At 45.0% G+C, this 69865-nt stretch overlaps 4 protein-coding genes across 4 annotated transcripts; 2 read left to right on the forward strand and 2 right to left on the reverse strand.

The window, feature by feature from the left end:
* Window positions 1-5573: 5573 nt before the first annotated feature.
* LTA4H (leukotriene A4 hydrolase) lies at window positions 5574-21230 on the forward strand (the record flags this gene model as incomplete). Its single annotated transcript, XM_084266331.1, has 19 exons — window positions 5574-5726; window positions 6779-6909; window positions 8980-9100; window positions 9606-9674; window positions 10240-10344; window positions 12532-12584; window positions 13255-13327; window positions 13622-13762; window positions 13977-14000; window positions 15013-15083; window positions 15199-15310; window positions 16228-16372; window positions 16455-16558; window positions 16850-16920; window positions 17477-17531; window positions 18378-18473; window positions 18991-19073; window positions 20258-20362; window positions 20690-21230. The coding sequence occupies 19 exons, from the start codon at window positions 5574-5576 to the stop codon at window positions 20808-20810; spliced, it is 1833 nt and encodes a 610-aa protein (XP_084122457.1). The 3' UTR covers window positions 20811-21230.
* Window positions 21231-23385: 2155 nt separating this feature from the next.
* Window positions 23386-39073, forward strand: HAL (histidine ammonia-lyase). The gene is made up of 20 exons (XM_084268748.1): window positions 23386-23684; window positions 24138-24198; window positions 24366-24393; window positions 24671-24745; window positions 24840-24912; window positions 24997-25063; window positions 25248-25285; window positions 25365-25490; window positions 25964-26103; window positions 27580-27627; window positions 28654-28801; window positions 28886-28981; window positions 29099-29157; window positions 30392-30472; window positions 31629-31694; window positions 31794-31959; window positions 35068-35202; window positions 36984-37092; window positions 37197-37266; window positions 38260-39073. The coding sequence occupies exons 1-20, from the start codon at window positions 23438-23440 to the stop codon at window positions 38404-38406; spliced, it is 1980 nt and encodes a 659-aa protein (XP_084124874.1). The 5' UTR covers window positions 23386-23437; the 3' UTR covers window positions 38407-39073.
* A 3044-nt stretch (window positions 39074-42117) lies between these two features.
* Window positions 42118-52589, reverse strand: AMDHD1 (amidohydrolase domain containing 1). The gene is made up of 9 exons (XM_084263219.1): window positions 52439-52589; window positions 51234-51340; window positions 50245-50309; window positions 49359-49636; window positions 45727-45952; window positions 44700-44824; window positions 43431-43524; window positions 42868-43028; window positions 42118-42376 (listed from the first exon to the last, which is right to left on the reverse strand). Exons 1-9 carry the CDS (start codon window positions 52573-52575, stop codon window positions 42262-42264), a joined length of 1308 nt encoding a protein of 435 aa, XP_084119345.1. The 5' UTR covers window positions 52576-52589; the 3' UTR covers window positions 42118-42261.
* Window positions 52590-56825: 4236 nt separating this feature from the next.
* SNRPF (small nuclear ribonucleoprotein polypeptide F) lies at window positions 56826-58367 on the reverse strand. The gene is made up of 4 exons (XM_084274147.1): window positions 58213-58367; window positions 57922-58047; window positions 57627-57691; window positions 56826-57057 (listed from the first exon to the last, which is right to left on the reverse strand). Exons 1-4 carry the CDS (start codon window positions 58213-58215, stop codon window positions 56991-56993), a joined length of 261 nt encoding a protein of 86 aa, XP_084130273.1. The 5' UTR covers window positions 58216-58367; the 3' UTR covers window positions 56826-56990.
* Window positions 58368-69865: the final 11498 nt, after the last annotated feature.

A 69865-nucleotide genomic window follows, 5' to 3' on the forward strand; every position in this document is an offset into this window, starting at 1 on the left:
GTTGGCTTCTGCAGGGAAGGCAGGACTGAGAAACTGTCTTTCTCAGATGCTCTAAAGCTGCTCAAAAATAAACGCAGGACAAACTATTAATAAGATTTGGCTTTGAAATATTTTCCACCTTATCTGTCCCAGGAAACTGGATCCATTACTGTTCATGTACAAAGCTGAATGGTTCCGTGTAAATCATTATACAGAGCATTACATACTCAGTATGTTAAGAGCCTCTGGAGAAAAAGTGGACACCTAATTTACCCTTACTCTAAGCTAACAGGGAAAGGTGCCAGGCTAGCCTGGAGAAGGCATAAAACCACAGTATACATTGGGATGGAGGGCAGTAGCTGGTGGTCCAGCTATTGTTCAATTGGTGGGTAAGTTGTTGTCCCATCTAGCTTCAATTAGCATTGCTCAACTGACCCAAGCAACGTGCAGCTCCTGAAGATCCAGAGCTGAGTATAGGCCTTGGGAATTTTCAATGAAAAGACTCTCTGTCCAGCTCCTTGGTGGCACACCATGCCCGCAGACCTGCATCCTGCTCTGCGATGACTGGTGTGCCACGGAGCTGCAGGAGTGGGCTGATCCTCGGGGCTGCCACCGGCAACGGCACAACCCTGGAGCACCAGTACAAGGTAAACAGGACAGGGACAGTGGCAGCAACTGGGGACAGACTCAGCCCCACTGTCACCATCACACAGCTCTTTTCCCCAGAGCTGATCCAGGGCTGGCAGTATCACAGGGCCAGTTGGGGAGAGCAGCAGCCAAGCTCCTCAGTGCAGGGCTTGTTGGGGCCCTTGGCACCGACATTTAGTGGATACAAACAATGACAGGCTATAACTCCTTGAATGAAGATTAAATTATTCCAGGATGCTTTTTTTATTATTATTTATATGATCAGCTGTGTTACCATGTGCAGGGATCAGAAGCCTGCAGCAGCTGCCGGTGCACATTGTACCAGCACCTTCTGAGGGGCTACCACGTTCCCCTCTCCCCTTGCCAGCCAAAAGGTTTAGCACCAGGAGGCTCTGTAGAAGAATCAAGGTGGAGTAGAGGGGCTCGTATCCTCCTAAACTGTGGGTTCATCGCACTCATGTTGGATGCACTGTTCTGCAGGAAAGCTTGTGAAAAATTTGCCATTGTCTATTCCTGCTGTTAGCCCTTGCTGAGCACTTACAGTGACATTTTTACTCTACCTGATCTCCCCATTTATTGATTAGTTTCCTTCCCAGTGAGAACACAATTAACATATTTTCAGTAGCTGCTTCTGTTCAAGTTTCCCCATAGGGACTGCCTAGAACAATTGCTGAGAACATATTTTTACTAGGCTTAAAACATGAATTTATTGCTGTATTTATTAAGTTCAGAAAGGGGGCCGCCTTCTTTTCCTTGCCCTTAGAGCAACCAGCAACATAAAACTTCCAAGATTCCCAGTGCTCATAAGGTTGTCTTTCGTCACTACTAATGACATAAAGCAGTTTCCAGCCTTTGCAACCTTTTTGCTTTCCAAAAATCTTCTTGACAAGAGGTTAACTTAAAGGTTTGGCAGGGTTGAGCATACATAAAACATACTTTGTTAAATACACATATGGAAACAACACAGAGGACAGACACATGGAGTTACACTGTACCCAGGGCTTGAACATGCTTAAACAAGACGCTTTAACAAGAGGCTGTTAACATGCTGCTGTGTTTTAACCCAGCAGGCAGCTAAACACCACACAGCCCCTCGCTCACTCTCCTCTTCCATGGTGTGATGGGGGGAAGAATCAGAAAAAAAAAGGTAAAACTCATCTGTTGAGCTAAAGACAGTTTAATAGGACAGAAAGGGAAGATGATGGCTATGTTGTAGTAGTAGTAGTAGTTGTTGTTGTAATAATAGGATATACAAAAGAATGTTGCACAGCACTATTGCTCACGACCCACAGACCGCCGATGCCCGGTCAATCCCTGAGCTGCAGATGCCATTCCCTCAGCCAGCTCCTGCCAGGTTTTTTGTTCAGCATGATGTCATATATGATGTCTGCCCTGGTCAGGCCCCACCTGGAGTATTGTGTCCAGTTCTGGGCTCCATGGTATAAGAAAGATAGGGATCTCCTGGAGAGAGTCCAGAGAAGGGCTACGAAGATGATTAAGGGCCTGGAGCATCTCCCCTATGAGGAAAGGCTGAGTGAGCTGGGACTGTTCAGCCTTAAGAAAAGAAGACTGAGAGGGGATTGGATCAATATTTATAAATACCTGAAGTGTGGGACACAGGGGGAAATGTCCAGCCTCTTCTCAGTGGTCTGTAGGGACAGGACAAGGGGCAATGGCTGCAAGTTGGAGCACAGGAAGTTCCACACCAACATGTGGAAGAACTTTTCCCAGTGAGGGTGACAGAGCACTGGGACAGGCTGCCCAGGGGGGTGGTGGGGTCTCCTTCTCTGGAGATATTCAAGACCCGTCTGGGCGCCTCCCTGTGTGACCTGTTCTAGGGAACCTGCTTTGGCAGGGGGGTTGGACCCGATGATCTCCTGAGGTCCCTTCCAACCCCTACGATTCTGTGATTATGTGATATAGTGTGGAATAATGCTTTGGTCAGTTTGGGTCAGGTGTTCTGGCTGTGTCCCCTCCCGGCTCCTTCTACACCCCCTGCCTCCTCATTGGTGGGGCAGTATGATAAGTCCTTTCATTACCGTAAGCATCGCTTAGCAACAACCAAAACATCAGTGTGTTATCAACATTATTCTCATCCTAAATCCAAAGCACAGCGCTGCACCAGCTGCTACAAAGACAATTAATTCTATCTTAGCCAAAACTGGGACGTGTGTTGAGGCTGAAGCTCCAGCCTAGGCCTTCCCCAGGCACTTGCTTTGCTACCACACTGTGCGACCAGCACAGCTGCAAGCAGTAGTTTACTTTCCAGCCTGTTCTTGTGCTGGTTTGGCCACAACTTTCTCTCCCAGCTGTAAGGCTGATCCCGGCTCTCCCTGAGGTTTTGGTAAGGTGAGGACAACAAAACATACACATGACAACAAGCCAAGTGGGATGACTGGAAATGCCAAAAGAGATGCAGCTGAAAGCTGTATCTTGGTAATTCAATAGGCATTTGAAGAAGAAATCAGGGCAACATTTCTACTAGTGATATGGCAGTGTTTGCTCCTCTAGATATCATTAGCCCTTAATCAAACACTCCTTCTGCAATCACTGCATGGAGCTTCTTGCCAGGGCTCCTTTGCCCTGTGCCTCCTGTGGATTTTGCCCATGGGGAAGCCAGCCTGGACCACACTGGATTTCTTATGGTGGCCCAAGGCAGCTGTGGCTGGGCTCACTGACATTGCTGCTGGTGTTACAGTGCTGCTGGCTCCACATTGCCAGGCGGAGCCATGAGGTAGGAAGGATTTGGAGAGGGAAAAGAGGTTGAGCTGACCTGGGGGAGAACCCCACAGGGGGTGAAAGGCTGACCTGATAAAAACCTGCTCAATGCCCTGAGTTCCTTGTTCCTCTTTGATTCACCTTTGCCCAAGCACAAATGAGAATGACTTTCCAGGACTCTAGAAGTTACATATCTGTAACAAAACTTTGCCTCTTGGGTAGTTTGTTTGTGCACTGTGAAAGCTTAATCTGAAAACAAGAACCGCGACTAAGCAGGTATGGAGTTGCTTGCAAGACTCCTTTTTTATGTCTGCAAAGCACAGACAGCATATTTCTGTCTTGAATTAATTGCTTTTCTAATCTCTTATTGTTTTACAACAGCTGAGATTGCCTGACTGAATGCTAACACATATGAAATACTAAATGGGTCTTACATCTTACTTTATGGTCCATCTTCTGTTTTGAAATTAAACTGCCTACTAAGCAAAATGTTTCCTTGTGTTTCTGAGTACATATATGTGTGGATTTTGAGAAAGGGAAGTGGACATAAGAGGAAATACAGAAATTGCAAAAGGAAAAATGTTGGGGTTATTTTTTCTTCTTTCTATCATGCACTTATCCAACCTGGCCTTGAACACCTCCAGGGAGGGGAGGTGTTCAGGGTGCCACAGCTTCGCTGGGCAACCTGTTCCAGTGCCTCACCACCTTCATAGTGAAGAATTTCTTCCTAACATTCAACCTAAATATACCCCCTTCCAATTTAAAATCATTCCTCTTCATCCTATCACTACACACCCTTCTAAAAAGTCCCTCCCCAGCTTGCTTTCTTGTAGGCTCCCTTCAGGTACTGGTAGGCTGGTCTAAGGTCTCAGAGCCTTCTCTTCTCCAGGCTGAACAACTCTATCAGCCTGTCTTCATAAGAGAGGTGCTCCAGCCCTCCAGTCATCTTTGTGGCTCTCCTCTGGACCCGTTCCAGCAGTCCCATGTCCTTCTTACCTTGGGGACTCCAGAACTGGGCACAGTTCCAGGTGGAGTCTCACGAGAGCAGACTAGAGGGGCAGAATCACCTCCTTCGACCCGCTGGTCACGGTCACGCTCCTTTTGATGCAGCCCAGGATATGGTTGGCCTTCTGGACTGCGAGTGTGCAGTGTCAGCTCACGTTGAACTTCTCATCCACCAATACCCCCAAGTCCTTCTCTGCAGGACTGCTCTCTATCACATAATCTCCCAGCCTGTATTGATGCCAAAGATTGTCCTGACCCGGGTGCAGGACCTTGCAGTTGGCCTTGTTGAACCTCATGAGGTTCTCACGGGCCCACTTCTCCAGCCTGTCCAGGTCCCTCTGGATAACATCCTGTGTGTTTTACATGCAGGAAGAACCACTCCGTGTGGTGCCATCTGCAAGCTTGCTGCGGGCACGCTCAACCTCACCCTTAACGTCAGACGCCTGAGGGACACCGCTTGTCACAGATCTCCATCTGGACATGAAGCCATTGACAACTACTCTCCGGATTTACTAAAACAGGTGACTGTTTGTAGAAGGCTCGCTTAACCTCCCTGTTCAGCTGCTTGAGCCGTCTCTGTACGGAAATACTTTGCTCAGTGAAGCAGGCGAGGCTGGAAGGCCCCGCAGCCACCCGCCGGCCCCCGGCTGCCTCAGGCTTGCCGCAAGCAGGCAGGCAGCACCCCCACCCTGTTTTTTCCTCGAGCTTGCTGTTTGAAAGCCGCGGCACTCCCGTAACGGCTGCCCGGCTCTCACAAAGAACTGCTTTTTGCCTTCGGGGCAGAGGCCGCAGCGGGGAGGTTGAAGTGGAAAGGAAAGAAAATTAAAAAGATCTTGTACCTCCCCGTCGGGGAATCGAACCCCGGTCTCCCGCGTGACAGGCGGGGATACTTACCACTATACTAACGAGGAACTGTACAGTTTGCCCTTGCGCCGTATCCGTCATATCGCTTGCAGACGCTCACAGCCCGCCGCCGCCCTGCCCCTCGTGGCCAATCGCGCTTCCCGGCGAGCCCCTCCCCCCCGCCTCCTCCTGCAATGCACCACGGGGATCGTAGTCCCCCAGCCCGCTGCCTTCGCCCTTGGCGCGGAGGGCGGGAACCACACCTCCCAGGGGGCCGTGCGCGCGGGGCGCCCCTCCTCCCCGCGGTAGGCGGGGCGGGGCGGGGCGGCGGCGTTCCCCGCGGCCGCGCGGAGCAGGGCAGAGCGGACTCTGTGCGAGCGATGGCGGCGGAGGATCCCTGTTCCTTCGCCTCGCCCTCCTGCTGCCTGACGCGGCACCTCCACCTGCGCTGCCGCGCGGACTTCGGCGCGCAGGCGCTGCGGGGCACGGCGGCTTTTACCGTGCGCGCTGAGCGCGATGCGCTGCGTTGCCTGGTAACGGCGGGGGGGGGGGGGAGGGGGCCGGGGCGGGAGGGCTGGAGGGCTGGAGGCGCGACCCTCGCGCTGCCCGTGGCTTGTGAGGGGCCGATCCTGGGGCCTCTGGCGGAGGGAGAGCGGCGCCGTGCCGGCGGCTGGGGCTCCCGCCTCGGCGTCGCCTCCCCTCGGCTGCCTCCCTCGTCCTCCCCTTCGGCCGTCGACCCGTTCCTCCCTTCTTGGGCTCCTCCGGCCCTGCCGCCCGCTCGGCTGCAGCCTCAGCGCTGGTCGGGCCCGCCTGCGGCCCGGGCGTGCTCCGTCATCCGCGGGCTGCCGGCGCCGTGGTGCCCCTGGGCGGCTCGGGGCTCCGGGTTGTCTCGCCGTGCGAGGCGAGTGGGTGGGAGTACGTGTTTCCCCGTTAAAATGGCGAGGAGCCTGTTGCCGAAAAGGTGGTAACAAGCTGTTGGAAGAAGGCTGACGGGCTCTCCGCCTGTGTGTGCGCTGTGCCAGCGGCTTCCTCCGTTAAACCTCTTCGGCTTTGCTTTACATGCGAAGCGAGCTCTGGGATTTGTGGGCCCTTCCTTCACGCTGCCTCCGTAAAATCCTTACCTTATTTTGGGTAAAAATACCAATAAAATCTATCCGGTTAGTACTGAAAAGTTGGGCTGTGCTGTATATGGGAGTTCTGTGTTGTTTCTCTCATCTCCTGTTGCACGCGAGCCTTGGCCCTTACAGCAGCTGCTTTTGAGGATGGAAGAAGCGTTGTCAGGAGTCTCTTCTATCGCTCTCCTCGTTTTGCAGCAGCGCTGTGAAATGGTTTGCCTCTATAGTTTGCTTATTAAACTCCCTTTTTCTTCCACTTTCCGTAGTTTGAAGTTGGTTTTCTTCTTCCACTGCCAGTTTTTGTGAGTTTAGTGCTGCTTTCTTAAAGTTCTGCTTCCCAATACTCAACAGTAAGCTTTTCAGGCTTAGGAAAGAAATGCTTTTTCCTTTGGAAACACTTGTGCTTAATATTTGATAAGTGCTATGTTATTCCTTTGTCTAACAAGTGTGCAATATGTGCTTCGTTACAGGTCTTGGATACAAAAGACCTGCAGGTGTTTAAAGTGACTGTAAATGGACAGGATGCAAGATTCGCTTTTGGAGAGAAGCATAGTTTCAAAGGGACCCCCCTGGAAATCACGCTTCCTTGTGAACTAAGAAGGTACGTGCTTTTGCCTGTGTCTTGAGGAGGTTTCCAAAAGGCACTGTATAAGCTGCTTGCCTGCCACATACAGGGTTCTTTAGGTAAAGCTTGGAAAAGGACTTAAAAGTTAGGGTCTTACGTTTATTTGGTGCAATCACGTAGATTAATGTTACAGCTTTCATTAACCAGGCAAAACTTTGGGATTATTTGTGCCTGTCGCCAGGTTTTATGCCATGTACAAAATTACTTGCTGAAGTAAGTAGCAAACTGGTATGTAGCATGCTACTTTTTTTCCCAGTGTTTCTCATCAGCAGTATTCTCTCTGCTCTGAGTGCCTGAATTTTGTCCCGAGCACAATTGCTACAGCATGGTGCATGCAGACTTGCAGACCCTGTGTCTGCCTTTCTTTTATACTAGGGCTGATCCTATGTTTCTGTAGAACTGCAGGTTGCCACTGTGATTAGACAGACACATGTTTTGAAATAATAAAAAGTTCTACTGGACTGACTACGCTAAGCCCAAGTCTTTAAATACCAGTACTTGAGTTCTGGCAGTGTGATGAAGAATGAACTAACCCTAACCTACCTCTTAAGTTGCATAAATGGAAAAGTTGTTGTGAAATTACAATATGGGTTTTGGCAGTTTGCTTTCTATGTTGTAACTCCTTGGTATTTCAGATGTCAAACCTGAAAGCTGTGGTCTTTCAAAGGAAACAAGGAAATTCCTTTGTTTGAACAAAATTGTGTGCTGAGTTGCATCTTATCTGTTTTGTTTTCAAAACAGGTTACTACCTCTACAAACTCATGTTTGGCTTCTAATTAATTTTTGTTGTTATTTTTCTCTGAATTACTGCAGTTTAGAAACACACATAATGTGGAAGAATGTCATAAAACAGATATCCCTTCTGGGGAAATGCTTATGATCTGATACGGAATTTATCAAATTGAGTGCTTGAACAAACCTGCCACAGCAGAAACCTCGGCCTGATTCTTTGTTTGACTTTCAGCTGCTTTTGTTCTTGGCTAGATTTCCTTGTAAGACAAAGAGCTACAAAGAGGGAGTTAAAAGTCATGATCGTAAGAATTTGTAATCCTGTGTGAGATACAGTTCCCTGTGTAAATATCAATAAAACAGTGATAGGAAAGGGGCAGACTTACAACTGAGTGTTCAATAAGCAGTGTGCCTTACAGTAATACAAATTATTTTCTCTTTTCTTGTCAAATATGTACTTTGGAATACTAGTCATAAACCAGATATGTATACCTGGTCAGCTTATCTGGTGTCCAACTTCTCTGATTAGCTGCAGTTTGTTTGGTTTATGGTTGGATTGTTAATTCCAGAGAGTTGCACATACAACCTGCTGAAGCAAGTACTTCTGTGTGCTGTTGGTGTCAGTGGTAGTTATGATACGTTTTTAAAAAAATAGAGTATGAATGTGTCAGGTTTGTCTGTGTTGTGTTGTTAGCAAGGTGCTACCTGTCCTCCACAGAACTGTTAGTTTTTACTTACACCAGTTCTGTACAACCCTGAATAACCTTTGAGCGCTTTTTATTTCTCTTGTTAACACCACTGTTAATAGAGTGCTCCAGCAATTGCTATTTTTGAGGCATGAGTGGTTCTGCTTAAGGGTCATACTTACAGAACAGAAGATGAGCTGCAAAATCTAAGGTTTTTATTTGCAGAATACACAAATCCTGTGTTGTTGAGGTGTATGAGTTCTTATATGGGTTTTAGATGCTTTTTTGTTTGCTTTTTACAGTGTTTTTTTTATACTTAAGTGTACAATGATAAATAGTTGTGACAAAGCTGCATGTAGCTGGTCCAAATGGTTTAAAGAAGGGAGGGGAAAAGTTTCTGGTTAGGAAAAACAATAGAAGCATGTCTTGGGGCATTAGAATTTAAATAAACCAGTTAATTTTTACTGTCATAACTGAAAAAGAAAAGTTGTTTTAAATATGCCATTTGTTTTTATTTTTAATGCATTTGTGACAGTGCTGCAGACCTATTTCCCAGAAATCTTTGTAGGGGAATTTCATTATTAGTCAGGAGTTGTGTCAAAACAGTCTGACTGTATTCTTTATTAAACAGGGGACAAGAAGCAATTGTTGAAATCTCTTTTGAAAGCTCTCCAAAGTCTTCAGCTCTCCAATGGTTTACTCCAGAGCAAACTTCAGGAAAGAAGCACCCATTTCTCTTCAGCCAGTGTCAAGTTGAGTGGATAACTTTTTCTTTTTTTAAAAAAAAAAAGCAACCCAAACTTGTTCTTCACATACCACTGTAATTCCCTGTGGTTTCAAAAGAGTTGGAGAAGAAGGCTAGTAGGGAAAGTACTAACATTAGAATAATTTCTAATTGTTTGTGTCAGAGGTCCTAAGTGAAAACACTTAGTAAGTTAGGACATTGCTGAAATTTTACTATATGTTTGCAATTTAATTCCAGAACTGCTTTACTCTCTTCTTGCTGAATAACTCACAGTCCTTTGCAGCCAATACATGTGGTTATTGATCCTTCTTACCTACCATTAGTTCTTGAGGAAAACCCTTAACTATGAAAAGTACTATAAACTGTGATGGGAAGTATTGGTTTGTAGATAATGAATTCTCTGGAGGAGCTGTATAGATTTCCAATGTAGTATATTGGTTTGATTTATTTCTTATCCTCTGTATTGGAAAGATTGCTATGGCTTAGCTATTTTTTTTTGTTCCCCTTTCCAGGCCACCCACTGCAGAGCCATCTTTCCATGCCAAGACACACCTGCTGTGAAACTAACCTACTATGCAGAGGTAGATGAACCTCAGTCATGGGCATCTCACTAAAGACAGTTACTACAGTGGGTGAAAGTTGGGAGTTCTTTGTAGCTGCCAGCCTGTGGGCTAAACTAGAAACAGAGATTATTGACTTTTTTTTCCATTCACATGTATCTGTTTCCAAAAAAGAAATATGTTCTTTAATCAGGAAAAACTGACAGCAAGACAACAAAGAGTGCTGTAAAGTAAAAATACTTGAAATTACTCTCATATATGCCTTAAGTAATCTATTGTGGCACATAGTAGGTCTCTGCAGTCCTGGCATAAGCAGTCCAGTTGTTTTGATGAAGCAAAAAGCAAGATGTGCAGTGTGACATTACAGTTTAGTAGTCTGAAGAAAGTGAAACTTCTAATTTCTTTCAGAGAAAGTCCATCTGGTTAATTAGGTATTTCCAGCCTTCAAGACCAAATCTTCTGCTTCACAGAGAGGAGTCAACAACAGAACCGACTGGGCTGGGCTACTGTTTCGCTATCGCTGCTTCTAGTATGTTGTATAATCCTGTGTGCCAACTGGGTTCCTTACAGTCTGGTAACCTTTCAGGTGTCTGTTCCTAAAGAGCTGGTGGCCCTTATGAGCGCTAATCGCGATGGAGAGATGCCTGACCCGGAGGACTGCAGTCGGAAGATATACCGATTCAGTCAGAACGTAAGTACTCCGGGCCAGTAAACAGATGCCTAAGGTCTTAGTCCTAATTTATGCAGTTCACACTCCCTTCAGATATGGTTTTGATGTCATTGATAAGCCATGTGACTTATGATGGGTCTTTGCCAGTATAGAAAGGAGGTATTATGAATCTCCAACCCTGAGAAGACAGCCAGGAGGTGCTGGTGATGTTTATTGGTCATTTTGGCGTTACCAGAAAAGCCAAATTACAGTTTTGAAAATGCTTAGTATAGTCAAAGCCAGTACTGTCAAAGCCCTTTCAGTCTGCATTGATTCTTGAGAAGTAATGCATGTGCTGAATAACATGGAGAATAGATCCTATGAATTTTAAGCTTACCAAGGTCTTGGAACGAATTTTTAACTTGAAATTAGGCAGATTTTCACCATTAAAAAAAAAATCACTGTTGTTACTACTTTGGCTTTCACAGAAAGTATCTCCAGTTAACTAAAAGATGACTGTTCTCAGGATGAAGTTTTATGAAGTGGTGCAGCTAGTTTAATGATTCCACTGCTCCTAAAGTGGCAGTCTCAGTTTACTCATCGGGCATTTTTGGTCTCAGCAGCTTTTTGGGTTACGAGTCTGGTGTTTATGCGATCTCTTGGTTAGCATAGTCCATTTTGCTGAACAAGCAGGTAAGATTAACATAGGTTTAAAAAAGAAATTGTTTTAGTAAGTTGATCTGGGCTGTTGAAGGACTAAACGACTGCAAGGAGGGATGGAATTGTGTGAGTGGAGGAGAGGAGGGAAACCTGCTCCGAACTGCAGCAGCTGTTGGGTTGATTTGGCAGCTAGTTGAAACCTGAGAGAGGCAAGAGAGGGGGGAGAGAGGAAAAAAGTGTTCCCTTACCTGTGAGCTCTTCAAAATGCAGTGTTCTGCCTTCTCCGTGGAGCCCAAAACATTGCCCACTGCAAACAGTGCCTAAGGTTTTGATGTTGTATGTTATGCAGAGCTGCATATTACCTAGAAATACACTGTTGATAAGCTGGTGGACCTCTACAAGGAATAACACTTAGTCTAATGGAAATTACATTACACTTTCTAATATAGAAAACCATTAGATTAGTTAAGTAGAAGAGGCACATGTTTCATTAAACAAAAAAGCCAAATACATTGAACACAATGCACTAAAAATTACATATGCATCATTTAAGGTAGGAAAACACGAGACTGATTTGTTGGAAAAGGCACGTTTCCTTAGACAGAAAAGGCAAATGGACATGTAACTGTGCTGAGCTTACCTAGAACTGTCTTTTTTTGCTCCTGCATGGCCAGGCTGGTAAGAAGCGTAGTGGAGAGCAGCCTCTGAAACAGTGAATTTATAACCCAACAGCTGCTGAGATTTGACATCATTTCAGAGTTTCAGATGACCAAATGTGGCATCAAAATGCAGAGATGTACAGGCAGTCTTTTTATAATACAGGTCAATGGACGTAAAACTTTTTAAAGAATATATATAATATGAAAAACTAAAACACACATGATGAAATGGGTATTGTAACAAATGATACTGCAATGACTTGTGGATAATGGTGGAATAAAATTTTGTGAAATGTTGTCTCCAAGTAATTATGATTTAAAATCTTACTTCCTTAACATTAACATGGAACTCTTACAAGGACAGCTGGCTGTGTTATCCCCTTTCATTTCCAGAGCAGTGGGAGAAAGCATTTCTCTATATAGATATTGTAACTTTGGAATTTCTTTCATTAAAATAACAAAAAGTTTGTGATTTATTTAAATTCCAAACATGAAAGTAATTTTTTTCCTCTTTTCTAACTACAAAAATTCTTGTCTACTTGGATTCATTAAAGCTCTTCCTGCATCTCCGTGTGTGATATAACTGCCCTTTATTTAAGCAGCATCTCTTTAATGGAATGAATTGGAATATGCTCTTAGATGTCCACATATTTTTTTTTTCAAGCAGAGATAATATTTGCAAATGCCACAAAATTATATGAAATGTTCTGTGAAAGAATTATTTCTTGCAGATAAAGGAATAAATATAATTTGAGGAGCAAAAACAATGCCTTTATTGTAACAAAAGGCAGAGAAGTGTGAAGGGAATGAGCGCACTTCTTTATTTGCATACCTTTCTTTTTCTTTGGATGGGTGGGTTGATAGCTCACGTTACAAATAAGCTTTCTGGCTTTCTCCTGTTCTCCACTAGGTTCCCATACCTTGCTACTTGGTTGCTTTGGTGGTTGGAGCTTTAGAAAGCCGGTGAGTGAACTTGCACCAAGTATAAATATTCATAATCATCATTAATCTTCAGAGTTACCTCTTGTTTCTTGGTCTTGTTTCTAGTTTTAAAAGGTCTTAGAGGTTCAATGAACCTGTTTATTGCTAGCAAGCTGCATGTCTCTTCCATCCCTCTTGCATAATTTTTTCTATAGAATATACTTTTGCTCTAAGTTAAAGAAATACCTTGAAAAGTTTGGAATTTATTGGAACCAATGAGGGCTTTTTTTTTTTTTTTTAGCTCAGGGCTTAATATATTTTCCATTGGGTAACAGATAAACTTCTTCATATACAAAAGGCAGAAAATAATAGCTTTGGCTTCATAGCTTATCTGACTTTCATTGCTTATCTGACACATTGCCTGTGTGTCAGTTTTAGGCCATAATAAAGCTTTTTAGTCAGGGCTTTATGATATTTTAAAATCTGTAAATGTGTTTCCTACTGATCTGTCCTAAGCAGTGGATGTGTGTGACTTTTGTTTTCTAAAGCTTTACTCTTATCAGTAGAGAGGAAAAGGAGACAGATTCTCTATTGATTTTCTTCAGCAGCATGGTTTACTCACAAGCACAGCTAAACACACGCTGTCTGTATCAGTCTTACACAGAATTATTGCTGGTTCATACTGTCTTAGTGGCCTTTTTACTTTCCACAGAAAGATTGGCCCAAGGACCCTGGTGTGGGCTGAAAAGGAGCTAGTGGATAAATCGGCCTATGAATTTGCTGAGGTGAGCAGTTCACAAAAATGTTCCATAAACTACCTATTTCACATAGTGTTGGAAAAGACATGGTCCTGTATTCATCTGTAGATCTCCTTTCTCTACCTCCCAGCCCAGAAAGTGGTGCTGTTCTTATGGCAACACAAACTGCTACACGAAATAAGTATTGATAGTCTTGTACTTGTTTTGCATATGGGATATGTCAAGGTGAAAGAGAATGAAGTGTAGGATCCATGGCTTATTTTTTGTTGGGTATTTGTCATCTTAAGTCATGTTAGAAACTAATGTGAATTGTTGTTTCAGACTGAAGCTATGTTGAAAACAGCAGAAGACCTAGCAGGACCCTACGTATGGGGACAGTACGATTTGTTAGTCTTACCACCTTCTTTTCCTTATGGTGGTATGGAGAATCCTTGCCTTACTTTTGTGACTCCAACGCTATTGGTAAGTGTAACGCTGATAAAAGGGCCTGCTTATCCATCAAATGGTGGATATTAAATTCAGTTTGTGGATTAATCTTCCCCCAGAAAGATCTGTAAATATTCCTGCCCACTTTGGAGTTAGGGATCATACATAACAGTGCATTAAGTGGTATATTTTGAGGTTTGCTTGAACTGACAACTGCCTTTTTTTTTCCCTTTTTTCTTTCCTTTTTTAGGCAGGTGATCGATCTCTGTCAAATGTAAGTGCAAAATAAGTTCATATCTTCAAGTAGAACACAACTTGAGGTTGTATTTTAATTTCATTTTTAATAGATACCTGAAACCTTGGTCTCTTTTTCATTGGGGTAATTAAAAGTTAAGGCAGTAACTCAAGAAGTCTTACAAAGTGAGCTTTAGTTCTAAGTAAACTGTAGAAACTGGAGAATAACTATTCTGTATAATGAACAGGTGTAAATAACATGAGTGCCTGTATGCATAGGGGGCTGCCTGAAGTTAGCTGCTCAGTAGCTCTTTTCCTGACCTGTGTGCAGATATGTATAAAACCCCACAACTGAATGATCTCATCAAAGTCGTTTGTAGGGACCTTCTTCCTCTATGTGCGTGCCTGTGCACTCGAGCTCACACAGTGTGCATACAGTGTGCTTTTAAAGTGGAAATAATGACTATGATTTGAGTAAAGTCTGTGGGTTTTTTCTGGGAAGTTGAGTACTGTGGGTGCTGTTTTATCTCGCGTGTCCTTCTAACAGATTGATATACTGCTAAAGACATCTGTCTTATCTCAAGAGTACTGAAATATTTCACATGGATGCTTTTTAATGTATCACGCATCATTATCCTTCTAGGGGTGATTGTCTTCTTCCTGTTTGATGTTTTAGAACATCCCAGCACTGCAGAAATTGCTGAGGTGGGAGAGTAGTACTAGTCCATCACTTGGCATGAATCTAGTATTAGTAGGTGTGATTTCACATATTGCCTGTTGAGTACCTGCACCGTGCTACCAGAGGAGTGGCTCTGTGACTTGCAGGCTGGACATGCAAAATTATTGCTGGAGGATGTTTGGTTAGGGTAGTGTTAGTCCCCTAAATAAAATAGGTATGGATAGGTTTACAGAACTGTGAGTGGCAACTGGTTTTGGGAGCGTAGTGCAGTAAACAAGACCCTGTTAGGATTTTTTTCCATTCTGTTGGGATTTGATGCTCATTTTCCAGAAGAGTCTAAACGGAAGATCTGTCCTTGTTTTCTGTGTTTCAGGTCATCGCTCATGAAATCTCTCACAGCTGGACAGGAAACTTGGTAACAAACAGAACGTGGGAGCACTTTTGGTAGGTGTGATGTGCAATGACATGCCAACCATATTTTAAAATTAATCTGTAAACAGAGACCAAGAAAATTAATTTTGCCATCCTACCAGTGCTGACTTTATCCATGCATTTCCAGGCTGAATGAGGGGCATACTGTGTACCTGGAGCGGAGGATCGGTGGTCGGTTGTTTGGTGAGCAGTTCAGGCACTTTAAAGCCCTAGGAGGTTGGAGGGAACTGCAGAATACGGTAAATACTTTTCAAGCTACAATAACTTTATGATTAAGCATATACCTAAAGCAAAATAAAGCTGGTTTCACGTGTTTCCCACAAATAAGACTGGTCTATTCAGCTTCCCTAATGCTTTCTTATTAGAGGATGAACAACTTTAATTCCATCTCTTCCCAAGATAATAGATTAATATGCTCAGATTAGACAAAACTTTTTGAACTGCTTTAATTGTTCTGTAAGGATGAATGTCTTTATGGACTCTCTTGGTTGCTCTGGGGATGGCTAAATTGCAAAGTAAACGTGTCAGCATGCTGGCTGACAAAATGGTCTGCAAGCATGACCGTCAGAATTTCCAATGCCTCGTGCAAGTAACTGATTTCTTTTTCCTGTGACCTGCATTATAATTGGGCATGTTCCTAATCTCTTAACTGTCTAGGAAGGTTGTTTGGTTTTGTGTCTAAGTAGCATAGTTAAACTTTAGTTTTCAGATTTCCAGCCTGTGATATGTCCAGGCCTCTCATTCAGTTTGGCATTGCAGTTTACCTGGTTTACTCTGAGTATTTCCTCGTGTTTTATTCTTTATGCCAACCATTTAAATCAAATAGTTTAAATAGTAGTTTGTTTATCAAACATTAAGTATAGAGAGTATATTAGGTGCTTGTGGTTATGATAGATGATGGCAGTAATTGTCTGCTTTGAGACAGCTGGAGCACAGTGTGATCTATCCTAATGCCTTTGATACAGGATCAGACGCTGGTAAAAGAAAAGGGGGGAAATTATCTGTGCCAATTCAGAACTTCAGGAGGAGGAATGAGAAAGAATGCTTTGAAATGAGTCCATCCTCTTCTTGGATAGATTATGCCTTTACGTTAGTAGTGATTTGCAAGTGTGCTGGTTTTTTTCTAGATGAATATTGTCTTGTGTCTTTGTCACAGATAAATACTCTTGGAGATAAAAATCCTGTAACTAACCTCGTCCCTAATCTGAAAGAAGTAGATCCTGATGATGCCTATTCATCTGTTCCATATGAGAAAGGCTTTGCTTTGCTTTTTTACCTTGAGCAACTTCTTGGAGGACCAGGTAAGTGTTACTATGACTTTTATATATAGTTGTTTACCGCTTTAACTTCAAACACTGAAACAATTTGGTTTTTAACTCTTAGATGTCTTCATGGGTTTCTTGAAGGCTTACATTCAGGAGTTTGCTTATAAGAGCATAGCAACAGAGGACTGGAAGAAGTTCTTATACTCTTACTTCAAAGATAAGGTGGGGTACTATTGAAAACTAATTGCTGGTAACATTTTAAGTATGTGAAACTATTGTATAGCTCAAGAATTACCTTCTTTAAGGACCACATCTTTGTCTTTCTCTTCTTATTTTGGTTTTTTCTTTTTTAATTTATTCCCCCCCCATCCCCAGAAGGGAATGTTTTGTTTTGAAGTAATCTGTATAGGATTCTCCAGGGTGATTGGAGGGACTGAAACTAGTTTCTGTAGGGTATGCTTTTCTCTAAAAATGACATTTAAATTTGAATTAAGGATTTATGTTGCTTTATAGGTAGATGTTCTTGATAAAGTTGATTGGAACTCATGGTTTTATGCTCCAGGAATGCCACCAGCAAAGCCTACGTAAGCAGTATTCTTTAATAGTTCATATTTTCCTTCTTTAGATTGCATGTGAATTTCCAAATGGTCATAAAGCAGTTTGTTAACAGGGTGAAACTCTTCATGCAAACATTTTATTAAGAAGTGTCCTAGGACTATGTGGAAATTGATATATCTGTATATAGGAGGAAAAAAATGTCACTCTCAATATCTTCCAAGTTTTTATTCTCATGGAAATTCATTTTGTATTGAAAGTTTAGGGGTTTTTTTTGATGGCTTGCTCTCCTCAGCCATAAGCTGTAATGAAGATACAAGCATGGAAATGCTCAGAAGAATTGAGTGTTTTAGGAGTGTATGGGATCAAGGGATAGCATCACCTGTGCACAAGGTGCCGCTAACTAAAACTGAGATATATTTCATTATTAGAGATCTTATGTAAATTGTGTAGCAATGTTGAGTTGGAGCCTGCAATGAAGAAATGTGGAGCCATTTGAAAATAACTTCTAAGCATTCTCATAAAATATTACAGGAGGGTTTTGGTGTTTCCAAAGTGTAATCCTTTGTTTTTAATATTTGACAGGTATGATATGACACTAGCTAATGCTTGTGTTGCCTTGAGCCAAAGATGGATCAAAGTGAGTAGTTAAAGACCACTGAGGCATCTGTATCTTGAAAAGCTAGTTCTCTTTACACAAAGCGAGCAGTTCTCCTCTGAAATCTATTGTTTGCTGAGAAAGAACCTATTTATGGTGATAGTATGGCTGCAGGGGATTTTGCATCTCATAGACTAACCCTTAATTATAGAGTCTGTGGATTTGCTATGGTTTCTGTACATGAAGTGCTGTATGTATTTTAGCAAGGCACACAGTCGTTGTTTTGTTGTATATATGTAGTGACCAAACTGAGAATATTCTTTTTCAAACCCTGATGTTATGGCCTGGTTTAATGCCAAAGCATCTTCTCATTACTGATTATTTCATATTAGCAATAATTACTTACATTATACTGGTGCTAGTATGCATTTCTCATCAAATCTGGATTACATAAATTCTAATAAGGAACTGATGCCATACAATTGTCTCATAAATTTAACTGTAAAATTCATACAACTAATAGATAATTAGAATAGAAGCTAACTTTTTATTTTGTTAGCTCTGTGGCTTCTCACTGTACTTGTAATCTTTATCACTCTTCTCAGTGTTAAGTTTTACAGAAAAAGTATTTAATTTTTCACTTAGCAGAAAGACAGTAGACATTATAAGATCAGTGGAGGGAAAACAAGTGAAAATTCAAGTGAAGAATACCAAACATCAGACGGTAGCTTAAGTCTCTTCCTTTCCCTTCTTGTAACTTCCTACACAAATACAAATCAGTTTCTTTTTTATGTGGTATGGCTCATAGTAAATGCAGATGTCCAAACAAAAACTTACACCACTTCTTTGAAATACCCATGAAAAACTTAAGTAACCATTCCCTTTTAGGCAAAAGAGAGTGATTTGGGCTCATTCAGCTCAGCAGACCTGAAGGAAATGTCATCTCATCAGTTGATTGAGTTCCTGGCACTGTTGCTTCTGGAGGTAAATGCACGTCTGGGGTAACTTGGCTCTGGTATCACGAAAGCAGACGCAGAATCCCAAGAGTACTTTGGAATTGTTTCCTGGTTTTCCTCTTAGTTTTGCTAAAACGGCCCTCTCTCAACATACATGGTTACTAAAACCTTCAGCCTCCCTGATTTATGTGTCTGATTCTTCAGCTAATGAGTAACAGAGAGTATTTTGGATTGAGAGGTAAAAACAAAACTGTAAGGTGCTTGAGTCAGTCTGTATTTGAAGTTATACTAAATAAGCTATAAACAAAATACTTAAAGATTTGAATGTTTCTGTAGTACTGGCTGTGGAAATGTGCTGACATTGGTTCATTTCCCCTTCCCTAATACTCTGAGAAGGTGAAAGAAACAAATACAAATATTTGTAATGTTAAGCTTTTAATTCCTTTGTAGCATCAATCTTGAATCAATCTTTGTTTATTTCCAAAGTTTGTGGCTTGAAGCTGCCTCTGGGGCTCTACCTGACTACACAATGTCTCCTTTCTCAGGCTCCTCTTCCGCTGTCACATGTCCAGCGAATGCAGCAGGTCTACGACTTCAATGCCATATACAATTCTGAAATAAGATTCAGGTTTGTTACACTATGGTCATTTTGTAAAACAAACTGTCCCACTTCCTAAGTGGTTTGAGACATGTTGGTGTGTATAACTGGCACGGGGATTTGGGTGAGGATTTTGTAAGTGCATGTGCAAGCATGCTTACCAGAATGGTATTCTCTTACTTGGGAATTGGGTAAATATAGCCTAGTAGAAGAACTGGAAGTGAACAGTAGATTAGATGTGCTTTATTTTCATCTCTCATGCTAGCAAAGGAGCCTGATGACCTGATAACTTCTACTTTGGGGGTGGTATTGGGTAATACAATCCCAAGTCTCTCTGAGTCAAACATGCCCAAGAAATCTTTCAAAAAAATTTAGTCGGGGACAGATCTTCTGGACTTGCCTAATCAGTGGTTCAGCTGATGTGCTAGTGGGGGTTTTTTTAGTGCAGCTTGGAAATGTTTTTGTCACACTTGAATCAAATCTATTGCAAAGCTTTTGGCTCATCAAAAAAAAAAAAGGTAAATAACAAAGAAAGTGCCTAAGCAAGTAGGAAATGCTTCTAGCTAAATGGCTTGATTCTTATGGCATCCTGATTTCTTATATTTTGTATTTACACATTGTCACTTGTAAAAATAGGTGGTGTTGAGGATATAAATAATCTTTTCAAGTGTCTTTAAGTATTGTGTGTTTTTGCTGCTGTTACATTCTTGGATACATTTGCAATAGTGATGGCTATTCTGCCTTAACTAACATACAGTTTAGTTTCTACTTCTTCTAAAAAGATCAATTTCTTCTTATTTCTAAAACAAAGCAAGCATTTGCCAGTTCCCAGTGCCATTTTATTTGGGGGAGCTGTTGTTTATTTGGTTTTTTTAATCACTTGGTCAAATGTGACAAGTGGTATCTAATTCAGCTGTCATTCTGCGTGATGCAACAGGACACTACTGTAGTGCAGAAGAAATACATAGTGGCAGAAAATAACCAGACCACTTTGAAAAAACTTTGAAATAAATTTTAAAATATCAGTATTTTACAGAAAAATCCACTTCTGCTAATCAGACACTAAATATTTTATGTTGAACTTAACTAGAATCTCATTTCTGTGATGCCATATCCCTGCCCAGAATGTTTATGGGAACAGAATAGTAAGCTAATTAACCACTGCAGAGAAAATGTGCAATTTTAGTTAGATTTGCTGTTTGTTTTCTTTCTAGGTGGCTGCGTCTCTGCATCAAGTCCAGGTGGGAAGAAGCTATTCCTCTGGCTCTGAAAATGGCAACAGATCAGGGCAGGATGAAGTTCACTCGACCCTTGTTCAGGTAAAAGTAACCTCCAGATTGTAAGAGCTGGTGCTGCTGGCATTTTTGCTCTAATGGAATGTGTAACTCTTGAGCTTGTACATGTCTTTATGTCACGTTTTGAAGTGATGTCAAACAGAATTTTCTGTATGCTGTGAGCAAGCTTATCAGAATCGCTTTCCACTGGCTGATGTTTTTTTTTATAGAAGGAAGTTTAGTTTTCCACTATGTACTTTAATGTGAAGCTTTCATAGACAAAACAAAAGCTCAAGAAAATCCCCACTGTACTGTTTTCATAGATTTTTTGTAACTGTGCTTGTTTATCTTGGGTTTTTTCTTCTTTTACAGGGACCTTTACAATTTTGACAAGTGTCGAGATCTGGCTGTCAAGACGTTTCTGGAGCATAGAGCCTCTATGCACCCTGTCACTTCAATGCTTGTGGGCAAAGACTTGAAACAGGATCAGTGACAGATGTCTTCATTTCTTGATACTTTCTTGTTGCTGAAAGAAGAGACTGGCTTCACAGACCGCTGAGACACCTGCTTGACTATGTCATGACACACTCTGCTGCTTTGGTACTAATTTAGCTTAAAATTAACTTTCTGAATCAAGTTCAGTACTTTCTATTTTACACCCCCCCTAAGTAAAACAGCAAAATTGCTACATCTCTGGAGTTGAGAGAATGGTTTTGTTAACAGCAGTTTTTAGAACATGCAAAAAAAAAAAAAAAAAGCTGCTGTGAAATGTAGTCATTTGTCAATCATGGAATTCAAAACCGTGGAAAATGGATTGGTGGATGGTGTGGCTCTTTGTGCACAGCTTTTTCGTAGCAATGTAGTTGAAACTTCCAAGAATATGGAGATTAAAAATAAATCTTTTTGTTGTCTGCTTGTCTGTGTAGTCATCTGTGTGGGAAGTTTTGAAGTAATAGTTTTATTTCATCTACTTTTCTTTGTGGAGAAATTTTTCTTACGGGTCCAGGAAAACTGTGAAGACCTAAATGGATCTCTCAGCATTCTGGTGGAACAGAATTTCATGGCTTCATTACGTTGGTCAGATCTTAACAGTGATCACAGTGTGAGGGGTTTACTTGGTTATCGGAAATACTTCTTTGTTCCCTTGTGTTTAACAAACCTGGGATTTTTGCCAGGCTTTAGATGTAGTATCTTGCTGTCCTATTAGTAACTTGAATTGTTTCAACGCATTATGTATTTTCAAAACTTCTAATTATTGCAGGGAGGGCCTTTTACACTAGTGTAACAACTTTGAAATGGGGTAAGCAGGTGATCCAAGGGCTGTGTGTCTTCCAGGTGCTGCGGTACTTCTGCCGGTGCAAGTGGTTTAGGGGAAACTCTTTCCACGCCTAGTGGCTCTGATGTAAACTAAAGCATCAACATACCCTTTTGGATTTTATTGGTTCAAGGCACCCCATGTTCTTCCATTCAACTCTAACCTCATCAATTAAAGGGGTAGAAGAATTAACTCCTGAGTGACAAAGGCTCAGAAATCAGCTGAAATCCTAGGAATTTGAGCCACTCAGCCATTAATAAACACAAACTACCAGTTTTTAGAGCCTAACCGGTGGAGTTTGTTTGTGTGTAGAGAACTTGCAGGGTTTATTGTGTTAGGTCCTAATGAGCCTTTCATTCTTTTCTTGCTGCTACTCTGAATGAGTGATAACTTCTGCTGGGAAACTCCCTGAAAATATTTTTTCTGTATTTCAGGTTAGAAATGTAAGCAGTTCCTTTCATTCACTCCCCAAATCTAGTTAGGCATCTGCCACAGTTTCAGCTGGAAGGAACAGGGACTCCTGGGCAAGGTTCAGGTAGGAGGAGAGGGTGGCTGGTTTTTAACCTGTTAGCAGGTTTTGGGTGAAGCCATCAAGTTGCAATGGAAACTCCTTTGTTTCAGAAATGTTTCCTCTTACTAGTTTTGGGGTAACATTTTGTTGTAAAATCCTACATCTTACACACAGTGATTTGGCACCATACAGCAGCACCAGGCTCGTGGTGCCAGGTGTGGCCTAATCTTTGTGCTACCTGTTCTAGAACATCTTGCAGAGCAGAAGCAACAGAGTAAGGGAGAGAAACTCATTCACTTCTACCCACCCTGTGCTACAAAATTGCATTCCTTAAGCAGTTTGGACTGGCCAAGCAGGCTTGGCTTCTCACACTGCCTGCTTTCATCTTGGTTTGGATAGAGGTGGATGGGTATAATCTAGTCTCCACCCTAGCAGCCGTGCCCAACCCATTATGGGTTGATTCTCTTCTAGCCCTGACTCTCAATGGAGGTTTTAATGGGTGACACACTGCAGGGTGACAACTCTTGTTAACTTTTGTTAGACTCTTAACTTAGAACAGTTCCTGATTTTATTTTTGAAGGCTGTGGGAGGACCTCATTGCAGCTTTCCAGTGCCTGAAGGGAGCATACAAACAGGAGGAGAATCAACATTTTAAAAGGGTAGACAATGGCAAGACGATGGGGAATGGATTAAAGCTGAAGGAAGGAAGGTTAGGTTAGATATTAGGGGGAAGATTTTTACAGAGAGAGTGGTGAGGGGCTGGAACAGGCTGCCCAGAGAGGTGGTGGATGCCCCATCCCTGGAGGTGTTCAAGGCCAAGTTGGATGGGGCCCTGGGCAACCTTGTGTAGATCCAGGCCTGAGGTTGGTGTCCCTGCCTGTGGCAGGGGGGTTGGAACTGTATGATCCTTGTGGTCCCTTCCAACCCAGACCATTCTATGATTTATTTATCTAGTTTTGCTATATAAACTCCAGCTCCTAGATTTTCATTTCTATATTCCTGGCATGATCTTTGGGGGGAAAAAAAAAGTCCTGTGGTAGTAGGGTTAGGGGTTGGGGTTTTTTTGCCTTTCCATGGAAAGGGTGTGCTCCCTGGGATTGGTCTGATTGGATGAAGTCAGCTGGATACATTGATCTCACTTATTTACGAAGGTGGGGATTTTGGGGGTGGATTCTTGCCTCTCTCTGATTGCAACACCGGGCTCCAGTTTGCTCTTTAGGCTGCGGCGGGGTAAATGTAAGCCTCCTGCGGCCTGCAGCCCTTCTCAGTCAAGGGAGGGTTTTGGAGAGGAAGCATGCCCAGGTACACGGTGCACGTGCGAGGAGAGTGGCTGGCGGTGCCCTGCCTAAACCCCACCAACACCGTGGGGTGGCTGGGGAAGGAAGCTGTGAGGCGGTACATGAAAAACAAGCCTGACAACGGGGGGTTTGCCTCCGTGGAAGAAGTCAAATTCTACATCCGGAGGTGCAAAGGCCTTGGCTTGCTGGATCTCGATGATACGGTGGAGGATGCGCTAGAGGACAATGAATTTGTTGAAGTCGGTAAGCAGAACCTTAAGCAACGTGTCGCAGGGTGACCGCGTTGGCATCTGAGTCAGCAAACTGTGGCTTGCTTTATCTACAGTTGTGTCTGAGAGTAGCCGTGATTTTTATGAGAAAATACTAAAATGCTCCCTTAGTTTTTCAATACAGAACTGGGTAAGGCATGGAAGCTACAGGATTCTCTAGGCACAATTTGTATGTGCTATGCGATGTGATTGTGTGGGACAGGGACCCTGTGTCCAAGGGTTGGGCGGCTCTTTTGCCTTTAGAGCAAAATAAACCTTGAATAAACTGCATAGTCCCTTGTTATTTTCCTGGAAGCATACAAATATATTTGGGGTTGATAACTGCAAATTGGAACTCTTACTGATGTTTATTGTGATGAATAACAAATTCATTTATACGTACAACACAGTTCAATCCTGTGCATGTTTATTTGCCTATTTCTTCTAGTTATAGAAGGAGATATAATGTCTCCAGATTTCATCCCGTCTCAGCCAGAAGGAGTTCACTTGTATCCTTTTTTGAGCATTCTGTCAACTTTATCATTTCAGATCTATAATTTCCTAGATTTCCTTACAGTTTTAGCATTCATTCTTAAAACACATTGCCAGCTGCAATCGAATGGTTGCATCCTATGAAATGCCATCTGCCCTTTATTTTCCTTCACAGAACTTTCAGATACAGCAAGTACCGAGAACCAGAACAGGTAAGAATTACCAATGATTTTAACAACTTGGTAGTAAAGCTGTTCAGCTAAGTTCAGCCACTTGAGCATTCCTGAGAGCAGGGGGCTGTTAGATTGCCTGGGTCTAGGAATCTAAGTCATAACATCTTTATTTCTGTGAGCAAGTTCCTGTCTTGCAGATGAGTGTGAGTGAGCTTCCTGGCATTGCTGAGCTTTGACTGTGTATCTTTTTTCTCCCATTCCGATTGCTAAGCAGCTTTGTAAGCATCCCAAACTAAACTGTGGTTCTTTGGTGTAGTATATTTCTTTAGATGGCAACAGCTTAACAACGGAGGACTTGGTCAATTTAGGAAAGGGGCTCTACAAGATAAAGGTAAAGATGCTGAACAACTTTGGCTAAAAATTACTTGTTTATCTTTCTGTGATTAAATAATTAGAGGTAAACTTGTATTTAAATTATGTTGTAGCTCACACCTGAAGCTGAAGCTAAAGTCAATCAATCACGAGAAGTGATTGAAAGGATTGTAAAGGAACAGACAGGTAAATAATTGAACCTCTAGCTATTAATTGCTTAGAAAGCTTTATTGTGTTCCTTCCTTAACCATCAGTGTACCTTTCTTGCAGTTGTTTATGGAATCACCACGGGGTTTGGGAAGTTTGCCAGGACTGTCATCCCAAACAATAAGCTGAGGTAAGCTGTGTGAGTGGCTTTCTCCATCCTTTCTTTTCAGGAATGGGAGGGAGGAGTTCAATCCTGTACATTTATACTCTGTGGATAGATGAGAGGGATACTTCAGTATTTCTCTCTTTTGTGCAAAATGAAACCTGACAAGGCTTATTTGGGTTTTTACTTCTTTTTTTCTCCCCCTCCATAGGGAGCTCCAAGTGAACTTGGTTCGTTCCCATTCTGCAGGTAACAAGAAATTGCTTGATGTTTCCCTTTTCTGCCACTGTGGGTAGTGGGTTAGTGACCAAGAAGGTTCCTGTTTCAGGCGTGGGGAAGCCTTTGAGCCCAGAGAGATCCCGCATGCTCCTGGCACTGAGGATCAACGTCCTAGCGAAAGGGTACAGCGGAATATCCCTAGAAACGCTCCAGCAAGTTATTGAAGCCTTTAATGGTAAAAAGATGTTTGAAGAAAATCCCCCTTCCTTCCCCCCCCCCCTTTCTCTTTTTTTTTTCCTTTTAACTGTTTTATTACAGGGTGTAGCTCAATGCAGTGAGCTATGGATGTTGGTCTTTTGACTTGGTAGTTGTGAGACCAAAGCTCAGCTGTGACCAGTCCCGTGGAAGATCATGTTCTAGAAACCATTCCTCTGCTGGAGAACATGGGGTGTGAGCAGAAGTGACAGGAAAGGCTGAGAGAAAGGGCTGCAACAGGGAAATGAGCCTCTGAAAGGTCAAGTAATTAGTTCAAGACTAAGCTTGGCTGAGAGCATGACTCTGACTCTGGTCAAGCCCTTCTACAAAGGCTCAAGTCTGTAACTTTTGTCCTGTCCCACGTGCCACCATCTTTTGGGATGCCAGGATTTTGGGGTAGAAAAATGTATTGAGTGGAAGCTCTAACAGGAGTTGGTTTTGTTTTCTTTCTAGCGTCCTGCCTGCCTTATATCCCTGAGAAAGGGACGGTTGGAGCCAGTGGAGACTTGGCCCCCCTCTCTCATCTTGCTCTGGGATTAATTGGAGAGGGAAAGATGTGGTCCCCAAAGAGTGGCTGGGCTGATGCTAAATATGTAAGACTCATGCAACTGATTGCTTTTTTTTCCCTGTTTGTTGGCTCATTTGCCAAATTGCCTGTAGCTTTGAGAGAAACAGAGCTTTTGCTCAGCTGAGTATGGGGTAATCTTTGGATTACTTGTACCAGTTTGAATTGGGACTAGGTTGCCCTTAGCAACTCATCCTCTACCTTGAGGAAGATGGATCCATGAGAATCAAATAACTGACCCACACATCACTGTAGTGGATACAAATATGCAGCGTTTTATTAAGTCCTAAAGAAATATCATGCCATAGCATTGCAATGCAAGGTACTGCTGTGGCATCTGTTAGGACCTGGAGAGAGGGACAGGATGTGGTATCAGCCTTGAAGGAGCTGTTCCATCTTCAGCTCCATGAACATCTCAAGGTCCACACTGTTCCAACAACCCCAAAATGACCTCTCAAAATAAAACTTCAAATTCATTGAGTAACTGGAGATTTTCTGGAAGCAAGAACTTATCAGTAAAGGTTCTACTGATTTTTATCCTGGCTTTAAGTTAATACATGGGTTTGGACATTTCGTTTTTGCTAGATTAACTGGCATTACAGGGAACCTTTATAGCCTCCTCCTTCACAAGATGGAAGCTTTACAATGGAATTTATTTTTAATTAATTGCTATTCTGTCACTAAGACATCAGCAGATTGATACAGTGTTGAATATCTCCAGGTCTGTCCCCACTGGAGTCTTTCATGGTAGTTTGTTCTGCCACACCCATCACTCCTATCCGTGAACATTTGAACACCAGATTTATTCATTAATTCATAGCTGTTCTGTCATTGTAGGCTGGAGAAGTACTGAGAAATACACAGGTAGAGGAATAGGGAAGAAGCAGGCCAGGGTGTCCTGGACCTTTGGGACCCGAAGGTACAGTTGTACACCTCCAATATGTGTTATCTCTTCAGCTGGAAAGGCTGAGAGGACTCTGATCAGAATCAAGGTTATACCTTTCCTCCCTTTCCCACAAGAGTTGAGTGCCCTGTGGTGTAGAGATGTAGAGAACAAAACTGAGTAGGGCTCTTCCTGTCATTGAAGATTTTCTATAGGAAGGGTTAGGGAATTGTTTATGAAGGAATAATTTATGCCAAGCCAAACCTGCTATTAGACAGGGCAGAGGCAGAACTATCTTCTCAAGCCTTCTCTCCTATTACTCTCTCCCATCAGCTAATATGTGGTAGATATTAATGGACTGTGATAGTACCTTGCTTCCTGCTCCTGTCACCTTCTTTTACTGGCACAGGGAAATGAGGTGCTAGTTTGGAAGCCCAAAAATGTTGTCCTTTCTTTAGCTCAGCAGAAATGTTTGTGATCTAAAGCTCTTTTTCTCTCTTCACTTAAGGAATTTGTTAACATTTTTTATTTATGGAAACATTTAAGATTTAAAGGTTTTGGTGGTTGAATTACCTAAAGAACATTTTTCATTAATTACCTTGTCATTAAACTCTTTCCCAGGTCCTGGAAGCCCATGGTCTGAGACCAATTACCCTGAAACCAAAAGAGGTAATAAAGCATAATGATGCCAGGTGATGAAAAAGCAAACATAGTCAATCACTGGTTGCATTATATTTAATAATTTAAGCCTGAAATTAATTGTCATTTTAAATCAAGCTCCAGAGAAATATTAATGAGGTATTGTCAAGAGTGGGATTCCCCTCTCTTGACTTGATATGACAGACCCAAGCTTGATGTTTACATTGGCTCTGTGGTTGGTGGAAAGAGAGGGGCATCTTCAAAAAACAGTATACATGATCCTGAAACAGCTATCTAAGAAGACATCTCAAGGGCTTCTGCCCTTTGACTATAACAGGGGCTCAGACAACTGACTTGAACCAGGTATCTGACTTCTAGATCATTAAGACTCGGTGAGATGAGTCTCACTCCAAGTACTAAAGTTTACATGGGCACACAACAGATTTGAGGGCCGTGGAGCAATCAGTAAGGGGACTTATTTTCTCTAAAACAGCATCAGGAGCCAGCAATCAAATCCAGTTTCTCCTAAAGGCAAATGAAAGGTTCCCATGGGCCTCATGGGATTTTTAGAACAATATAAAGCTAGTTTTAACTGAACTCAACAAATCTTTTAAAGCAGTTATAACTTCTAATGCTGTTTTAATTCTCCACTTCCTTATTATGACATTTTTGCATCCTCCCCCCCCCAACTTCTTTAATAACTCAGAAATAAATGAATAAAAATATCATTCTACTTCCAAAGAGCTGGAAAAGAATGCAGATTTCCTCTATTTTTCTTGCTTAAGCTTGAAATACCATGAAATAAACCTCTTGCTTGGAACTACTAAAGCTCCAAGGTGTCTATAATGACTTAGTAGGATCATCACCATTGACAATTTACGTAGCAAAGATGCCCAGCCAAGCTGTGCCTTTTATGATTTCAGGACAATCTAGGAAGCTGAGCAGTGGTCTTTAAGGCATTCCTATGAGAAGGAGAATTGTCACGGAGATGAGGAATTACCAGAGCATGTGGAATAGCTGCAGTGAGCTTGCTTAACATCCACTCTCTTTTTGAAGGGTCTGGCTCTCATCAACGGGACACAAATGATCACCTCACTGGGATGCGAAGCGGTTGAGAGAGCCGGTGCTATAGCTAGACAAGCTGACATAATCGCTGCCCTCACACTTGAAGTCTTGAAGGGTACAACAAGGGCCTTTGACACAGGTGGGTATTGGACCTTTCCTGTCTGTTTGCTTAACAGCTGTTGACCAGAGAAGCAAAACTTACCAGTCTGACTTGTCCTACCAGATATCCACGCAGTGCGCCCGCATCGAGGGCAGGCTGAAGTGGCGTTTCGATTCAGGTCCCTTCTAGACTCTGACCATCATCCCTCAGAAATAGCAGGTGAACAACCTTAGCCTTCGCCCTTTCAGGTGACACAAGCCTGCTGGGTCTTTCAGCAGTGGCCCATGTGCTTTTGTGTGAGGAGTATTGGGGTTTTTCCTCCCTTGTTCTTTCTAGAGAGCCACAGATTCTGTGACCGCGTTCAGGACGCGTACACGATGCGCTGCTGCCCACAGGTAAAAACTGGCTTTTATTTCCTTGCGTAGCACTAGATAATGATGATGAAGTTCCCACATCAGAAATACTCTCAACTATGCACTGTATGACTCCATCAGAGGAAGCCAACTCATTATAAGCCAGCAGCATGGCCAGGAGGGCCAATGGCATCCTGGCTTGTATCAAAAATAGTGTGGCCAGTAGGTCTAGGGAGGTGATTGTGCCCCTGTACTTGGCATTGGTGAGGCTGCACCTCGAGTGCTGTGTCCAGTTCTGGGCTCCTCACCATAAGAAGGACATTGAGGTGCTTGAGCAAGTCCAGAGAAGGGAAACCAGGCTGGTGAAGGGGCTGGAGGGCAAATGATATGAGGAGCAGCTGAGGGAGCTGGGGATGTTTAGCCTGGATAAGAGGAGGCTGAGGGAAGACCTTATCATTGTCTACAACTACCTGAAGGGAGGTTATAGAGAGGGGGTATGGTTTATCATAGGACAGGAACGGTTGGACTTGTTTATCTTAAAGGTCTTTTCCAACCTTGTGATTCTGTGTGATTCGCTTCTCCCTCACTCCAAGTTAGGATAAACAAAGACATGTAGTTCACTGATGCCATGTGCCCCCATCAGATAGTGCCTAACAAAGCTGTGTTTAGATCTGAAAGAGGCCAAGTGTCAGAGGCAGGGGAGGGGTGCTGGTTTCTACTCTTGCAGGCTTTGTAGGGCATTTATTCTGCATTGATGCAAAGAGCATGTGCTAGGGAAGGGTATCTCCAGAAGCAGAGTGCTACGCTGTTCATCTACCTGTCCTGTCTCTAACATACTGGAAGAGCTCAACTCTCTGAGTTTCACATGAGCAAAGCTGCTAGATCAGTGGAATTAATGAAAGTTAATTAATGAGAGGTTTTGTTTTCAGGGTGGGGGAACACTTTGTAAGGTTACTTCTCTCCTAAAAACGCTTCTGCCCCGAATAAGTATCTTTTATCTTCTCTTTAGGGTAAACCAATGCAAACAAGTAAAGCAGTACATATTAAGATTACTCTTTTAGCAATAATGTCATAGTAGAAAATACAATCTTTTTGGTCCCTAGGGTGGGCGGTGTCCCAGTGATGCTCCTGATTTTAAGAGCAAATGCAAGACCACCTTTACATGTGGATGTAGAGACTGGGATGATGGGAATGAGGGTGTCTGCAGCTCAGTCAGCATCCTGAAGATTGGTTAAATGTCAATACTAACTTCAGGTGCTAATGTCTTTTGTTCTAGGTCCACGGAGTTGTAAATGATACAATTGCTTTTGTGAAGGACATCATGACGACTGAAATCAATAGTGCCACGGACAATCCTGTATCTTTTTGATTACTTTATTTCTATGTAAATCTCTTCTTGGCCTTTTTTGTCCTTTTCTTCTATATAGTTATATGCACAGGAGGCAAAAGTCATAAGTCATAAGCTGGCTTCCATCAAGTGAGTGAAACCTGCACTGTAGAGCGATGTGGCTGGTACGCCTCATTGTGGCTCAGCCTGGTAAACTCTGTGTGCTGGAGCTGGGCGAGGCTGGTGTCCCTGAGCAGTATAATCCAGAGCTGATAGACATTACTGCTTGTAACCTGTCTAAATTTGTATCTGCCATGGAGAGAATCTACAGAGGAACTGAGAAACGATGATAGGGTCTGAATATGTGTGGGTTTTGGCACCACTCCCCACCCCTGATTCAAGACCTAATTTCGTGCAATCTATTTGAAAAAAGTAGGAGAACTGAGATTGGGTCTTCCTTTTCTGAGGAGTGACCACACAGATGAGATATAATGTGCTTGCAAATGGAAGCCTCTTAGCACAAACATTCTTTCAGTTAGGAGGAGTGTGGCCAGCAGGTCAAAGGAGGTGATCCTCCCCCTCTACTCTGCCCTGGTCAGGCCCCACCTGGAGTATTGTGTCCAGTTCTGGGCTCCTTGGTATAAAAAGGACAGGGATCTCCTGGAGAGAGTCCAAAGAAGGGCTACAAAGATGATTAAGGGCCTGGAGCATCTCCCCTATGAGGAAAGGCTGATTGAGCTGGGGCTGTTCAGACTTGAGAAGACTAAGGGGGGACCTAATTAAAGTTTATAATTATCTGAAGCAGGGGATGCAGGGGGAATCAGCCAGCCCCTTTTCAGTGGTCTGTGGTGACGTGACAAGGGGCAATGGCTGCAAGTTGGAGCACAGGAAGTTCCGCACCAACATGTGGAAGAACTTTTTCACAGTGAGGGTGACAGAGCCCTGGGACAGGCTGCCCAGGGAGGTGGTGGAGTCTCCTTCTCTGGAGATATTCAAGACCCATCTGGACGCCTATCTGAGTGATATGTCCTAGGGAACCTGCTTTGGCAGGGGGGTTGGACCCAATGATCTCTGGAGGTCCCTTCCAACCCCTACAATTCTATGATTCTATGATATTCTGATTACTGACAGATATCTGTCATGGAAACTGTGCTTTGCTCGTTTGTGCCCTAACTTCTCCTTGAAGATGGTGTTTGCTGAAAGAGCAGAGACCATTTCTGGAGGGAATTTTCATGGTGAATATCCTGCAAAGGTAATTAAGCATTTGGAGAAAGGGGGGAAAAGTAGTTTCTGGTTTGGTATTTTGTGTGTTTGTTTCTAACACCTGGTTTAATGAGGTCTCTCTTTGTAGGCTCTAGACTATCTGGCAATTGGTGTGCATGAACTCGCTGCAATTAGTGAAAGAAGAATTGAGAGGCTCTGCAACCCCTCACTCAGCGAGCTGCCTGCGTTTTTAGTCACTGAAGGAGGTCTGAACTCTGGCTTCATGATTGCACACTGCACTGCAGCTGCCCTGGGTGAGTGCTTGAGTGATACCATCAAGAGGGCAAGCTAGAAGGACCAGTTTACATCAAGGCAGTTGTAATTTGACAGTAGATACAATGGGATCTCACTCTGGTTTTACGTCTCTTCTCCATACCACACCTCGAGTGCTGTGTCCAATTCTGGGCTCCTCACCATAAGAAGGGCATTTTGGTCCTAGAGTGAGTCCAGAGAAGGGCAACCAGGCTGGTGAAGGGGCTGAAGGGCAAATCATATGAGGAGCAGCTGAGGGAGCTGGGGATGTTTAACCTGGAGAAGAGGAGGCTGAGGAGAGACCTTATCACCACCTACAACTACCTGAAGGGAGGTTGAGTCTCTTCAGCCAGGTGACAGGTGCAAAATTTGAGGGCTGCATGCAGTAGCAATTATTACAGCTCAGGATTCTTTATTCTGCACTGTTCCATGGGCATGTTTAGTGCTCCGAGCATGCAAGCCCTTAGGTGGACTTCGGAGGGAATGTTTGCCTGCTTGCATCTTTATGGGACTGGCAGGCATTGCTCTCTGGTTTACACAGTCACCAACACTAAACTCTGCTTGAAAACAGTGACAGCTCTGCACCCAGCAGCCTGCTAGTCAGCTGAGACAGGGCTGTGATTAACAGCAAACACTGCAAGTAACAAACATACATCTGTCTGAGCCACTCTGCTGAGCCTGGAACCTCTGCTTGAAAAGCTATGGTCTGTGAGCAGGGGATACCCCTGTTCCTCACTCATGGGGACACCACACATCTCAAAGCTGGACCTGATACCCTTAGCACTGCTTGGTGCCTGCGCTTGATGGCCATCGATATGAGACTCCATAGTCCTCAGGAGACTGGAGTTCCCAGGGCTGGTTACCAGATGAGCATGCTACAAATAAGCATAAGTAATATTTTTCCTCTAAAACTCGTGACTAAGGCAACGAGCAGCCTGCTGGCTGCTGGGGTATTACAGGTCATAGGTTCAGGGACACGTGAGCCAACGTAAAGATAAACATGCTGTGAGGGAAGGGTAAGTTATAAGAGATGCAAACAGACAGAGGAACGGAGGATGTCAGATAAATGTGTAGATAAACATCCACCAAGGGGAAAAACCCAAAAATGGATGTAATAAAGGAACCCTGCCCAGAGGCCTTTTTATGGAAGTGAGGCTAGAAAAGGAGCTGAAGTGCTCTGGAGGCTTTTCCTTTCTGCTGGGCAGGGCTTAGGATGGCTCCAGGCCGCAGCTGTTGCTTGGCTTCAGGTTTCACAGTTCACTGCTGCAACCTCAAGAGAGTCTCTGGGATGTTCCAGGTCTCTGCTGCAGGGACTGAAAATGACAGCCCTGCCTCCTGACTCATCACTGCCCTGACACCAGCAGTCCATGGGTTAAAACCATCTTTCTTTGGTCAAAACATCTAGGAATTTATCTAAAAGTGAAGCCTGAGCTCTTTTTCTTTTCTCTTTTCCTTTTTTTAACACAGTATTACAGATATTTTTTATGTCACTCTGCTAGTTTCTGAGGTGTTTGTGCGCCAGCCAGCATCGCTCACCCCCAGGGTTAACAGACAAAGCTGAAACAAACCTGCAGATGTTTTGCAATGCTGCTGAATGCATCTCTCCCTCTCTCCCTGGTAGTGTGGTACCTGCCAGGCCAAACTGTTTGCAGAAGCCACACACAGCCTCTCTAGGACCTGCTGTTGCCTGCCCAAAAGTGCCAGCTGGGCTCTGGCCCAGGCCTGCGTCACTCCAGCCTGTTTGCAATTGGCGTCACCACCTCTCTGCTGCGCTTGTTGCTTTTCTGAAGCCCCTAATTTGTTGAGGGCATAAGGCAGCATCCTGCTGGGCTTCAGAAAGAAAAGGTCTGCATGCAGTCAGAGCACTCTGAATGCAGGCTTCGTTTCTTCCCTTCTAAAGAGCGATTCTCAACCTCAGATTGTTGCCCACAGCAGCCAAATTCCCCTTGCTTTTGGGTGCCACTTGAGAGACTTAACTCATGGCTCACACCTGGCTTTCCAAGCCCGAGCACTCCCACCCCTGGGGTGTACATGCCCAGAGAAGGGACAGGACATAGGCATTCTCTGAGCGAGGCAAGGAGGGTGGGAGAGGATTTGTAGCTCACTCCTGCATCTTCCTGGAGCACGTTCTGCGAGTGCCTCCCCTCCAATGAAAAGAGACCAGATGCTCATCTCTAGTTTTCCTCTTGAAACCAGGCAAGGGGCAGTATCTGTGACTGAAAAGAACTGGAGATGATTCTCTTCACAAAGAATTGCCTTGGAGTAATCACAGAATCATTAAGGTTGGAAAAGACCTCCAAGATCACCTACTCCACCTGTCCCCTTACCACCTATATTACTAACTAAACCGTGTCCCTAGGTACCTCACCCAGTCTTTCCTTGAACACCCCAAGGGATGGTGACTGCACCACTGCCCTGGGCAACCCATTCCAATGCCCAAACACTCTTCCTGAGAAGAAATTTCTCCTAATTTCTAACCTGAACCTCCCCTGGTGCAACTTGCAGCCATTCCCTCCTGTCCTATTGCTACATATCTGCACGAAGAGGCTGGCCCCAGCTCTCCACAACCTCCTTTCAGGTAGTTGTAGAGAGCAGTAAGGTCTCCTTTGAGCCTCCTCTTCTCCAGATGAAACAGTCCCAGTTCTCTCAGCTGTTCCATGTAAGACTTGTGTTCCAGACCCTTCACCAGCCTGGTTGTCCTTCTCTGGACACACTCCAGGGCCTTGATGTCTTTCTTGTAGTGAGGGGCCCAAAACTGAACACAGTAATGGGCAAGACTAGTTATCCTGTCTGCTCTTTTTCTTCAATATCTGTCAGGCCTTTGGGCCAGAGCAACCCAACCCCAGAGATGGGTAAGGAGTGAGCAGTCTTCCTGTATTCAGTTAATATTTGCATCTAAAGAATGATACTGGTTACTATCTTCAGAGGCAATGGTAATTTTCAAATGTTTATTACAAATTCCTCAGTCCAGGGAGAACATTGGTGTGCTCTCAAAAGGGGAACAATAGGTGGCCTTGAGAGGGTGGACAGGCTCTTTGCTCCAGGTTGGACATTGCTTCTGCTGTCTCATGTCCATTCTGTCCTACATTCACTGTGCTGGATTTTTGCAGTTTCTGAGAACAAAGCCTTGTGCCACCCCTCTTCTGTGGATTCTCTCTCAACTAGTGCTGCTACAGAGGATCACGTGTCAATGGGAGGATGGGCTGCACGGAAAGCTTTGAGAGTTATTGAACACGTGGAACAAGGTAAAATTAAAATGCTGATTTCAAGACAGACCTTCAGTACATAATTAGGCATTATTGCCATTCTTCCTAGGTGTATTTTAAGAGAAAAAGGAGTTAATGCATCTGAAAGAGATACCTAAAAAATAATTATATTATGTGCATATTTTGTTGAGCATTTGGATGTTTCTAGCAGAAATTGGGTAAATCGAGCACTATTTCTTATGAAACAAAACTGTTTACTGCAGGACACTGGGCAAAACTTTCCTTTCTTACTAGGGCAGATTGCTCTCATTTTATTTATTTATGTTGATTGATTGGAGTGCTCTGAAGACTTGGAGAAATGAGTTTGAGAAACGGTGTGTTTGGGCAATGTGCTGAGAAGCTCTGTCTCGGATCCAGTTGGTTCGCTCAGTTCCCTGGGTGAATTGGCTCGTGAAAATGAGGAACTAATGCTAACCATGATGGGGCAGACACAGTGCAAACTGCTCCAGACAGAAAACTCTCTCCCAGAGCTCTGTAATTTTACTGGTCCTTTCACACAGGCTCTTGCAAGCTTCCTAGGCAGAGCTTGCTTTTACAGGTCAGGCCCCTTTCTCCTCAGTCCTAAGGAAGTTTTCTAATTTCTGATTGCAATTAATTTAATGACTTGTGATATCCTGGAAGAGATTCTTATGGATTTAAAACTCTGATGTTAAAGGAGCACACTGAAGGGTCAGTATGGGAGAGCACCCAAAACCTGCTTTCCAGAATGCTGGGTACTACCCCCAGCACCATCCATAAAGTGGTTCTGCTGCTGGACTGCCTCTCTGGGATGTGCAGATCCACCCATCTTCTCACATTGCCTGAAACAATATTATATTGTCTGGAATAAATGGCAGTGGCAGCTTTATAAGGGAGACCTTGCTTTGAGCTGCACCAACTGAAAAGTAAAGATAGAATCACAGACTGGTTTGGGTTGGCAGGGAGCTCAAGGCCCATCTAGCCCCAGCACCCTGCCATGAGCAGGGACACCCTCCACTAGTCCAGGTTGCCCAAAACAATCTTCCTTATAAGAACAGGCTGAGGGAGCTGGGTCTCTTTAGCTTGAAGAAGAGGAGTGAGGTGTGACCTCATTAACATCCATAAATACATAAAGGATGAGTGTCGGAAGGATGGGCCAGGCTCTTCTCAGTGATGTCCAATGACAGGACAAGGGGCAACAGGTGCAAATTGGAGCATAGGAAGTTCCACGTGAACATGAGGAGAAACTTTTTCACTGTGGGGGTGACAGAGCATTGGGACAGGCTGCCCAGAGAGGTTGTGGAGTCTCTCTCTCGACACATTCAAAACCTACCTGGATGCATTCCTGTGTGACCTAATCTAGGTGATCCTGTCCTGGCAGGGGAGGTTGGACTAGATGATCGTTCAAGGTCGCCTCTAACCCCTAACATTCTGTGATCATATGCAAGCCCCATCCAACCCATCCTTGATCACTGCCAGGGAGGGGGCAGCCACAACTTCTTTGGGCAGCCTGTGCCAGTGCCTCAGCATCCTCACAGGGAAGAATTTCTTCTCAATATCTAATCTACACCCACCTTCCTTCAGTTTAAAGCCATTGTCCCTTGTCCTGTCACTCCATGCCCTTACAAACAGCCCCTCTCCAGCTTTCCTGTAGGCTGTCTTCAGGTACTGGAAGGCTGCAATAAGGTCTTCCCAGAGCCTTCTTTTCTCCAGCCTGAACAAGCCTAGCTCCCTGAGTCTTCACAGGGGAGATACTTCAGCCCTCTGATCATCAAAACCCTTCTGTTGTTCTGATTTTTCAGTTCTGGCTATTGAGCTGCTCGCAGCTTGCCAGGGCATTGAATTCCTACGCCCTCTGAGAACGACAACCCCACTGGAGAAGGTCTATGACCTTGTGCGCTCCGTTGTGAGGTAAGATCAGATAAACACCTCCCCTAAAAGCTGCCCTATCCAGCCACCAGCTGCAGCCATGGTGGTTAATGTTTGGCCAACATTCGCAATGTGTCTCGTTGCAGGCCTTGGATGAAGGATCGCTTCATGGCCCCGGACATCGAAGCAGCTCACAGGCTGCTCGTGGAGCAGAAGGCACGTGCAGTAGGGCTGTCGTGAGGAGCATGATGCAGCTCTCTGCTTTGGAAATACCCCTCCATGGTTCACTGGGTGTCCTCGCTAAAAACACTCCTCTGCCTGGGGCAAACCCACCAGATTTTCTGAGATCTGGGTGTCCTTCCTTATAGCGCAATAGATTTAGAAATCAGTTCCCTAACTTGGCCTGTGTAATACATGACTGATATTATTCAGTCTGGCAAGGTCCAGACATCAGTCTAACTTTGAATCATTTGAGGGCAGAGTCCTGTCATCTCACAGATGTCCAAAGGAATCAGCAGTCTCTCCAGACAGTGATCCACATTGCTGGGGTAGGGAGTGTTCCCCAGCCTTGAGGCCCTTAGCCATGGTCTGGAAGCAACAAGGGGATGTGGATGAGGGAAGAGCAGTGGTCAAATGTGCTCACTTGGGCCAAGTGTTTTTACAGCTATAGGATCTATTTTGTCTGTAAAATGTAAGTAAGAGAAGAATTGAGGAGAGTAAGCAAATGGGAGAAGAACCCCCTCCCCCTTTTTTTTTTGTTGGGTTTTTTTCTTTATAGCCCTCACAAGACAAGAGACAAAGGAGACTGGAGAACAGTCTCCTTACACCACCCCAGCCCCTATCCCTTCCCTTCCCTTCTTCTCTGTCCATGCCAGCTGCCACTGGTTTTGTAGCAAGTGGCAGTGACCCTCTCCCAACTATCGCACTCAGAGCATTAACCTGGTAACAAGGCAAGACGCAATGTTTTTGCCTTGAATCCTTTCCCCTTGTCCCCCTGGAGCTGTGTTTTTTCCCATCCCCCTGTCCCATCCCAATGCTCTTCCCTGCACCTCACCCTGGCTGCTCCTCTGGTTCTGCTGTTTGCATGCAGCGTGTCTGTGTAGGTCTGTAATTCCCAGCTCTGTCCCTATAACTTTCCTACAAGGTTTTCTAAGCTTGTGCGTTGATGTTTTGCCTCTGACTCTGCTGTATCACTCTCTTGTTTCGCAGGTGTGGGAGGTGGCTAAACCTTACATTGAGAAGTACAGGAGGGAACACATCCCTGAATCCAGACCTGTTTCACCAACAGCTTTCTCCCTGGGATTGCTGGAAATTAATTCAGGTGTTGGTCATGACCACCACAGGCATCAGGATTAGACCGCGGATCCTTTCCAGGACCTTGTCTGAGGGTAGCTGTTCTACTCAAACTCAACGTTGTTTCTCCAGGTGACCCAGGGGACCTCAGGAGCACATACAGATAGCAAAAAAATGGCTCACTAGTTTCCTGATGTGTGAAAGACAGTTTTGTCATGATGGTGTGGTTTTTTACTGAATTTCCTCCTGAGCTTCCAAACACAAACCCTTCAGACTTCTGCTGAAACCAGTGGATGTTTCATACAGGGCCTCCTGTGTTTGTTTTGTCAGCTCTTTGCTTGCTTTCTCTTCATCTGTGCCAGTGATTCCAACAGCCTAAGTCTGATATTCTCACCTGTTTCTTTGTTGGGTTTTTTTTAACCCAAAAGGTTAACTGCTGTGGCCCCCTTCATTCTGCCACAAGCAAAATTATCTTTACACTTGATTCTCCCCTCTCAGCAGTATGTGAGGTACAGGCACTTGTACAAGAGCATTTGTAGAGCAGGTGCTTCACAGATCAGAAAAGCTGTGTGCATAAAAATGTGACATGGAGATCATTGCTCCAGACCAAATGTCTTGTGTTCTGCTGATGGCCTACACTTAATGCAGCTTCCCAAGAGCTATGGCTTCATAGAAATAAATAAAGAAGCATAAAATAAATAAGAACCTCCAATAAATTAACTGAGGCTTCCCGTGCTTCTGTAGCAATCTCTTTTCCTGTGGTGTGTGGTGATGAAAATGTCAAGCAAAAGCTTTATTTAGAAATAAGGAGGAAGGGTAGAACAGAGGCCAGGCTGGGGGGAGGAGAAGGAGATGTAGGAGTGGTGGATGTAAACAAGTGCTGAAGCAGTAGCACCAAGGATCTACACAAGGACTTACAGGGTCTCTGCCCACCTGTCATGCTGACCTGTTCAATGCTGACCTCTGGCACAGCCTTTTGGGTTGTTCTTTTGCAAGGGAGAGTCTGGACTTCACATCCCCATGCAGCTGATAGTACGTTAAGAGTGGTTAACAACCCCCAGCCTTGGCACTACTGGCCTGACACCCGCAGCTGGGGGGGTTCAGCAGGGCGTGGAAGTCTTCTCATCTGTGCAGTGAGTAGCACCCAAGCGCTGGTGTGGGACGACCCTTGAGTGTGTCTGAGATGTGTTGTGTTAAATGTGCCCTGAGGAGAGGGCTCGTGACTGGTGGCAGGCTGGTTAGGTGTCTCACCTAACCTGGCCAGAAGACCTGGGAACTAGGGTACCCACCCATCATGTGTGAGCTTCCAGTTGGGATCATTCCTGCTGTGCCTGAATTGCAACATCTCCAGCCTGCATCTCTCCCTCACATGCCAAGTCAGTCCCTACCCTTTCAGCTGAAGGCTGTCTGTAGCAGGCCTCCCCTGAAGCCGTTCCATTTTGTGTACGATCAGACATTAATTAAAATCAAGTGTGAGAACAAACTGCCAGGTTTACACCTTGTAGGGGCAACCCTTTGCCTTCAGCCTTGGGTTATGACTGGGTTCCTCCAGCAGCAAAACCAGCAGGAGACGAGCACTGTTACCACCACGAAGGTGGCTGTCAGGAACCACTTGAGCCAGCTGCCCCACTGAAGTATAACCATGTCTTCTACCTCCCCGCTGAAGTATCAGAACATCTTCCAACTGCAGCCTTGCTGCCAGTTACAGCCCTGGGGCATGCTCTCAAAGGGATTTAGCCAAGCTGGTCAGACAAGTGTGTGGTTTCATGTTCTCATCAGAGGTCATGAGTGAGAGCAGAATCCCCTTGAGCCGGTAGTTTCAGGAGTGCCTACTCCTCTCCAGCAAGAGAAAACCTGAGCTCTTCCTCAGGCAGTCTTGGGCCCCCAAATGCCATAGGCACTTTGGGAAGGAGGTGTTGAGCATGGCTTCTCCCTCACCTCTGCTTTCTGCTGCTTAGGACCAAGGCACCGCCAGCACATGCTGCAGCGTGGCAGCCTCAGCTTTGCATTTGCACCAATGTCAAGCTGAGAGGTGCCATGCCAGGGCATGCATTTCGGAGGTGCCTGCACTTGTACCCTGACAGCTTTTCCAACTGTCTGCATGAATGTTATCTATTTCAGGCTGTCTTGGGCAGAGTGGACCATACCATGAGGTATTTCAGATGTTCTTCCAAGCTCTCTAAAAGAAAAGGTCCATGCCCACATCTGGTGCGCCATCTGCTTGCAGAAAAACGTGTCTAGTGGCAGAAGCGCCATGAAACTGTTCTAAAAACTGATTTAGCTGGGTAGCTTGGCTCAGACACTATCCAAAGCATGCACAAAGGGACTTTTTTGGGGTGCCTTGCATGTTTTGGATGTTAACAGATGTGCCTAAGGCTCAGGGAGAACAGCCTGCATGTGCTTGTGATGGCTTTCCAATACCGTTTAATCAGCAGGAGACTCTTGTCCTTCCTTGGGGTCTGGTTCACTGAAGAGCTCTGCTCTGTCCCACAGGTTGGGTAACCTGCTGGTATCAATGATTATTTTTGATGATAAGTTCTGTGTGCTCCTCAGGTGTAGTTTCATTACTTCATCTCGGAAGGTTAAGGCATATTGTTTCTGCAGCCACCATCCCTTTAAAATGTTGAAGAAAAGCCACAGGCAGTGCACAGAGACCCTCTTTACCCCAGACCTTCTGCTTAAACACTGCAGCAGCTTAAACTCCAGAGCTGTACCATCCTTTTCTCTACAAACCACATCCCCACATGATGGTACAAACCCCTGAAAGAAAAGTAGTAGCTGAAAGAAAAGATAGCTTAAAAAAAACCCCGGGATCTTAGGTAGGTGTCCTCAAATTCACACTCCGTACCAGAAGCACATTCAAGCTTCCATGAACAAATGTGTTATTTCTGATTCAGCCTAGAATAAATGAAATCAGATCTTTCTAGAACATTCCTATGACACTGCATGGGATCTTCTTTTACATTTCAGGGTAACTGAAGTTTTGAGAGGCTGCCTGGCCTCACCGGGCCTCACCAGGCCCACTGCCTCTGTGGGTAACCCGTCTGGTTTTACCAACAGCGATTTCTAACAATAGGCTTCAACCCTCAATCTTAGAGTACACTCCCACTTCCAGCAGCGCAGTGAGTGATGTACCTGACTACCTTTCCCTCTCCTCCTGTTCCCTGTGCCCCCATAGCCCCGAAGGAGCTGCAAGATCCTCAGCAGGGCCAGGCGCTGCAGATCGGCTGGTAAGCAGTGTCCCCCTGGGCTCACAGCTGTGGGCTCCCACAGAGCTCCAAGTCCTCAGACACCAGGCTTGGTATTTGAGAGAGGAAAGACACTCTGCTTTCTCCCACGACTGCAGTTCCTGCTGTCTGCTGAGTCTGAGACTGAGCAGACATGGAAGCTATGAACCTTCCCTCTAGATGCTGCAGCCTCCTGGCACTGCCAAGGGCAACTCCAAATGTGCATGCCTGAGCCCCCAACCATCACAGGTTAATTAACATCACTCTTCCCAATAAATGTTACCAGGATCCAAACTTCTTCACTCAGTGGTGGATTTTGGGGTTATTTCCAAATACAATAATTTTATAGATTAAAATTGTATAGAAAACCATCTTTGGAACATTTCTGATTCAACTGGGAATTATTTTCAATTGGAAATTATTTAAATTAGAAATTTTCAATTAGAAAAATATAATTAGAAAATAATAGTTAGAAAATTATTCGAAATTTTCAATTAGAAATTATTTTCATGCAGTGGACAACAGACATGAAGATGTACCAGGTGGGTAATGTTTGGTAACATTTATTCAAGAGGCCTGCTGAGGTGAGCTGGACAGCAATTTACCAGCCAGTACAAATCTGATTTGTCTGTTGCTTTGAAATGTTATGTGCTGGTTTGATTACAGTAGCTTCCTAAATTACTGTCCACTCTCAGTAACTGCTCACTGTCCCACACCTCTCATTTTGATAGATGACCTTTCCTTTAACTATAACAAAGTCGATCAATGCTTCGTGTCCCCCAAACTGGTAAATCAAGTGCTCCCACCTAGAAAAGATAACAGGAGGTTTAAGGTTATCCAGGCTTGCACAAAAGCAGGTCCTACACCTCATATTCCTGGCAATTCTAAAAGATTTGCTTGAGCTGTCAGAAAACACGATTCCATAGTTACAGGCTGATCTCTTGTTGCATGAATACACTGAGTTAACGTACAAATCAGGAGAGAATTCCTTCCAGAAAATAAGCAGATATCATCTTTAGATAATTCATAGTGAATCAGGGATTATTTGTAATGTTAGCCCCAAAAGTTGGATTGTTTGTAATAGCAGCCCCAGCCCCAAAAGTTTTAGGGTTTCTTTTCCACTGGAGTGATTAAGGAGAATGAAGGTGGGTCTAAAATGCTGGCAGTGTCCCTTCTTTCATGTAAGAGTAACTTCTAAAGCCTGAGGAATGTACTAGCCTCTCTGCTATTTACAGTAGGGTGGAAAACAAAGTCCCTTACGTTAAATCCCACTTCAAAGGACAAGGGGAGAACAAACCTGGATGCATTTATGATGAGAAGATCCCCCTGCTTGCCAACCTCTATGGAGCCGTGCGTGTCTGACTTCCCCAGAGCGTAAGCCGCGTTAATGGTGGCAGCCGCCAGCGCCTCGTTCATTGACATCTTCATGTTCACACAGGCCAGATGCATCACCATAGGCTAGCAGGCAAGTTAAGAGGAAAATGGGAGTTACCAGAAGCACAAATGAAGCTGCCTCGAAGCCCCAAGCATTCTTCCCACCCCACCTTGTGCAACAGAAGGAGTCGCCCTGCATGATGTAAAACTCACCAACACCAAAATGAGAGCTCTAAAACCAGGAACTTGGAGAGCCTTTTTAATGCACCTTTTGGTGCATGTGAAAAGCTAGAAGCCCTTCTGGTTTCACTAATTCCTGGCCAAAACTACCAAACCACATAAATAAGTGCAACAGTTGTCTCAGCCGGGCATACAGCTCCCTCTGCGGACACGCAGACCATGCTGAGTGTGTGACACCTATACACAAGTTCTGCTGGTAAGAGAGTTAATGATTTTGTGTTGGCCTAAGCATGAAGACTGGCTTACCATTGAGAAGCAGTATGCATTGGGGTTAAAGTCGCTGCCAAGAGCAACTATAACTCCTTCTTCTAACATTCTTCTAGCTCGAGGTTGCTTCAGTCTGGTGGGGAAAAGACACTTGTCGGCACAATTTGCTTAATTACTACATGATGAATTACAGGAGGAAAAAGTCATCACACTGGCTACATTCATGCCTTCAGTTGCACCAATCCTTTTGGAGACAAAAGACCAAACTCTCTTGGCACCCTACCTATTGCCCTACTGACAGCATAAATGGGAGCTGTGATCCCCCACATTTGCACTAATGGCACGTGGCAGCAGCCAGGATCAAGTATCAGGCTCCAGGCCACTGAAATTCTGTTATTTATCCAGACCACCACCATTTAAGGGTTTACAAGGTGAAAAATCTTCATTTCTCAAAAAAGTCATTTTCTAGTCCTCTTATTTTCGAAGATGGGCTCCCACGTAGGAGCGGTGGCATAAGCAATGCCACAGTCCCTTCCCAGTCCTGCTGGCAATTTGAAATGCCAAGCTGAGGCTGTGAATTTGCTCTGTGTACATCGGAGGATTTCCTCACTTGGCAGAGCTAATGCAGTAAGCTATCACTGATAACTTCAGTATCTGGATTAGCCATTTCAAAACTCGGCCACTGGACTAATCTTGAGTGCAAGGGTAGGCACTAGGACATCATACACTCTCTGAGAAGTTTTAACTGGGGTTGCTGTAAATCCAACGGCATCAAACATCGCGTCTGAAAATAAACCTGTGTGACAATAAAAACTGACTTGATGGTCCTTATGGGTCCCTTCCAAATCAGGACACTCTATGATCCTATGATCCCGTGATTCATTTCCCAGGAAAACCTTCATCAGAAGAGCAAATGCATATATTGCAGATATAATTTGCCTGAAACATAGCCAATTTGGCTTTCAAAGACTAAATGGATTAAAGAAAACCTGTCCAGTTTTGTTCTTAAATGAATGCTTGACTATGCCTGTAGCCTGTCACAAGGGTAAATTCCAGTGTTGACTGAACCACTCCCAATCTACTCCAAGACTCCCCAGAAGTAGGGTACTGCCTCATTTTTGAGGATCTCCACCAGGAACAAGATGCAGGAAACTCAGTCAGCTCTTTCTATTCACCACCATTTCCAACCACTCACCCAGAGATCCTTAAGGCACAGACAGAAGCTCACATTTTTAACATGAAAAGACTCTATGACCGCAAACATGGCTTTGCTGTGACAAAAGCTTTCCTCCAATCTGGCAGCCTTACCTTAGCATGTAGGCAGTTGTTGGTAAAAGGACAGCAGCACACTTAGCTCTTGCCATCGCTGCAATACCTTCATCACTAACTTCTTCCAGGTGGCTGATAGCCCGGGCTCCTAGGTCAGCTCCAAGCTAAGCAAATTTTCAAGAAATTTACTCACTGTTCTCAATTAATTCAGCAAAGCAGTGCTGGTTTCAAATGTCTATGTCTGGAGGAGACAATTCACTAAAAGAATGCTCCAAAGAACAAATGAAATACAAAGTATTGGCTAATTTACTGCAGGAAAAGTTAATCACAACAAGGTATTAATCACCCACTGAGCAAAAGGGCACCTTCAGTGCTGTTTTTAACAGAGGACACCTATGCATAAAACCATTACCAAGTCCTGCTCACAAAGGATCCAGAAGAAAAATGTGGACAAGACCGACAGTGGCTGCAGAACTAGTAGTGCAACTGCTGCCTTCAGTGGCGAAGCACCAAAAAGACTTTTATGTTCCATTAAGTTTTGGCTTTCTTTTTGCTTTTAATACAGCAGAGAATAACTTCAGCAGACCCCACAAGATGGAAACTGTTTAAATGATGGTGAAACATGGTCTTAGAGTAATCTTCTTCATCAAGGTATTTGGGAACCTATTCTAGATGAAACCTTAACTCTTGAGTGCTATCACTGCACTTTTAAGGAGAAAAGGATATTTAAGGAGAAAAGATTTTTCAAGTTGCATAGAAACTGTGTTTTTGTCATTCTTGGGTTCACAGAAATCCACCTTCCCCATCTGTATCCCATGTGGAAGATAAGCAAAGTCAATGTTTGATTAGTCAGCACGTGTCAGTCCCAGAGGTCAAGGCTCCAGAGCTGCACAAGGGCTGCACTTTCTATCATCTGACAGAGATAGATGCTTGCAGATGGTCTGTTTTATAAAGTCTTCAAAAAGAAACCCTTGGGTTTGAACACTGCAGTTCTTTCAAAGATTCAGCTCTCACAAAAGCAAAGCAAAAGCACAAATGGCTCATGTGAATGTTAGGAAGGACATACCTCAGCAGATTTCATCGGATGCAGTTCATCACCATGGAAGTTAATCTGTAACCCTATCTCTTTTCCAGCTTGAAGAATTCTCCTAGTAGACTCCAGATCAAAGACTCCTTTCTCACAGAACACATCTATATTGTTAACATGTATCTCACCACTGAGTTTGAGTTCTTTCAGTTTAGGGAGATGGTTATTGATAATGTCATCTGTGGCTTCAGCAGCAGTTTTCCCTCTAATGGAAAGAATAACATCCTTGAAGTCTGGGAAACATTCAAATCACACATGCAAGTCCTAGGTTATTTAGAAAATGATGCAAACACAAATCACTCCAAAAAAAAAAACCCTCATTAAAAAATGTTTAAACTACTGCAAATCACATACTCTTGGCTATTAAGTACTTTCAATTCAAAGAATATTAGATTGTATTGCTATTTTTTATAGTTACCCAATTGGGTGCTAACCAAGGATTTTACAACAAATTCCTCTGCTTTCCTATTGATATATTCTGGCCTACTTATACAGTGTTCTAAACCACATTTAAAATATGTAGGTGATTGTTTGAGTGTTTAAACAGTATTCATGCAGTATTTCTATGCAGGTATCAAAGGGGATGTGCAGCACAAGCCATCATTTGAAATCAAGCTCTCCTCCTTTGTTACCGTGCGGAGCGATAGCTAGACAGCTGCTTCTACATCACAGCGGCCTCCTGAGGTTTGATCATCCAAAATCAGAACCATTTCTAAACCCCCCATTACACAAAGACAATCCAGGAGAGATCAGTAAAATGCCTCAAAAAGAGCAAACAACCCCCCAGATCTGCAGTTGTGTTAATAGGTTGCGATTTTGAGTTCTAAAGAGAAGTGAGGTAGCTGCAGCTAAATGTCCGTGACACCTCGGACTTCGTGCCAGGTGTTACCCGAGTGCCATGTGTGGGCCAGTTGGGAGTTTCACAGTGGCAGCAGATTCAAGCAGCCAAATCCTGCTTGGATTTATGAAGATGGTTGTGTGGTTCTAAAGCAGAGCAGAACCTGTCTTATAGGCCCTTCTTTTGTTCACCTCTCACCAAGACAGTCATCGGGGTTGCTCGAGATTTTACCATGCCAAGCCTTCTGCCTGTTTCTCCTCTTACTCTGCCGCCTTTGGAGGAATTTGGACCGAAAGATTAGGAGGACCAGAACCAAGACAAAACAGGGGGAAGCCTAGGTCTTGGATTCACTTTTTTGGAGGACATAAAGCCCAAGAATTCAAACAGCCATTGTTTTGATGCAAGAGGCTTCTGCTCAGGAAATCACTCAGGAAAATTTCTTCCTAAAGATAAAAAGGGCTCGGATAAGCTTTGCCAATCAAAAAACCTCACCCCACCCCACCCCAACACCCCCCAAAAAAACCCCCAGACATCCTCTGAATCATGAATTTGATTCAAAATGATGACTGGAGAGATGACAGAGCAATTATTTATTTGCTCCCCTGCCGTGAGTTTAGTAGGTTCATTTCCTAAAGAGCTGGAAATACTTTAAATTCCAAGACTGGAAATACTGTTTTTAAGCAATGGACAGGAACAAGGATCACTGTCACAGAGCAGCCTTGTTTTTCTCTAGGGTGGCTCAAACTGAAGTAGCCGGCACCGCTTGGCACACACTTCAGCAAGTACTGCCTATTACCAACACCACGTCCCACATAACAACCACGTGTAGTAAGGACCTCTGGAGCTCATCTCATCCAAACCCCAGTGCTGAGCAGGGTCAATTCGAATCATATGCCAAAGGTGCCTGCTAGAAGCAGAAAGTCAGACTGAACATACCCAGAATCACAAACAGATACACGCAGCAAGTTCTCCACATCTGCCCAAAGCTAATTTCCAGGTGGGGAAAAAGGAATAACCAGTGCTGGCAAGTCTGGAGGTGAGCTCCTCTTACGACTCCACACACTGAAGCTTTACAAGACATGCCACATATAGCAAGCCTTGACAAGATGGAAGAAGCGACACCTTTATCAGTGATGAAATGAACTTTCTGGTGATGCTTCTGCTGTAAGAGGCCAGGCTTGCAGCAGCAAATTAGGCCAAGTGTAAGAAGCAAGCAAGCAAACGGCTTAGCAAGAACTTAACAAAGCTCCCCATCAGCAGCCCTGCAGGGTCCAAGCAGCGTTTTCCATAAGCAAGCAAGCACTGCTCTCTTGTTTCACATCAAATAGAATGATTTTATACTGATTCAATGCCAGCAAATTGGTGGTAACAGATTTACACAACTATGATCGTTCCAAAAACATATTATCAGACTTTTATGACTATCTGGTCAAGAGCTGCCATTATGTACCTACAAGAAAAAAAATGGCATTCTGCTTTAAGACCTATGTAAATCAAGAAGATTTAAATAAAAGTAGTTAAATTGATCTTAGTCTTTTGTTTGAATGACAGGGCAGTTTTATGGAATATGATGATGAAGGAAAACTGCTGTGAACTTAAGGAGCCTGTTTAACAGCTTCTAGAATCCACAAAATCATTGTCTCATTTGCATAGATTATTATTAGAGTGCAATTCCCCTCCCCAACCCTGTGAGCAACATGTTCCCCTTGCATTCCTCCACTGTTACTGAAGCTACAGGAAATTCAGAGTTTAAAATTGGAGCTCAACAAAGCAGGATGCTTCCCTCAGCATGTTACTGTCCCAGATGTTCAGGAGCCAGCCAATAACCCATCATAGGGAGAAAAATGTCAAAGTGGGAAAGGCTTGGGATGGTATGACTCCTTGAGCCATTAAAATTATTGTGATTAAGCACATTTACTTTAATCTTCTGTTCATCTGATACCTGTAAGACATATGCAATTCTTCATTGCATAGCAGTGTAATTAAGCATTTTTTCCCCAAGTTACATAAGGAATAAATATATTTTTTTCTGTTAGCTGGTCAAAATAAAAGCTCATGGTACAGACTAAGCTTGAAAGACAGCAGCAAATCCAAGCAGAATGTTCTGTACATGAAACCCTGTAACCTGCATTATGTTCAGCATGAGCATAAGATGGAGGTGGGGATGCTGTGCTAAGTTTATGCAGGCATTTAGTAGCCATCAAAAACTGCTCCCCCCACCCTTCCTTCAAATTAAATTTTAGGAGAGCCTTCTGTAAATACTTGATATTGTTTCACAGAATCACAGAATCATAGGGGTTGGAAGGGACCTCCAGAGATCATCGGGTCCAACCCCCCTGCCAAAGCAGGCTCCCTAGCTCATGTTGCACAGATAGGCATCCAGACAGGTCTTGAATATCTCCAGAGAAGGAGACCGACCCCACAACCTCCTGGGCAGCCTGTCCCAGGGCTCCATCACCCTCACTGAAAAAGTTCTTCTGCATATTGGTGTGAAACTTCCTGTGCTCCAACTTGAGGCCATTGCCCCTTGTCCTGTCTCCACAGACAACTGAAAAGGGGCTGGATATTTCCCCCTGTGCCCCACACTTCAGATATTTATAAACATGTGTGTATATATATATATATATACGTGTATATATACACACACACATATATATAGATATGTTGTGTTTCAGGAGGGCCGGGCAAAAGAAGTCTTTCTGTAAACAACAGCCAACTTTCAATGCAAAAGCAGCAATACTTAACAGGAGCAAGAAAAGCCAAGTTCCATTACTTGGGCACAGAATGGGCCCCGCAGTACGTTGCCGAAATGCCGATGTCCATGGACTGCCTTGCGCGTTCGATCACCCTGAGCATTTTAAGCTCTGTGTCTAAGTTTAAGCCGTATCCACTCTTGCACTCCACCAGTGTGGATCCTGCTCTGAGCATGCGCTCCAGGCGGTGTTTGAAAGTGTTGAACAGCTCCTCTTCCGTGGCATTCCGGGTGTGTTCCACGGTGAAATGTATTCCTCCCCCAGCCTGATGGATCTCCATATAGGATGCACCTGCGAGCTTGGGGGAAAATAAAGGAAACAAACCCCAGCAAACCCCACCCAGTACAGTTAGCTAGTAAATGTGCATTTTCTATCCAAGGGAATCGATAAAGTGCCTTGAGGTCTCTTTGCAGTGAGAGAGAAATGAGGGGGCGGGGGAAATCCCCATCAATTATTCCTCTTTCCCCTTCCTCTTCTCTTTCCCTTCCACTTAAGTGAACAAACGATGTAAGAAGCGACATAAAGAGAATCGCTCTGAAGGTTTGCTTTCCCCTGAGCCCAAGGTAAAAACATATCTCTGTCTCAAAAATTCATTCATGTGGAAAAAAAGAAGGGAAAAAATACCCCACACCAAGGTTTAGATGGTAATAGAAGGTGGCACTCCTGTATCGTTAAAATTAATACAAAACCAAATCAAGGCTGGCTGCAAAGGCTGCAGTTACACTCCTCTCTCAGCCGACCAGCATTCAAAATACATCCCTCTCCCTCAATTAGATTATCTGACAGAAATTATATATTTTTCTACAGGTGACAGATGGGAGACACTAGAAAGTAGAAATAATTTCACAACTTTTAAAAAGAGAGAAAGAAAAAGAAAAATCCAGATGTGTAATTTTATGCCATTACCTTCATTGCAAACTCATGAACCCTATCACCAGCCCAGACTGGATGTGTGTGTGCATCTACCAGGCCTAAAGAAAAAGGAAATGTACACTCAGGTTATTTCATTATGTAAAAGAAAGGCTTATGAACATGCAAGCAAATGAAATGGACAGCAGAAGCTCCTCTAGAAAGCCTTTAGAGAAAAAGAAAAATCCAACCAGCCAAAAAATCTAGGATTTTCTTCAAAGGTTATTAATTTTCTTTCTTTTTGTTTTTGTATGGCACCTTACACAAAACACGTCTAGGTAAGTGCATCAGTCGCTGAGGTTTTCATGTTGTTTTGATGAAGTCTTCAAACTGTGGAAGAAATGATCAATGACAAACGTAGAAAGAGTTAGTTAGACTTCAAGCCTGTGTTCTTTAAAAAGAAGGGAAGTGCTTAGGCTGGGCTTAGTACACTCTAGAAATAGTCCACTTACTCCAGCAGGAGCTTTATTTTTACGAGTTGTGAAACCAACACTACTGAAAGCCCAAGGCCACGGCAAAGGGAACAGCAGTCTAACAGCTCGTGTGCTAACACCACTTGCACAGTTTAACATGCTGTAGATTTGCCTGGGTTTATTTGTTTTTGTCAGGTAAAGCTGCCCAGCATGTGAGTTAAAATCCCGTGCTGCCCTTTTGCCTGCAACAGGCTGCAGGCAGGATGGAGAGACGGAGGTTCGTGGCTCAACAGTTAATGGCCAAAGGGTAGGAAAAAGAGATGTGAAACTGAAAAGTCAGTCAGCAGGGCTGGCTGCATTGCTGTTGTCATCTGTGACACAGATGAACACCTGAAAAACAAAGCATGAGGAGACAGAGCTCTTTTAGGACCCCCCCCCCAAAATAACCCCTCAATCTTCAAATGCTGCAGTTTTCTACTTGAAGCACCTCTGATGAGAAAGCTGCAATACTCTGCCCCTCAACACAAGGTATAATTGAACTGAATATTATCATTATGAAAAAAATACACATACCTGGTAACACACACTTCCCGGAGCAGTCAATTACTCTCTCAAATGTTGCTTCTGAAAACTGTTTGCGAATAACATCTGCCTGGCCCACAGCTTTGATACGACCATCTCTGCAAACAACAGACAATGAAGGAAGAACGTGAGCCTGTTGAAAAGCCAAGGGCTCACAGACAGAGCTCCTGGAGTCACAACTCTCTAAAAGCACAGGTAGGGACTTTCAGGAAGACAGAAGATGCACATAGGAGGTGGTCTGCTAATCTTACAGATGCGCAGAAAATGATGGGGTAATGCCATTCATTTCAACTTGTTTGCCATAACACTTGTCATGTCCTCTAATTAGATCCCTCAGGATGATATCTCAGCCCTCTTTTGTTTCAATTTCTGCTAGACAACATTATTTTTCTCTTGTGAGTCAGCAAATACACAGCATTCTTCCAGTAAGTATCTGCAGGACATTCTCCCCCTCACAGAAATCACTCTGTCATTGCCTTCCTCCTGTGCCTGGACCTGCATCATACCCTTGTGCCTTTGGAAGCTGTAGAGATAAACCCCTTGGGGGCTGATCTTTGGTTCAACAGCAATTTTACCCTGCTGGAGCTTGAGGTCAGTGCTGGGAACCCTACACTGCACTTGAGGAATCTCCTCTGGCCATGCATGGAGGTCTACCTCACCCACACAAGTGGAGCATCCCGGATGGCACATGGCACCACTGTCTCTAAAGCCTTGTCTTTCTCCAGCTCCTTTCAAACTACTGGAATAGTAACCAGGAGCTAACCCAGGTACCTCACCAAAGGTGCCATCACAGGTACCATCACAGGCACCTCTGTGCTACACGGCTGAACTTTTAAGAGGCAAATAGCAGCTACAGCATTTAAAGATGAGAGATTATATTATTATATACATTATTAACCATCATTTTATTAATTAAAAATATATGTATTATTTATATTAGTTCATCTCTGCTCATCTAGAAGCAACACAGAAGCAGAAGGGGGCAGGGGTTATGACAGCGTAAGTTATCTTTACCAGGCTAGCCGTATGAACACGGAATGATAAAGGGAAGCTATCACGACATGGACTGGTAACAATCCAAACGACGAAGGCAGGCGGCTGCCGTTCGGCCGTCACCGTGCACCGGCGGGCAGCGAACCCCTCCCGCAGCCGGCTCCGCCGCCCCCCGCCCCAGCCCCGCGGCCGCCCGCACTCACAGCCCCACCACCAGGCTGGCCTCCCGCAGCACGGCCGGGCTGGCGGCGGCCTCCCGCCTCAGGTACTCCTCGCCCCGGCCGCAGACCAGCACCAGCTGCTGGGCGTTCTCCAGCAGGAGCCGGTACCGGCCGGCCATGGCAGCGGTCAGCGCGGCAGATGGAGGGCGGCGCGGGGGGCGGCAGCCACTCGGCTCAAAGTCCCCAGGGGCGGTGCGGGAGAAGGTGCCTCTTGCCCCGCCGGCCTGCCCCCGCCTCCGGCCGGGCCCGCCCCTGGCCCTGCCCGGGTTGGGCACTGCTGACCCACCTCCCTACAGAGGGTGACGGCAGGGAGGTGGGACGCAAAGCGGGAAGGCAGGCGGGATGGCCCCGCCGGGGTGAGGCAGGTGGCGGTGCCCACCGTCACCCCTGCCACACGCGGCACTTGCCGGGAATTTGGGCTGCGAAAGCTACAGGGGTTTAAGAGTGGACGTGGCGGCAGCTTGCTGCGCTAGGAGAGGGATGCCGTTCTCGCTGCCGTGCGTTCATCCTGCGGGTTTATGATCAGCTCGGAAGCACTCCGTTTGCCGGTCGGGGATTCCCAGAGCCCTCTGCCCACACTGCACCACCTGGAGATTTCCCTCTGCCAAGTAAACAGGAGCTTCTGTATCGGGAGCATTGTTTGCCCTCATCCTCCCTCCCCAGAGTCCATCAGCTGGCCGATGTCCATTATCACCACCTCACCATCATCTGTCACCTCGCCGGGGATCCATCACCTTGCCAGCATCTCAGTGCCAGCCCCTGAGGGACAGTAACACCTCTCACCGCACCAGATATCCAGGCAGACATTAATTTATCCAGGTAGATATGAATTTATCGAATTCCATGATGGAAAAGTTTGTGTGATTCTGCTGCCCTCTACAGAAATAAGGCAGTCGGGGAGCAAACACTCACCGTGGATTTTTGTTTTCCTCTCTTCAAACACTGACGGCATGTATAGGGCTCCAGTAATCCCCAGGTGGAAAAAGGAGTGTCCTTCTTAGTAAGTGGTCCCTCCAACACCTTTTTGATGGTGGTAATGTTGTTTAGACAACTCTTCTTCTAGAATGAGGATGGATTTAAAATGCTTGTGATGCACCTATGTGTATATACATAATCCTGTTTAGCAGAAACAGATGGGAATCTTGGTTCTTTGCATGAGCTTTCCTGGTGAAGGTTTGTTTGCAAATGGGGCAAGGTATGCAGCAAAGCACGGTGATTTGCATTTAATAGCAAACTGCAACACTGACTGAAACCACAAGTTTTGTATCTTTTGTATCTTGTGATGCTGCTCTGCTGGCTCAATGGCACACCACAACACAATCTTCATCTTCCTCTTAAACATTGTCTCTCACTATGCATGCTGAAGATTGGCAGGAGAGGTAGTAGAAGGTGCTTTACTGCTTCCAGGAGTTCCTGCTGCTGACTTTGGCTTTCCCAGTAAGTTTGAAAGCAGAAATTAAAGAAGAACCTTGCAATGGAGGGCAGAAGGACACTCCATGGTGGGGGATCAGGGATACTTAAGCAGCAGGGGAGAAGGTGATTCAGCTGAGGCAGAAGGGAGCAGTCCCCTACTCACACAGAGCTCACTTCTCCATGTGTGGCACGACAGCAGGCCCATAAACAGAGCAGGTATGAATGCCTTCCCAGCAGGGCTGTCTAACAGCAGGGCAAGTTCTGCAAAATCATCTTGCTTGTATTCACCAATATTTTAGGGTATGTGTTCAATGAGCTGCTCTTTTTGCCCTTGAGAGGACCACCAGTGAACATTAAAATCCCCCCTGTATTTGTACATCCCCATATTTAATTGTATGTCTGGCCTTCCAATGCTTCTCTGAGCAAAGGCTAAATTCAAACAGAAACTGGCCTGAATGCTTCTGAAATTCTTGTTTCTCACATCTGCATGGGGTTTTTTTTTGCTTTTTGTGTCTTTCAGAGATTCCAGAGAGAATTTCAAAGACCAAAGGTGACATCTGCACCAGTATTTCTGGTGATCCAGTCTCAGACTCCAGCCACTCATGACATTAATTTTGGTAAAAGGGGACAAGAAGGAAAGATCAGTCCTGTACGAAGCTTTACACCCACAAGAAGTGTGTTGTTACACTCTTAAGAATAAAATTCAGATCTGTGCACTAGACTTTTCCCAGAACCAAGGGCAGACCCTGATTTAAATCCTTAGAATAGGTGAAGATTTTATGATGGAGATTGGTGGCCAGGTAGCAGAGCCAAGATCCGTACGCAGTGGTTTCCGTGGGGTCATCCACTGGTCAATAACCAGCACTAGCCCAGTTTTTGTGGAATTACACTCAGGGCTGACTTGCCTCTGAGTTTCACCTCAAACAGCTCAAAACACCGACAGCTTTCAGTTGGTGGTAAATAATAGTGTTTAACCTGAAAGAGGAACTAATTTATGAGCGTGCTGAGGTATGAGACTGAGGTTATACATGTTTGGTGTTGATAGCTTGTTTCAGAAGCCTTCGGTTGAATGGCTACTGGTGGTGCTGCAGACGGGGCTGGCGCCCAGCTCTCCACAGGGCCTCCAGGACGCTGGTGACAGGACCCCTGTCACCCTCTGTTTCAAGTGGCTTACTAAGCGCTCAAACCCACGTTTAAACCCAAGATGGCAAGCTGGCCGTAAGGCTGGTTTCAGTCCCTAATTGGCTTGTCGGCACATACATCCTCTCTCTGCATAAACCAGGTAATGGCACTGCCTGCAGCACGTGTAAGGCTTCCAGAAAACCCTTTTTCTCCATATCATGTCAGGCTTCTGCTATGTGCCCCTATGAATGCTGCCAGGGAAGGGGCTGGAGTCTGCTAAGAGTGGAAAAGGGTCCCCTCTTTGCCCTTTCCCACCCTGTGACCACATCTAAGGCAGGCCAGGACCACAGCAAGGGCCCAAAGGAGTTTTTACCTTTTGCAAAGCTCTGCTGTTGAGATCAGAGAAGGATAAAGGAGGAATCTTATTTTCCCCAAGCGTGAAGCAGGGATAATACTTCTGTGTTTGACAGCAGCATTATGGTAAGCGATCACCGACACGAGAAGGGGCAAAGTAACACAGTGGTTGTAATTTACATTCACAAAGGATGCCTCTAGTTGCCTGGGTTCAGGTTTGGTGAAGGCCTTTCCAAGCCACATCCCAGGTGGTTCTCAGCTTCACCAGAGCTTCCAAAAAGGAGCCTCAGAGCGGTAGCACTGCCCAAGCAATGGCCTTTCATTTAGCAATGCCAACAGGTACAGGAGGGTTCAGTTAACCTGTGTTCACACGTGTGAAAACATGGTGGTTGTGCTCCTGCCAAAGCTGTAACGTTCTGGATGCCTGGTAACAAAGGCAGACTTTGTATTTATGACAGTGACTGGGAGCATGCACTCCCGTTCTGCAGTGTGTTGCCTTAGCTACTAATGCCCAGGAAGTCTATGGACCTTTATAGCTGCCAAGAGGCTTTAGGGTATCAGCTACAAAGTCGACACAAGTCTGTCCTTCCTCAACACCGACAGTACAGCCAGACTTCACATTCCATGACTCAAAGCAGCAAAACATTTCTTAAAAGACAGGGGGGTAAACATAACGGATGCCCACATCTCACCAGCAGCATTTTCACATCTATTCTATTTCCAAATATTTTATAGACAAGTTTAAAGATGAAGTGTATTTAAATAGTAACAATACATACTGCAAACTATATAGACTGCCATACTTCCCTGTTTCGCAGGGGAAGATGAATGGTATTTTGTTCACAGCCTGCAGCTTTTAAAGCAAAGAAGATGGCTAAGAACAGAGTTATTCCTGCAAGCATGGGAGATGACCATTTTTCACTCAGAGGCAAAGTTTAGTTGCTACTGAAACAGGGCTACAAAGTGTTAGAGCTGCAGCCTCCTAATTAACCAGTGCAGTGCTGGAGGACTTGTCATCAAATCATCAGCAGACAGCTGCTGGGTTTTTGTTTAAAAAAAACCCTACTTCTGTCACTCATTCTACAGCTGGTATTACTGTCACTAGAGCAGAGGCTGCTCCCACAGCTCCTTCCATCTACTCAGCGATCCAAGTTAGAATGACAGCAGAAGAGAAAGTCACTTACACATGATGAAAAGTTCTTTACCTTCTATTATACACCAGCCTGCTGGTGTGAGCTAGTCACACCGCAGTATACCCAACAGCGGCGCACTGATGCCAAATCAAAGAACTATCTTGTTTTCTTTTACAGTACACAGCTTTCAAGATCAAATTCATTCTGGGCATCACTTAAATTCAGTTATTTCCCTTGGCACATGTTGACAGTGTTAACTATTGATAGTTGTGGATTTGGTTCTGGGTATTTTTTTTAATACTCACTTTTCACTAAGATTGTCAGTCCTAAATAGTTGTCTATTCCCCCAGCGTTTAGTTTTTCAGATGCCAGCAAAATATTAGAGACCTTTTTAAGGGTTACCTTCCTCCTTATTAAAACAATGGCAAATTCCCCACCACCACCACCTTGTTACAAAATTATGGAAAACAAAAAACAAAAAAAAAGAGTTTATTTCCAGATATACAAAACACCTATTCTCTCATTTCTCCATCTTCTTCCTCTTCTTCCACACCTCTGATGTACAAAACATTATTGCACCTGTAAATAGAACCAAGAGTTCCATTAGCGGTAAATGTTTTCACTTCCCCAACATATACACTACTTTTAGAGTTTTTCTGCTTTTGTGTAGCCTGGCAACAGCCATATTCTGCATAACAAATCGCTGCTGTTGACTCTGTACAGCTTTTCCACAAAGCTCCTTACAGCTGAAAAAAACCCCCCATGCTTGTAAAAGCCATGACTGGTTGATGGCACTGAACTAGTTTTTATTCTTGCGCTAACAGTTGTGACCAAGGATAAGTGCCCAACCATGACAAGTGTCTTCAGCAGCAATACACTAATAGACTCCACTGATGCCAACGGATCGACAGGTCTACAACAATCTGGAAAACTGATGTACTGAGTTAACTGAAAAAAAGAGATCAATACTTAAAAATATTCTGAAATGCATTTTTCCTCCCCTCCAAAAGAGGTACCATAGCCTCCACATACAAGTTACATTAACAGTTACAACCCCGGAGAAACAACACAGCATCTGGCGGTACAAATTTCAACGCAAGTTGTGAGATTTAAAGACACCCCCACCCCGCCACAAATATCATCATTACCTTATCAAAACTTCACCCAGGTGTCCGGACAGCGCGCCGTCTATGTACTCCTCTGTGTTTGCGAGCTTGAGGGGAAAAACCAGTCAAACTCCGGTGGTTATAACAGAAACGGATTCCCAAAACATACGGCGCCGCCCACCGCCGGCTACCCCGCCCGAGAGGGGCCGACAAAGCGCCCACCGCGGGGGGGGGCCGCCGGCCGCTTCAGAAGGCTCGCCCACCTCGCCCCTCAGCAGGGACGGGGCCCGGCGCTACCCCCCGCCCCCGGCATCCCGCCCAGCACCCCGCGCCTCACCTGCATGTTCATGTAGCCGTCGACGGAGACGAGGTAGCCCTTGTACTCCATCCCCCACTTCAGCTTCACCATCACCGGCTTCCCCGTCAGCCCGTTCAGGAAGGGCTTGGGGTTGAGGGGCAGGCTCTGCCGGGGAGAGCAGCCGGTCAGCCCCTCCCGCCCTGCCCCGCCCCGCCGCCTCGGGGCCGTTAACGGCCGCGGCTCCCGCCGCCCGCGTGCGCTCACACCTCCCTCCCCCCCCTCCCGCCCCCCCCCGCGCTGTCCCGCGCGCGGCACGAGCACCGCCCTCACCATGGCGACGCGGCGCGCGGCGGCGGCCCGAGCAGCACAGGCGCACGCGGGAAGCCCTCGTGCGCGCCGCGGGCTGCGAGAGAACGAGAGGCAGCGCCGCTATGGCTTCCACTTCCGGGGCCGCCGGCCTCACCTTCGACCTCTCACCTCCGCCGCACCGCCGCTGCAATAGGCCGAGGCGCCCCCACGCGCGAAGAGAAAAGCGGGCTGCCCATTGGCTTGGCGTCGCCGCGCTCCTCTCTCATTGGCTGGGCTGGTCGAACTCCCGCCCTCCCTTTGCCAACCGACCACTCATTGGCCGCCCCAGGCGCTCCGTGCTCGCTGGGGCCTGGTAGGGCTGTGCGGCGGGGCGCCTCCGTCCCGGGGCGGCCGAGCCGAGCCGAGCCGAGCCGAGCCGAGCCGAGCCGAGCCGAGCCGAGCCGAGCCGAGCCGAGCCGAGCCGAGCCGAGCCGAGCCGAGCCGAGCCGAGCCGAGCCGAGCCGAGCCGAGCCGAGCCGGTGTTTCTCCGGCGTGCCTCAGGCCCTCCGCTTCCCTGCGGGCCGCTCGCCGTCCCGACGAGCCGGCTGGGGGGAGACCCGCAGCAGCTTCACGTTGCCTCGAGAGCCGGGCGGCCGGAGCGGTCGCTGCCCTCCCGGCCGGGGCCGGACGCAGCGCGGCCGAGCCGCGGGGTGCGCGTCCTTCCCGGCGGGGCAGTCGGCGCTCATGCTTCACCCCGAGCTTTCCCGGCTCAGCCGCTGTCACTTCCCGCCTCCATCCCGGCTCTCTCGGGATGGGCCCCCAGGAGGTGGCAGCGCCGAGCTGCTTACGGCGGCTGGGGCGCGGGAGGCGGCTGGCGGGCCCTGTCCCCGCCTCCCCTGCGGGCCTTGCCGGCGGCGAGAGCGTGGCGGCAGCCGTTCGCCTGTAAGAATAAATCCTGGGGGCCGGCGTGTTCCTGTGGCTGCGCCCGTACGGGTGGGAAGCCGCCGCCTTGCCGGTGCACAGGTGCTCTGCCCAGTCTGGCCGGGCTCCCAGGTGAAGAAGCTGCTGGAGCTTCTCTTGGCTGTTGAGAGCCTGTTCGCGCTTCACAAAACATAAGTCCCTTGCCAGCTGAGCTTGGTGACTCTCGACCTTTGGCAGGCAGATAGGCTGGGTGAACATTCGTACGGTTTACTAACCCATCACGTCCACACCAGCACCTACTGTTAGTCTAAAGTCACCAAGTCCTGCAGTGTGTCATTATCTTCCCGTGTGCAGCATTTTCCCTTCATCTTAAGCTTGTTGGATGCTGAATGCAGAAACCATACATTTCAGAACTGACTTTTCCATAGCAGAACTAGTACATTTCTTGTGTGCTTTACCTCCAAAGCTCGGCGTAGTGCCCTAGTTGAAAGCAAAGCTGTCATCACCTGCTTAAATCTGAGTGTTTAATGCTGTTGACTCAACTGCCTGTCTTCACCAGATCAGACTGTCCTCAGGCACAGTGGCTGCAATACCTTTATGGATGGATTGGCATGAATAGGGGTTGGAATTGTAATTCTTTTTAACTAGCACATATCAAAAGGGCACTGTGGTGGTTCAGCCCTGAGCAGCGGCTGAGCACCACACACCACTCGCTCGCTCACTCCCAGAGGAGAAACAGATAAAGCCTCCATGGGTTGGGATAGGGACAGTTTACTGACAAAATCACCATGAAAGGGGAAACAGTAACAGCCTGTGGCAAATTGCACCCAGTGATAATACAGAGTACTGCACAGCTGGAGGACCTACCCAGTGCCCCAGCTGCACTTAGACTGCCCTGGAGGCACCTGGGAGCACCCCTCCTCGACCAGCCCCTTTTATGGGAGAATGGTGTCAGGTGGTGTGGAAAACAGCCAGGACTAACTCAGCTCCTGGACTGGCTGCTCAGGGAGGTTGACTTCTGGCCTGGCCAGGACCAGGACAGGCACTCAGATGCTTGTTGCCATGTTCATTAGAAATGAGTGATTCTCTCTTAGGGTGTATTGGATGGGCCGCAGAAACAGCATTAAATTTATGCTAATAGCCTAATTGTCTTTCTGGTAGCAAGACTTGCTACAGGCCAGCTGAAAGAGCAATGGAAGTTATAAAAGCTTTCTGTAAGGAAGCCTGTGTTGAGATCCTATAGGAAAAGCATGAGCGCAATGGGAGGTGGCACATGCAGCACAATTTTTCATGCCACATGAAATAAAGAATAGCTGGTGTATGCAATAGTGTGTATAATGTTGCAGAATGCAACGAGCTTAGACTGAGGGTCTTGGGTAAAATCACACAGTGGGACTAAGTTTTGTACTTTGCTGGCGCTTGCCAAGGAAGTGTGTGTGTCTCTGTGAACAGCAACGTAGCGGGACTGGTACCTTGTCTGTAAACACCACTTCTTGTCTTTACATATCGATGCAGTTTTGGTCATGATGTCTCTTACTTGTGTTGGGAAAATGTTCTGTGTACCAGGAAATGTGGAGTCTCCTTCTCTGGAGACATTCAAAACCCACCTGGACGTGTTCCTGTGCAATTTAGTCTTGGTGATCCAGCCCTGGCGGGGGGGGTCGACTAGATGATCATTCAAGGTCCCTTCCAGCTCCTAATGTTCTGTGACTTTTGAGAGTTACATTCAGCTTTTGACATAGTCTCTTCCTCTGGGAGAGGAGTAAATATTCCATCACTATTATAAACTTATGAAAATGCAGAAGAATTTCCCAGGGCTATAGATTTCGGTGTGGAAGTCGGAGAGCAGGAGTGCTTGACTTCTAGCTGCGCAGTTGGTGCATGAATTCACAGGTCAGTAGTCTCATCAGCTGCTCTGCAGCAGTTTTTGTGTGGTGGTATGGCAGGAAGGAGTACTGAAAGCACAGAAAGCCTGACTGCATGCAGTGTTAACTGGATAACTTGGTTAATCAGGAGACAAAATAGCTTTTGCTTTGGTTTTCCTCCCCCTTCCCCCTGTAAGGAATTTGCTGTTTACCTTGTTGACTGAATCATTCTGACTCAGAGACAGTTTGCTTACGCGGGTCTTCTCCTGACCTTCAGCACGGGGGTGAAGTTCACCTTTTGTCCTCTTTGTATTTCCCCGTGTAATAAGGGGAAGTAATCGTTTGCATTCCTTTCTGCCGTTGGGTCAGGGTATTTAGTCTGCTGCTCAACAGGAAATGAACAGGAAAGAGTTTTTGTCATAGATTAATCCAAACCGTAGATGGATAAGATTTGCTCTTTCCAGCTCAGGAGTGGGAATTTAGCATGACTGCCTACACTCTGTTCCTAAGGAAACACATTAAGCAGCTGGACATCCAACCTGCAGCAGCATTTTTGGTGGAGGCACTCATTAGGTGGTGTTATCTGTGTAAGTGCAAGTGCTCACTGACACCATTAACATGCCACATCACCTTAATGCCAGGCAGAGAGGTCGAGTCCCTGTACCCTCACTCCTCACATCACTGAGAGAAAGCTGGGCTGCCCAGAAATACATCCTGAGTTTGCTGAGGCAGGAACTCCCTGCAGTAACCCCCTTCTGCTTGCCATAAACATATTTCTTACAGACACTTTTCAGAGCTGGCCTGCGTTCCAGCTTCTGGGCTGCACTGTTAGTGAGCTTCTCACACCTTCTCCCGGTGACAGGCTGGCTAGCTGGGGTTTGCTCTGCTGCGCTCTTCTCCCACATCATTGGAGTTATTTCTGATATCACACGGTTCATTTCCACCAGAGTAGTAACAGCACCAGCATTGCCTTCACACTGAAGAGGCCATGAAATGGGCACTGCTTGCAATCAGAGAACTTCAAGCAGCCATGAAGGCACAACCTTGAATTAAAGAGCGAGGAGAGCTGAATTAACAAAAAGGAAGCTCCATCAGGAGACAGTACCTTCAAAGGTTTGCATCAAAATAAATCACATGTAGCAGCACAGAGTTAGAACCCCAGTTTTTGGTTCTTTTGGGTTCGTAATTGACAAAGCTGTGTAAGAACCTGCTGCTCTCCCCACAGGAACCTGTCCCAAGTGAAGATGCACCACTCTCCTTCCTCCCCCCTGCCAGACTTTTTTTTCTATGTGTCAAAAATCTGTACCAGTTGTCTGCTCTTGGTGACCTGGGAACTGCTGGGGCAGTACATGGCCATTGTCAGCAGCCCTCCTGTCAGGTATAATCCTGACCTCCTGGGGCTTTGCCAGAATGAAAGAGTTTCTCTTCAAGCAGTCTTTCCACAGAGATCTCTACCAGAAAACACCTGTCCTGTCTCTCTGGGCCATTTTTCATTTTAATAACACCATCTTTGATTTAATCTCCATCCACCACAAACCTTCACCGTGGATGAGGACTGGGATCCCTGGAGGTATTTAAAAGACATATAGAGGAGGCACTTAGGGACATAGTTTAGGGGTGGACTTGGCAGTGCTGGGTTAACCATTGGATATGATGATCTTAAAGGTCTTTTCCAGCCTCAGTGATTCTATGATTTTATGATGCAGCAGGTACTGACATCAGGCTCTAGAACAGGAGAGGTCTTTAATTTTACTCTGACATCCTAGTCCACCGAACCAAAGCCAAGCCATGCTGCAGTGGTGGATATACAGAATCCAAGTGCCAGGAGCCACCCAACTGACATTAGCTCAGAATAGAGGTCTGGCCTTGCTGAGCAAGACTTGGAGCCAGCTGAGGGGAAGAGCACAAGGGAACCGTGAGGTCCACGGGAGAGACTTGCCCATCAGCCCTGCGTGCCTGGTGCTGGGTGGCATACAAATGCAGGGGAACACTAGTGAGATGCAAAGTCAGTTTGGGGTGGACTTTACTCGGTGAGCAGAGGTGGTGCTGGGAAGGGCTGCCCGTGCTGGAGGCGGGGCTGAGCCTGGGAAGAAGAGCATCCCGTGCTTCTTCCCGAGCGGGGGATTTATGTGCCGTTCCAGGACAACACGATGCCCGTTGCCCACAGAGTGATGTCACTATGAAATGAGATTTGGGGAGTGGGAGGCATATGTTAACAAAAACCCAGGTCTTGATGGAGTCACCGAAAATTTTTGTATCCACTCCTCCCCCCCAGGAGGCTTGCAGTGAACCTGTCACCAGGCTGGGCTGTGCTGGTGAGAAGGGGCACGGGACAGGTGTTGCACAGAGTTTGTGGGAAGATTAAAGCCTCCTTTTGTGCGTATTGAAAACCTGTGTTTGTTTGTGCAGATAGTACTCATGCAAATTATGCAGCTACGCTAAAGAAAGGCCCTTTAAGAATGTCTCTGAAAACACAGACTTCTTTGCCAAGAAATAATGGGACTTCCTTAATTATCAGCTGTTATCTTCTGGTTTTGGCAAACCTTTGTTGCTTTATGTGCTGTTGTTTCTTTTATGCTTTGACATTAATGAATTGGAATTGAAATTATGTGCTGAGGAAAACAAAGTAATCTGTATAAATAATAAAATGGCATTCTTGTGTGTGTCAAAAAGGGGGGGGGGGATCAGGCATTGTGCAGAAGGAATTTGGACACTGTGCTTTCACACAAACATCTTAATGGAAACGAATAGCTGGCTCCAAATTGCACAAGTGGTTCAAGAGTCGGTGTTTTGAGAAAACCAGAGCTCAGTCTGGTTGGTGTTGGAGGCTCTCTGTCTTAAGTGGATAGCTGTATTTTAACAGAAGAGCTCATCTTGCCAGATGTGGCTGAAATTCTGGCAGTGGTGGTACACACCTAACTGTAGTTTCTAAACCTTAATGATGTTTACATCGTGCCAAGGCCTGCTTGGACAAACAGTTACCCTGGCAAACAGAGGAAACTCATTTTTAACAGTAAATGTTGGGAGGGGAAGAGGAAGGAGTATTTAGGCAACAGGGCCCGTCAGATGGGCCACCAGGAGATTGCTGGTCAAGACAGACTAGATGTTGCACACAACATTCCCTCACCACTTCAGAGAAAGAGTAGACAGGAACTAGCCAGAAAGGAAAAGTACAAGAGAGAAATGCTGCTGGGTTAAAAGAAGGTGCTAAATCAAGGATTTCTGAACTTCAAAAACTCTGTCTGAGCCAGATCAATGGTCTGAAGAGATGAAGCGGAGAAATAGGAGGCTGGGTCCCAAAGAAAGCCATGAGTCATCAAGGCAGACTGGCAGCTGTAGGGACAAGTACATCCTGAGCTGCCTCCATTACACTGTGAGGCTTTAAAGTGATGTGGGTTTATTAATTTGGCCAGGTAAGTCTGTTCTTGTGATAGCCATTGGGAAGAGTGATTTAGGGTTGGAGCCTCTGCAAAGTCCCCAGGGCTATTTGCTCTTTGCACCTCTCCCAGAGAAGCTGGAGCTGCTCCCAGGGCAGCTGGGCCAGGAAGTCTCATTTCTGAGAAGGGGCTGCAGATTGGAAAGATTCCCTAACCCCTCACTCCCAAAATGTTCCAGAGGTGACTTCTGCATTTCTCGTTTGACTTGAACCTGAACCCAGGGCCCAGAGCTCAGCTGGGAGGCATCTCTGCATCCGAGACCAGTGGCTTCTGCCTCTCTGATAAATGGGTGGTCCCTCTGTGAGGGCCTCTCCAGGGCCAGTGGGTGGCAAAGGTCTGCTGTAAAGTCAACAAGGCAGACAGTGTGCCCACGGCAAAAGTAGCTCGAAATCCCATGGTTCAGCACACATCATCTGATACAAATCCAGGAGAGAGAGCATGGCTCTAGCTGCTTATCCTGGTTATATGCCAACCGTTCCCAAATTACCAGCGCCCTGACTTGCATACGTCTTGGGGCAGTGCCCAGCTCTATGTGCCACGTGCGGTGTGTCACCACAGAAATGCTGCTCTTCAAAATGCTTTAAGAGTTCAGTAAGTTGGAGTTTTGACCAGCCAAGTTTCCACTGCGTTGTGTCAACTGCTTCATTTCTAGCCAGGAGGCCATCAGTGTGCTGGTGTCCCCTTGTCACAAGTGCTTTCTGTAAAGCTTTACATTGCTATCCAGTTTGCTGTTTCTGCCTTCATTTCGCAGAGTACTCTGTTAGATCACTTAGACAACTCTTAGGTTATTTTCCAGAGTGCATGGAGGATGGGAGATGACCTCTCTTCTTTGCCCAACAAGCATTGCTGAGGAGGCAACTGAGGTACCATGGACTTCCCCACTTGGCCACCAAGAGCCTGGAGAGCCAAGATGAGCAGTTTCAGTGCTCCTAATGGTGCACCGACAATTTTTGATGTCCTAGGTGACCTGGCCCCATTGCTACCTCACTCCCTTTTGGTCCTTTTTGTTCTTTACAGATACTATCACCTGTCTGTCCTGGGGCATGGGTGGCCTTGGCAGCATAGCATGGATGTTTGCTTCCATTTGGTGCCTTCCTTCTCCAAAGCATTGTCTTCTTTGTGGCAATTTGCACCACGGGTAATGGAAAGGGCCAAGTAGGTAGGCAGAGGACCCAGAGATGGTCAGTAGAGGATCCACTCTTTTGCCCAGGAACACAGCCATGAACATACTTGCAAGGGGTGGGTGCTGACCAGGTGAGTGAGAAGATCAGGCCCTGAGCATATAGTTTACAGCAATGCAGGATAGAGATACTTAACTGATTTGGGTAATAAAAACAATTGGAAACAGCTTGCTCTGCTGCCAAACAGTCATATTCTGATATCTGAGCCGACTCGCTCCGACCAGCATCTGCAACTATGGGAATCTGGACGATGGGTGTACACACAGGAGTTAGGCTGTGGCCACATTCCAGCAACTTTTCACAGGCAGAGCAAAAAAAAGTATACCCTTGCCAGTGACCATTTATTACAATGCTCAAGTCTGCCCCAAAACTCATAATTTTCCCAGAAGAAACATGTTTTGGGTTTGGTTTTTTTTTTAAATAAGGGAAAAGGAGCCTGTTCTTTCCCCAAGCACCATTCTTGGAAATGACCTTCTTGGCTGAAATTTTCTTGAAAAAATCAACTTGGTGCAGATATTTCCTGCTTCCAGGAAAGCTTTTCTAGAGGTCTGTCTCCTGTAAATGTTTATACAAATAGTTAAAGGCTGCCAAAGTTTTAAGCAGCTAAGAAAGGGGAGCTTAAAATGGAGATCACTGAAACCTTAATAATAGCATTGCCAACTTCACTTAATAAACAGATGCATTTAGTATGGGGTTTAATCATAAATGCTAGCTTAGATACAAAAGTATTGTACCTTTTTTTTTTTGCTACTCAGTAAACAAAGATTTAGCATATCTACACACAATGTTGAGTATTTTCTGGAAAAAAAAATGATTGGATTTCTAAAATTGCCCCAAAGGTTGTTTGATCAGTTGGCGTTTGCAACGGGCTGGTATCGATGTTCCTTTCATATGATGCTTCACGTAAGGCAAGTGACTGCTTGTTTTGACAGACTGTAAAAGATACGTAATTAGAAGGGGAGAAGGGCTAGTTCCTACCTGTGACGCTTCATGGATTTACGTGCTTCTGTGAGTTGGACACAAAACACTTCAGCTCAGCTGTGGTTTTGTGGGCTCTTGCTTTTAAATGCTCAAGAAGCTGCTCTTACAATTATTTTTTTTTTCTCTCTGGGGAAGGAGATCTAGAGGATTAAATGATACCATTGAAGGTTTATTTAACAACAAACGTCAAATCCGTAGCTAAAGAGTTTTCTTTAACTCGCAGTACTATCGTGTCGAGACCCCAGGAATTTTAATGGAGCTGTGACTTCACATGAAGTAGTTGATAATTCACCACAGAGCCAAGTGGGCAGCAGTTCCCCTGCCACCTGAACTGGAGAGGCACGATCATGGCAGCGGGTGACAGTCCTCCTGTCCCAGCACTGGGACACCAGCTCCCAACCACGGACCCCAGCAGACACTGCACCCATCTGGAAAACAAGAGTGGAAACCCGCCTGCCATGGTACTTGTTCACTCTTTAATAACCAGCTGAACTTAGGTCTGTTGGGGGGACTTTCCCACAGGCTGTGCTGACAGGGAGCTTTATAATACAGCTCTAATTTTTTGTGGTGTTTGGGGAGTGACAGCAACCTAAGAACCTGTATTTTGTGAGGTATCTTTGAGGCTCCATTCCTCCAATACTCTATTTGTACAATGGGTTTTCTTTACAGGTCCATTACTTGCAGTGCTAAAGTTAGCAGAATTACAGGGAGTTTCTTCTGAAAATAAAAAGTTTGGCTGCATTAAATTGGATTATTCCTCCCCGCCCCCGAATAGTCAACAGCAGTAAATTAAGTATAGGTGGAAAATACTGCACACCACTGTTTCTAATGCAGAGCAAATGTATGAGCATATAATAGCTTACACAAATGAAAAATACAACCTTTTTGGGGTTGCCAAGTTGACTTCAGCCTCAGATAATGGGCTAAAGGATGCAAAGTAAGCACATTGATGGGAGCTGTAATGTCTTTAGCAAGTGAGGGAAATTGAATACCCTTTGCCCACATAACCTTTGCCTTGAGTGCTTTTGCTTTATTCACATTTGGAAGTACACATCATGTCCACGAGTGTTTAAATAGCAGCAGGATGGAAGTAATGACTGTGCTTTCAAGGGCAGAACGCCCCTGAGGTCCCTGGGAACTGGATGCTAAATCATACTAAAAATTCATAGAGTGCACATGACTCAGACTTGAGTTGTACATCTGAAATATTCTTGTAATGAAAGGCATCTCTTAATTATTTTTTTTATTTATAGAAAAGTTTTATATCAGGTTACAATGTTTTACTTTCCATATTTTCTCCAGTTTAATATTCATCTAAATATTTATATATATATATAAGTGATACCACAAAGCAGGGCAGACAATACCACGCATATCAGTGTATATTTCTGAGCTACATATGCATACATACTTTAGATTATTTACCAACAACCACTTTTATTTCAGACATCAGAAAAATGTGGGATTCCACTGTGTCTGAGAGCACTGATTACAGTCACAATGGTGAACAGATTAACCATTTAGTTGCAGGTATCAAGGTTGTCACTCAAACTGGCAGCACCTCAGAATAGCTAAAGCTTATCAGAAATTGTCTGGATTGGAAATGACAGCCATACATGCATGAATGCGTCTGTATGGCTGGAAGATTGTTGAAGTGTGAAGTGAAGAAGTTCACTTCAGTTTATTTTTTATCATAATTACTGTATTTCATGAGGGAACATTGACTTGCTGCCTGGTAAATACAAGGGGAAACAGAAAGAAACTTCATTCTCTTATCATCTTTGTCTCCCAAAGGTCACCACATTTGAACAAAGCATATTTATTTCATTCCTTATGCATTTACATAGCCATTTACTGTACTCTGTATAAGTGAAGCAGAATAATTTTTTGCGAGACTAATTAAAAGTTGCATGGTAGAAAATGTTTTTGTGATCACACCACCGTAACGAAATTGAGCTGTCTTTACTGACGTGTGCTCCATTTACTGGCTTTTTAAAACATATTTCCCACACTTCCAGCAGATCATTGGGGTTTTTTTCAAGAGCAAAACATAGAAAAATTTTCCATCCTAAGCAAAGTAAATATCCTTAATGAACATATTTAGGGGAAAATGTCATGGCAATTTCTCTCATCTCTGTTCTATTTGTTGTGCAGCTTTATACTGCTTCCTAGCTATAGAGCATCTTAGAAAACTTCCATGTCAGATCAAGAACAACTGAATTGCCTCAGGATCGATAGGATTGATGCATAAAATTTATTTGTTACCACCCAAGCAATCTCTTTGAGTCCCACCACTCTGTACCAACCAGACAATTTTACCATGTTCTATATGCTTCAGATCCCATTTAGCAAATGGAAGAAGCCTTTGATTTAGTTGTATGATTTCATCATAGACTCTTGGTGGAGTTGAGAGTTGTGCTGAGAAGACCTGGAGGTTTCAGTGTGACAGATGGACAAAACCTGGCTTTTATTTAAAGAAAAAATAGTTAAATTCCCCCGAGTTACCTCAAACCACAATTGGTTCTCCCCACAGGCTGCCATGGGTGGGGACAGGACTTAGTTCTGTGGCTGACGTTTTCAAGGACAAGGGAGTCTATGGAAGAAAGGGGAAGGTCCAGTTTTAACTGGTGCAGCACTCCAAAGTGCCCGTTTGGCTTCTGCAGAGAATTTGGGAAGTTTTCTTTCTCAGGTGTTATGTGCCTAATTAAAATGGAAGAATTAATACTGTCTGGGTATATATGCTCAGCAGCAGCTGCTGTATCTGAGCTAGCCAGTGGATAAAGTGTGGATGATACCAGAAGTTCATGCTGTGCCCCAAAAGACTGAAACTTGTGGCAGCTTTGGTGCACTCTGTCATTATAGATGTGGGGTTGGTCTTACTCTTACTACTGTTCCAGCAAGTGACCTTCAGCAAGTTGTGAAGCTCCTGTTTGCAAAGCAGGGACGTGTTGTATTATTCTGACCATCACTGCATTATTTCATTGATGGCACCTGGAAGACATAACACAAAGTTGAGGCTCTGCGCCATGGGGCACCTGACAAACATGAAGAGATATCAAACCACGTGTGGGGAAAAGGAAGCATCATTTAACAGGTGGAGAGTGGAGGTAAGAAAGATAACCCTTAGAGCTCTACCTGCCGTTCAGGAAGTGAACAAGGCACTGCCAGGACGCACTAGTTTTTGATGCGAAGCTGTGACTGCCTAAAGCACAACCCGGTACGTGTTTTCCCCTTCCCGGTGGCTGACCACATGAGGGAGGATGGAATGCATCCCTTCCCAAATGCGTGCAAATGACTCTGAGGTATGGAC

Source organism: Gallinula chloropus (assembly GCF_964237585.1).
Source record: "Gallinula chloropus genome assembly, chromosome: 1".
Taxonomy (NCBI): domain Eukaryota; kingdom Metazoa; phylum Chordata; class Aves; order Gruiformes; family Rallidae; genus Gallinula; species Gallinula chloropus.

What these genes read in the sequence shown, in the direction of transcription:
- AMDHD1 (XM_084263219.1), bottom strand. Translation starts at nt 52,575, where the DNA reads ATGGCCGGCCGGTACCGGCTCCTGCTGGAGAACGCCCAGCAGCTGGTG. An exon ending in TTCATGAGTTTGCAATGAAG is followed by an intron (nt 49,637 to 50,244) that starts GTAATGGCATAA and finishes TTTTCCCCCAAG; the next exon opens with CTCGCAGGTGCATCCTATAT. An exon ending in ATGCATACTGCTTCTCAATG is followed by an intron (nt 43,029 to 43,430) that starts GTAAGCCAGTCT and finishes CTTGCCTGCTAG; the next exon opens with CCTATGGTGATGCATCTGGC.
- SNRPF (XM_084274147.1), bottom strand. An exon ending in ACGGCTACATGAACATGCAG is followed by an intron (nt 57,692 to 57,921) that starts GTGAGGCGCGGG and finishes TTTCCCCTCAAG; the next exon opens with CTCGCAAACACAGAGGAGTA. An exon ending in CTGGGTGAAGTTTTGATAAG is followed by an intron (nt 57,058 to 57,626) that starts GTAATGATGATA and finishes TTCTATTTACAG; the next exon opens with GTGCAATAATGTTTTGTACA.
- HAL (XM_084268748.1), top strand. Translation starts at nt 23,438, where the DNA reads ATGCCCAGGTACACGGTGCACGTGCGAGGAGAGTGGCTGGCGGTGCCC. An exon ending in CGATGCGCTGCTGCCCACAG is followed by an intron (nt 29,158 to 30,391) that starts GTAAAAACTGGC and finishes CTTTTGTTCTAG; the next exon opens with GTCCACGGAGTTGTAAATGA. An exon ending in GGCTGCTCGTGGAGCAGAAG is followed by an intron (nt 37,267 to 38,259) that starts GCACGTGCAGTA and finishes CTTGTTTCGCAG; the next exon opens with GTGTGGGAGGTGGCTAAACC.